Below are 72,089 nucleotides of genomic sequence, written 5' to 3'. Positions count from 1 at the left end.
GAAAGAAAACAAATCCAGCCATTGAGGGATATTTTAGAAAACATGCCAATTACATAACTATCATCAGGCATCTACAGGCATCATGCTAAGATTATACACAAGCAATATTTAGACAATGATTTACATGGTTCAAATAACCCTCCAGGTAGAACTGAGCGTGTGCCGAACAATAAGACTTTGAATCCATGATAATCAGTTCATCCTGAACTGTAATCACTTTTAATTACTTGTTTCTCTGAAAATGATACTTTAAGGCCAAATGGCATTGTGATATTTTATCTCGATTGTGTGTGTGTGTGTGTGTGTGTGTCTGTCTGCAGGGTGTGTCTGTCTGTCTGCAGGGTAAGGGTGGGGTCTACAGATGGATGTCTGAGACTGACTCAGTTCACTTCGACTGTTTTGGGACAACTTGGAGGAGCGTGGCATGAAGAGGGCAGGTGTCTGCAGTCAAATGGAGTATATAAGCACAGTCCCACTCCATAGTACTTTGGCTTCGTAATTAGCGTTTGTTCCATATGAATGTTTTCCGAGCAACATATTATGTTATCGGGTCTTATGGTTCCCCATTACTTCTGGTAACAAACAAACTGAAAACAACTTCCAATCCTACAGAGACCTGCGAATGGCGTTCCAGGGAGGGACTTGAGACACCGTGTGAAACGAACAAGAACAGACACGACACCTGGCATTTCTCAGCCAAAGTGTGCTGTTGCACACTGCTGAGCACACTGCTGAAACAGCCTGCTTAATTGTGCTAGTTGACGAAGACTTGCAGAAATGTCAGTCTAATCTCCCCTTTTGTTTTCCCCAACAACATTTAAGAAACCTGGGGCTTTATTGACGAAACACATCTGAAAACTGCTTTTCTTTTTGTTGCACAATTTCTGATAAAAGTCACTCATAAAAACAGTGATAAAAGCTTTCTAGTTGAAATATGCTAAACTTCATTGTAGCCTGGTGTAATGTGAGTTGCCCATGCATAACGGCTACCCAAAAAACATAGCTTGCGGTTTCCTTGGCATCACTGTTTGTCCACAGTCCTGAAGTTAATGAAAGTGCCCAAAGTCTTTAACAATGAGCGCACTGAAGAAAAAAAACCATGCAAAATGCTTAAAGGGGGGAGGGAGTAAAGCTACTAGATAGATGTTTCTGAAAATATTTGAAATGGGGAAACAAACAAACTCCACATTAGACTCATCAAACTGCAGTATTCTACTGATATGAGCTTTTACACTATATTTTTATCCCTGGTTGATAAACCAGACTTCTTTGTAATATGCACAAGACTTGACGTGAACATAAACCCATCTTTAATTGTGCCCCTTGATTTGAGATGACAGTCACCCAAATATACTGCTCATTCACAAATGTCACGGAACACTGCATGTTCACCACCGGACATTTGCATACTGTATGTGACACAAAATGCTATTGAACAGTAAGATCCCGTTAAATATGGATAATTCCATGAAAATTATATTCGCTGTATATTCATGTTCGAGGTTATGATTGTTTGACAAATGAGGGCCTATGTAACTGTGAATATAATATGGTATTCATGCTTCCCCCATTTTTAAGTGATTCCTCAAAATCCAGCCAAAGACATCAACTCATTGAAAACTTTGTTTAAAGGGGAAGTTCAGTATTTTACAACTGGATGTTAAATGATTCATCACCATGAAAGTAGTCTACTGGCCAGGAGAAACTGTAATCCACAGTTCGGTTCGCTAAATAGCCTCTAGAAACCTCAGCTAACTTTAGCCACCGCTAGCTAACAATCAATGGAAGTGATAGGGGCAACGGAGCAGTGTATTTTTGAATTGGTAAGTAATTAGCCCACAGTTTACAGCTGTACAACCGTCCTTAAAATGGTGTTGTAGATGAAAGAGGTCAAGTCAAAACAAACGTTACCATTGAGGTCAATGAGGGATCCTGGAGGTCACGGTTGTAAGCCCTACTAAGAGCCTCAGATGACACAAACTGAACACAACACTTTGTAAATGTCTTTCTTTTTTTTAACAGCCGGGTTTTAAGCACACAAACATGAAAAATATCAATTTCACATTTGGTTTAGCGCTTTCACACTTTGTGTCACCGACACTGACGTTGGGCTGCGGAAGACAAAACAGCTCCTGGATAAGGATTGCGTTATTGCCTATCAATTAGGATCAAATGGGGATTAACCCACATGGCTGGTGGGGTGAGGTGGGGTGGGGGCAAGCGCACCATCCCTGAATACCAGGGGTCACACCTCTGACTTCATTAGGCCTGACCTTTCCACACCATTGTGTGACAGGAGGAAAGACATGGTGCAGTCTGCATTTCTCCTTTTCTCATTTTTACTTCTGTGGAGACAAACATATGAAACAGGCCGAAGGCATGATAGCTCACACTCAGTGAGATATGAAATGTACCCTAAAGGTCTCCTGACTGACATGGGTTTTTAACAGTTTGCAGTAGGTGAGTATTTACCCTCCAACCCCCCACCCTCCCTGTACAAGAAATTATTTCTTCCACCTTTGAGAGAGGTGAGCTTTACTAATTAGTCATGGTAGCTATGAGGAACCGCGGGGTAGACTGGTTCTAACTCCACTGCCTGGGCATCTTAATTCATGAAAGGTCACAGCGCTGAAGGAGAGAGAGTGCAGGTATTCCAGGTGAACAGAATGAGCCTCTAATCAAGGAAAAATGCGAGCACACCCTCGGGACGAAAACTGCCATGCGCACGAGGAAGCGTGCAGGGAGGAATGGTCGATATCTTAACTATGCAGGTGATACGCTAGGCTATGTATTTCATTTCCTTTAGGGAGATTGTCATGAGCTCTCAATTAACTCAGCTGACTAATGGTCAGTCAAGAAGTACAGGTAGTACAAGAAGTGCTCAACCAAATGTGTACTAAGATAAATGAGAGAAGAGAGACGAGAGAGAGGAAGAGAGGAATAAACAGTCCATTTCATTATTCTGCCAACTGACAACTCCAGATATGAATACACTTCTCTAATGTCCCTCTTTTATTAAACACCTTCCATTTTTCCTCGGAATAAAGCAACAATAACGGGTTAGCATGAAAGCCACCCCTGCCCATCTATACCATTGGTCAATTCATCCCAAGAATACTAGAGAAAATAAGTAACGAGGGCAGCAGCATGGCATGAATGTGTAATACTGTATCTTACGATGAAAGCGATACATAATAGGAAAGGAAAATGTGTTTAACATGAGATGCCATCCCTGGACAAATGTTTCTAGCCACAGTTCAATCTGGACAACCTTATGGAGAAAACACATGATTTCACGTGAAATGTTAACATGTTTTGCAAAAGTAATGATATTTCACGTGATCACAATCTTTCACACGTGAAATCATGTTTTTTTAAACACTTCACGAGACATGCAAACAAGAATGAGTCGTGTAGGATGTCTCTGGAATGTCACGCACTCGCAGTGTTCTCAGCTTACATATTTTACACACATGATTATGTTGTGTACATTGATTATTAATCATTATTATTCAACATGTTCCTCAGCAGGGATTTGATCTCACAACCTCTTGGGTCACGGCATTCTGATCTTCCTGCTACGCCACCATGTCTGTGTCAATAGCGGATTTCACCTGTATTCTTCTGAATTCAAATGAAATCTCAGCATTTTTTTAAAAATACACTCAAGAAAAACTATTATATTTATCATGGTGATTCAGGAGTAACATTAAAACAGAATAATATGTCCCACCAACATTAGACAACTATACAGAAAACCCTGAAATTGCTGAAATAAGTCAATTAAATCAATGATGAGAGAATAGTCAGATTACATGATAACTAAAATAGCAGTGCAGAGAGAACCTACATTTTTATATATATTTTGGGGGTATTTTACCCCATTTTTCTCCCCAATTTCGATCTTGTCTCATCACTGCAACTCCCCAACGGGCTTGAGAAGCGAAGGTCGAGTCAAGCGTCCTCCGAAACATGACCCACCAAACCGCACCTCTTAACACCCATCCGCTTAACCCGGAAGCCAGCCACACCAATGTGTCAGAGGAAACACTGTTCAACTGATGACCGAGGTCAGCCTGCAGGCACCCAACCTGCCACAAGGCTCTGTAGTGACGCCTCTAGCAATGCGATGCAGTGCCTTAGACCACTGTGCCACTCAGGAGGCCCCCAGAGGGAACTCTTTTGCTAAATGCAGAGATTTATTATAGCTAATGACATTGTAGGGGCCTTCTGAAAACATTACATACTCTTTGGCCCACCAGAAAGATCAGGTCACCCCAAATCCAGAGGTTATGATTTCAAATCCCAGGTTGGGTCATATTGAAAAGTCTGCACTAAGTGATCACGTCAAATGGAATCAGATTGATTCAAGATGTTTACAGTATTTTAGCTGAACAGCGTAACACTTTCATTAAAACCACCATAGCATTTAATTTCTTCCCTTACAAAAACAAACACATGAAATATCAAATCAAATTGTATTTGTCACATGCGCCAAATACAACAGGTGTAGTAGACCTTACAGTGAAATGCTTACTTACAAGCCCTTAACCAACAATGCAGTTTTAAGAAAATACCCCCCAAAAAAGATAATAACAAACGATTAAAGAGCAGAATTAAATGATAGTGGGGCTATATACAGGGGGTACCGGTACAGAGTCCATGTGCGGGGGTATTGCACATAGTCTGGGTAGCCATTTGATTAGCTGTTTAGGAGTCTTATGGCTTGGGGGTAGAAGCTATTTAGGAGCCTCTTGGACCTAGACTTGGTGTTCCGGTACCACTTGCCTATGTGGTAGCAGAGAGAAGAGTCTATGACTAGGGTGGCTGGAGTCTATGACAAATTTTAGGGCCTTCCTCTGACACCGCCTGGTCCTGGATGGCCCCGGTGATGTACTGGGCCGTACACACTACCCTCTGTAGTGCCCTGTGGTCGGAGGCCGAGCAGTTGCCATACCAGGCAGTGATGAAACCTGTCAGGATGGTCTCGATGGTGCAGCTGTAGAACCTTTTGAGGATCTGAGGACCCATGCCAAATCTTTTGGCAAAATACGTTTTGTTGTGCCCTCTTCACGACTGTCTTGGTGTGCTTGGACAATTTTAGTTTGTTGGTGATGTGGATGCCAAGGAACTTGAAGCTCTCAACCTGCTCCCCGTCGATGAGAATGGGGGCGTGCACAGTCCTCCTTTTCCTGTAGTCCACAATCATCTCCTTTGTTTTGATCATGTTGAGGGAGAGGTTGTTGTCCTTGCACCACATGGTCAGGTCTCTGACCCCCTCCCTATAGGCTTTCTCATCGTTGTTGGTGATCAGGCCTACCACTGTTGTGTCAAACTTAATGATGGTGTTGGAGTCGTGCCTGGCCATGCAGTCATGAGTGAACAAGGAGTACAGGAGGGGAATGAGCACGCACCCCTGAGGGGCCCCCGTGTTGAGGATCAGCATGGTGGATGTGTTGTTACCTACCCTAACCACCTGGGGGAGGCCCGTCAGGAAGTCCAGGATCCAGTTGCAGAGAGAGGTGTTTAGTCCCAGGGTCCTTAGCTTAATGTTGAGCTTTGAGGGCACTATGGTGTTGAACGCTGAGCTGTAGTCAATGAATAGCATTCTCACATAGGTGTTCCTTTTGTCCAGGTGTGAAAGGGCAGTGTGGAGTGCAATAGAGATTGCATCATCTGTGGATCTGTTGGGGCGGTATGCAAATTGGAGTGGGTCTAGGGTTTCTGGAAAAATGGTGTTGATGTGAGCCATGACCAGCCTTTCAAAGCATTTCATGGCTACAGACGTGAGTGCTACGGGTAGGTAGTCATTTAGGCATGTTACTTTAGTGTTCTTGGGCACAGGGACTATTGTGGTCTGCTTGAAACATGTTGCTATTATAGACTCAGACAGAGAGAGGTTGAAAATGTCAGTGAAGACACTTGCCAGTTGGTCAGCTCATGCTCGGAGTACACGTCCTGGTAATCTGTCTGGCCCTGCGGCCTTGAGAATGTTGACCTGTTTAAAGGTCTTACTCACATCGGCTGCGTAGAGCGTGATCACACAGTCATCTGGAACAGCTGATGCTCTCATGCATGTTTCAGTGTTATTTGCCTCGATGCGAGCATAGAAGTTATTTAGCTCATCTGGTAGGCTTGTGTCACTGGACAGCCCTCGGCTGTGCTTCCCGTTGTAGTCTGTAAAAGTTTGCAGTCCCTGCCACATCAGCTGAGCATCGAACGATTCTGACGCTTTGCTTGTTTGTCTGAGGGCATAGAGGGATTTCTTATAAGCTTCCGGGTTAGAGTCCCGCTCCTTGAAAGCGGCAGCTCTACCCTGCTCATTGCGAATGTTGACTGTAATCCATGGCTTCTGGTTGGGGTATGTATATACGGTCACTGTGGGAATGACGTCCTCAATGCACTTATTGATAAAGCCAGTGACTAATGTGGTGTACTCCTCAATGCCATTGGAAGAAACATATTCCAGTCTGTGCTAGCAAAACAGTTCTGTAGTTTAGCATCTGCTTCACCTGAACACTTTTTTATAGACACTGGTATTTCCTGCTTTAATTTTTGCTTGTAAGCAGGAATCAGGGGGATAGAGTTATGGTCAGATTTTCCAAATGGAGGGCAAGGGAGAGCTTTGTATGCTTCTCTGTGTGTGGAGTAAAAGTGGTCTTGAATTTTTTCCCTCTGGTTGCACATTTAACATGCTGATAGATATTAGGTAAAACTGATTTAAGTTTCCCTGCATTAAAGTCCCCGGCCACTAGGAGCGCCGCCTCAGGATGAACGTTTTCCTGTTTGCTTATGGCGGTATACAGCTCATTGTGTGCGGTTTTGGTGCCAGCATTGGTCTGTGGTGGTATGTAGACAGCTACAAAAAATACTGATGAAAACTCTCTAGGTAGATAGTGTGGTGTACAGCTTATTATGAGATACACTACCTCAGGCGAGCAAAACCTTGAGACTTCCTTAGATATTGTGCACCAACTGTTGTTTACATAAATGCTTAGGCCCCCGCCCCATGTCTTATCAGAGGCTGCTGTTCTGTCCTGCTGATGGAGTGTATAACCCGGTGTATGTTCTTAATGTCGTCATTCAGCCATGACTCAGTTCATCCCATACAAGTCACCCTGATCTCCTTCCGCGAAACCGTTTCCTTCTCCAGCTAATAACGGGGATCCGGGCCTAGTCGAGTGTCTGTATTACATCCCTCCTGTCCGACTCATTGAAGAAGAACTCTTCATCCAGTTTGAGGTGAGCAATCGCATTTCTGATGTCCAGAAGCTCTTTTCAGTCATAAGAGACGGTAGTAGTAACATTATGTACAAAACAAGTTACGAACAACACACACACAAAAACAATAGCATGGTTGGTTAAGAGCCGATAGAGCCCTCCAGTACCCTTCCGGCGCCATGTTGCATTTTCACATGTGAATTAGACATGTGAAAATCGAATCTGCACTTTCACTTAAAAACCATTCAAATGTTATCATGTGTAGTTTCATTGCATCACATCACATTAACTTCTCATAAAATCACGTGATCATTTGAAATGAACGTGTTATTTTCTGTAAGGGCAGTCTTCAAGGCTAGAGGTTGCAGTCAGAAGTCAGACGTTGCTCACCCACCCCTACCGCTTTTTCATAAGTGTTATGGAGAGTTTTATAGATGAGTAAACCCCATGTAAAAGGCAGTGGCTGAAGGATTTGCAGTCAAATGAAAACAGGGGAAATTGCTGGAGCTGTCATTGTTACGCAGCTGGGTGGAAAAGAACATGCTGTGTATGCACATCCTAAAACCAGCAGCTGCATCTAGAACGGTGGAACATGGGAAATCACTTAGCATTCAGACTGAGCGCCGCAGTCAATATCTGAAACAAACCATTCACTTGGTTACCATTCAAAATAAACAGCTCCCAGACAAAAACCAAGTAGTCCACTTGACATGCTCACAGAGCCATTCACCTACTTTATGTTCAAAACTTTACATCTATTAGTACACCCTTTGAAAAAACGGCTTCCAAAATGGTTCTTTGGCTGTTCCCATAGGAGAACCCTTTTTGTTTCCAAGGTAAAAACGTTTTTGGTTCCAGGTAGAACCATTTTGGATTCCCTCTGTGGAAAGGGTCCTACAGTACATGGAACCCAAAATGGTTCTACCTGGAAACAAATGGGTTCTACTCTGGAACCAACAAGGGTTCTTGAAAGGGTTCTCCTATGGGGACACCCGAAGAACCATTTTAGGTCCTAGGTAGCACCTTCTAAGAGTGTAATCTGATGTTTACTCCAGGTTTTCATTGGCACTGATATTTTTTGTCCAGCTAATCTTTCCTGTCTGAAGATATCTTTGTTTGTGAGGAGAAAGCCAATCCTCGTCAAGGTAGGCTTTAAGGCTGAGAAGTTCGCACAGGATCCTGGCACAGACATACCAGACTTGAAAGGATGACTAGCATGAAATGTGTACTGTACTGTGCAAACATGATACAGCATAATTACAATGTCGTCATTACAATGTCCGAAGAAACATTGAGTAACAATGTGTGCTAGATATCAAGACTTTAAAAATGGATTGTTCACTCAAATGGCAAACATACATATCGGTTTCCTTACCATGTGAGCAGTCTATGGACAAGACCACAATCCTTACTTTGTTTTTTTTTACCTGACCAGTGTCTCCAAATGCTTACTTTTTAGCACTCCCCACCAAATAAAGTAATTATCCCTGATATTAGTATTTTTTTGCGTTTCATGTCATCTTAAGGTAACTATTGAGCTACGCAATACATTGTAGACAGGTTGGGATGATTTGGACATGAAACACAAACAAATGCTAATATAAGGTCAGGGGACATGTCTCGTCTTCATACCCATAGCCCTATATGGATAGCCCTTTCGACAACAGTAAAGACAAAGTTACTGTTCTTGTACTTAATGAAAATCACCATGGATTAGAGGATCTGCTAAATAGTAGCTAGATTGTTTTCTTCAACTACAAAACCCATTTTCTTCTATCGAAACAAACACACATTCGACCATCGCAGGTGCCTAGAAGGTAATACTCATGTTTGTTTTTTTATACACAGCCAACCTTGTCATAAATTACTTAGAACCTGGGAGTATTCATAATAATAAGATTATCACAAAATAAAGTATTTAAACAGAATTAACTATGAACTAAGCAGCCTTTATTCTATGTACTATGTGTGTATGGTACAAAAAATATATATTTTCACAAATTTTACTCAAGCTCAGTCATGCAGTGCCTTGTTTAAAACTTTGGGAGATCTTCATGTTTTTGGTTGTTATGTAATACTTCAGCCACAACCATCAATGTGAAATGATCTCTAATGCCTGCTGGGTCATTACCAAATAGAACATGTAGATTAATCTAATCCAATGTGTTCCAAACCCCAATGTACCCCAGAAATCTCACTGCAGAAAACTCAGCTCAACTGTGTTGGGCTTTGCTTTGTCACAGCCTGAAGGTCAAGAAGTTTGAGAGAACAGTGAAACTCCAGGACTATAGTGCAGACAACCTGACAGTAAGCTAAAGCTTGATTCTCCTACTCCACCACCAGCCCTCAAAGCTCCCCCAACACCCCTATCCACACCACAACACAAACCCAAAGTCCTCTTTCTCTCTTTCTACCTTTGTGACGAGGGAGTAGCATGGCAACTCAACACGTCACTGGCAGACATTATTGTGTTATTTGGTATAGAAACACAGTTCGGCCTACACAAAAGGTTGTTTTTAAAAAAACATTTTTTTTTACAGTAGACCAAGACCAGCATTCAGAGTTAAAGTTAGAGGCACCAGTCATCTATGCCCCACAATTCAAAAGATTAAATCACTCGTCATACGTGGAGTTTGTAGCTACAGTTTTTACTATATGGGAACATGTTAAATACTTTCAACCAGACTATACACAGGACAAAGAGAGACATTTTAATGTAAGGACATTTACAGTTTATGAGTATTTTTTTCCTCACTTACAGCGGATACGTTTTTTAAAGACCTGATAATTCATTGATTGTTCAAAAGTATGTTGACAAATAGTATATAAAAAACGTATTACAAGTGAATGTGAATTCAAGCTATTTAAAAATAACGTGGGCAAGTATAAAACATCAAATATTATTCCAAAACCTAATCAACTCGAAGGCCAACGCCATATAGTCTTATCGGTTAAAAGTTTAGTTACAAATGTCCACTTCAGGGGGTGAGTTTTTTTGTTAATTCATTCCTCATGTAACATCCATTCTATTATAGTATAATAATTGATTGAAACGTTAGTTGAAAGTTACCTTTATTGCAAAAGAATATTCATAATATACCCATATATACCGTTTGAGTTTTGCAGTAATGATGGGTGTACAATCGCAATAAATATTTCAATGGGATACACAAAATGAACGCTAAAATATACAATAGTAGACCTCAAACCATGTACAGTACAAAATGGTTTTGCAACCTTTGTTTAAAAAACAGCCAAATAACAACGTGAAATTGCAAAAACAAACAACAACAAAAATACAAGACATTAAATTGTCACGTAACGTCATTCTATCATATTTTACAATAATCAGTCAATATTATACAATGTGGTATGTATCCTTATTTGTGTAAATCTAATTTGATTGCAATTCTTCAAGTTCACAAAAAAGTGAATAATATATTTGTTTGCAAATCTACAATTTTATTTGGTATTTTTTATATGTATTATATAAGCATCATCTAATAATATTTGACACTAAAGATAACACGACTTGGTACGTTTTGAAATTAGGTCATATATAGGCCTACATATTTCCCACTACCTGTATTTATCAAGGTTACGTTTTTATTTTAGGACAAAACAACAGATAACCAGTTCAAATTAACCTGAAAACTGAAAACGATATATATTTTTTTAGATTGTGAAATGTTTTTATTTTACATAAACATTTATTTTATACTTTTAAAAAAAAAGTATCATAGGACATGTTGGATCGCGGTCAAATGTAAAACAATATACAGTCTCTGCTGAGGACAGTCAACTATTTTATTTTATTTGACAAACCAAACGGATATTGTCATATGATTTTTTTTAATGCAGATTGACGGGAAACCGTATTTTAGCACAAATCGCCCTGATTCCTATACGTGCTGCATTTTCATTTAGCCTGTTCCAGTAGCTACACTGGAGCGCAAACTCTTTCCTCTTCGCTAGCATAAAATGGAGGCTGCTGGCCTTGAGATTTCAACAGCTAAGACCAGCAAAGAGTACAGCTGTGCAAAGACTCATGATCTTGTGCAGCCATGGGGGACGAGGAAAGTGGGCCCATATTCTGGCAGACTGCCAGGAGACCCCTTAAAATACAGCAAAGGCCTTGAGCCTTGATTCAAAAATATGCCAGACCAATGTCAAAGGAAACGCCCTGTTTCCAGAGTGCAGCGTCATTACGTGGTCAGATTAGGAAAAACAACTAGCCATTTAGAAAGCAGCATTGGCTGGTGTCGCTGTTGTGTGGTGCACTGCTCAAAGATGAAATGACCGAACTTAACCTAAAGTAATATATTGTATGAGCACAGAGATACCCCAAGACATGTTTAGATAAAATATCAAACGGCTTTACATGAAAGATGAACCACCATTCTCTCTGGGAAGTTCCATGATGCTAGACCATAAATCGTGACTTCGGCCACTAGTGAGGCAAGCAAAAGGGAACCAATAGCAGAGTAGTAAAATTATTCTGAGCGAAATGCCCGTATTTTTTTCCCAGCTAAAAGCCTCCGGTGAAAAGTTATCCGACTTCAGATCCACATTTTTTATTATCTTATGAAGAGATCAAGAATCTGAGTTTATTAGAAAAGATTGCTGAAAATGGACTGCAGTGCTGAGTGTAATGTGCCATTTCTCAGCGTCATATCAGATTTGACGATGCAAGCTACTACTCATTTTCTGTTAATATTAGTCCATGCAGCAAACTCATGTTCCCCCAAGGCAATAACACTTTCTCTCTGTACCCAAAACTTTACAGCATTCCTAGCATTTCTCTTCTCTCCTTGCAACATGCACAAATGTGCTTTAGCGAAAAACAGGTTAACAAGAATCTTACCATCATCCCTGGAAAAGTGTCATCACTACAGACATGGGGGGGGTTATCGACGGGGTTCAAGGTGTCATAAGGGCCCCCTGTAAACAAAGACAACAAACATCTAAATATGCTGCTAACATGAAGAACAAAATAATAATCCACGCTTGATATAGGATTAAGGACAGAGCCTGTTTTAAGTGCCACTGACATGTTCTTAAGCATTATAACTGCATAATGTACCGGTCTGCTTTCAGTAAAGTGCAACCGGAAAAAATGAAAACAATTTGAGAGTCATAATTTAATAAATATGTGTGTGTGTGTGTGTGTGTGTGTGTTTGTTGAAGAGCATGGCAGGGATTTCCCAAAGGAGGCCTATTTTATTGCATTGTCATCGTACACAAATTGTATGGTTTTGAATTTAAACCAGCTCCGCTGGACCGCCATAAAAATGCTTGCAGACTGACTAATAGCACCATGGGCACGGTTTGCTATTTTTTTCCCTCTCTAATTGGAATTGGAATATCGTACATGTCAACCATTACAGGTCAGGTTAGGGACAGACCTGAAAAGATCAAAGGAGCTGGCATGTTTAAGCGTGGCTGCACACTTCCAAAGTTAGGCTACATTGAAAACAATCTAAAACCTTTCAAAAACCATTAAGGAGTATGATGAGGGCTCAGTGAGGACAAGGTCTGACAGCAGATACACAAAGCAAGCTTTAACAGGTGATAATTAAGTGATCTGTCCAGGCCGGTCAGTGATAAGAGTCACAGATAAACATCACAGAGCCACCGAGCGGAAATAACATGTACTGTCAGACTGCACCCAGAGGGCCGTTGAACAGCACCCAAAGTGCTCTTGCATCTATCAGCATCTCTCTGATTAGGCCTGTCTAAAGAAGAGCTCTAGTGGCCCACCACCGCACATCATTAACTAGACATTAGAACTCATTCTGATCATTTGGGGTTTTTGTACAGTTTTTACTGTATTAAATGTAGGCTATGAAATCTTGTGTCCATTAAGCACATTTGGCATGTCAAAGAGTCTGCATCGAAGACTTGTCTATCACTTGCATTAGTTATGTCAAACCATAATGACATGAGTCCTTTTGAGCCATGAGGAAAATTGTGATGGGTGTGCCGGCGAGATCTCAATGTTCCAGGCTGCCCTGCTCATTTTCTGAACTCTTTCACTCCCTTCTACTGTGACGACGAGAGGCGTGAGACTGAATACTATGGATATTTTGGCTGAAACAAAACCAGACACTGAGATAATTCATATCATATGCATATCAAAAACAAGGGTGATGTGGGAAAAATATTGGATAACAATGCCCAGAAAAATTGTTTACTTAACACATAAACAAAAAGCAGTTTTGGTGCAATGAAAGCTCACTTTAGATTTAGCAGTACCAAATAAATGAATTATTTCTCTGATCTAACGCGGATAACCACACTGTGTGTTATTCTAGTCTGTCCAAGATTTGTCTCATCACATTCATCAACTAGCCAAAGAATCAATAGGCGAAGGGACATAACAATGCTTTGAGACTTCTACAGCCGCCATCTTGCCCTGTCAGACCAGACTAGTGCCTTCATACAACTACAAGACAAAGCAAAGGTGTCTATTTCACATGTAAAGATTAATCTCTGACTGAGGCAACAAACAAAAAAAAGGATAGAGAACCTTTGTATCTAAAGACAATTTCTTAGAAGTTAATTGTATGTGTAATGGAAAAATGTACCATGTAAACTTTCAGGATACACAATTTATTTTGTGTCTTATACAACCATTTTGAATGGCTTCTCTTCAACAAAAATGCAAGTAATTCTAGTGTCCTATGCCAAATCCAGTGAATGACCAGTAATCAACCACCTTTGTGAGGTGCAGTAGACTAAAAGACTAATAAACCTACTGCCTGAGACTTATGACGTTTTGGCACATCTTCAGGGCTACATGGCCCTCCCTACCTGAAGTAACAACGTGTTACCTATATACCTCGACTGTGTGAATAAAGAAAAGTCCTAACTGTTACTCATGTTTTGACACAGTTCCAACTTCCAATCCATGACTAAGATCTCTTTGAGCAATAGATATAATTTACTTTTTGGGTTAGGTGCTATCCTGCCTTACCCAAACAGGTAGACGCCATTTTTACCATACCTCTTATTTACTTTTCAACCAGAACCAACCTTTCAAATAATTGTTCCATTGAAATGCCACGTAACGCTTAAACTTCAGCTGATAGGCTTCTTTTCAGAACCGAAGATCATACCTGCGGGGGAAGAACACACTAGAAAACAAATATACCTACGTGTAAACTATTTTTCTACGTGCCAACAACGGCTCTTGTGGTCATATACACACGCTCAGTGAAGCTACACTAAAAGAATTTCAAATTAATTCAAAGTTGTAAATGTTTCGTCATCCAAAAAACAACAAATGTTTAATATGCTAGTTTGCCGTAACATTAGGGTATATCACACCGATAACATTTTCAAAAAAGCTATCATCGTCCTCTGAAGATGCTCAACAGGTACGCGCACCACTCTCGTGAGGTGCTCAAAGGGTTATTTAAGAATAACGGTATTCACGAGAGCAAAGATGCGTTGCCTGCGCACATTCACAAAGCAGGCTACAGGACGAAGAATGAGGGATAGATAGGCTACAAATTTCCAAAAGCAACAATTGCGTATGTCTGTATAGAGCATCATTCACATCACACAACGCACGCAGCGTTATACCAACGAATTAACAGCAATGACGTCAACTTAGTAGCATGTAATGTTGGTTACTTTTATGTTACAATAACGCATTACCAATCTTTATCATAATAACATATACATTTTTTTTCAACAGCAATGAATAACAGCATTTAGTAAGGCTTATATAAAATTATATCGCGATCTACAGACGGTAGTCTTACCTGTGCATAATGAATTGTCTGTCTGGTGATAAACATTGAAAAAACTTTCAAAGCATGAGCCTAAATATTGATTTGCATTGCATCGTAATTCAATCGCTAGCATTGTTGAGTGACTGTAAATTCCCATTTCGAATTCATGAGTTCTTATCAATTTACATAGCTAGAGCCTTAACTCCCTCTCCAATTTTATCAGTTTCAGACAGACTCCAGACAGTCTCAGAGCAGTTTACGTTCCAGTCTGTGTTGCGCGTTCACGACCCGCGCAAACATCAGCAACATTTCAGAATGACAGCCAGAGAGCCAATGGGATTGTGAATCTGAACCTGGCATCCAATGACAAAAGGCCATAGTGAAAATCCTGGTACCCGCGGTGTTGGGGGTGAAAATTAATCAATAGTCTGGGAATTTGAAAATAGCATGAATGTGAAAACTGCCAAAGCACTTAGCCATCTTTTGTTAAATAAAGTGTCTTGTAGATTTGTCAATGTAGTGCACCTATACAGAATGAATCCACAACTGTTAGGTTTATGTAGGCGTAATGCAAATGTTATATGCAATAACATTGCACAGACCAATTTCTCTCAAAACAGTTGTGAATTCTGTAACATACTTTCACACACAGCTTATCATATATTGGCAAACCCAATAGAGTGTGTCGCGGAACATCCTGACCCTGACATATTGATTTGTTTTTGTGTTTGTAGAAGCTGTTTGGCTACTAACAGTTGCCTGATGCTGTGATGGTTTTGTGATATGTGTAGCCCAATGTGTAAGTAATATCTATTCAAAGTCACAGGTTCTAGGCCCATTTATAGGGAAAACAGTCAAACGTAGACATAAAAAACACATTGACAGAAATTACTAATATCCAGTGATTATACATACACTAGATGACTGGCGGCATGGGGGCGCTGTTTTGAAGGGACAGCACCTCCATTTTGGTACTCTCCCACCATTGTTAAAAAAAAGTTTGGAAGCTATAGAAATGCATTTATTAAAGTTGGAATTTGAAACTGCCAAGTCCGTTTGCAATATTACAACAATAACGTCATTACTTGAAACAACGAACACTGTTTTATTCCCTCTGACATCATTGCACGCACGATAGAACAGCAGAGTATGTACTACGACTTTGTTTTATTATGCTGCTGGATAATCAGCTCATCCTTTTCAAAAACAAAACAAAAACTTTAACAAATGCGCCTGGATCGACCATTGGTGCTGTTTCTCATTTCGCATATCCCAGCTTTAATGTCTACATTCGTTTTTGCCAGATATATTCTATTACAGACACCTTAATGAATACATTGAAATTGTATGTGAGCTAAACACACAAATAAAAATTAATTTTTTTTTTTTCCCTTTAAGTAGATATTTTTTATATAGTACTAATCTTACTGTCCCCACTAAAACAACAAAAATACTTAAATACATGTAATTTTGCCCTTGGTTTTAATTTAAAAACTGTAGAATTGCATTAATTCCTATGGAAGACTGCTCCTTCTGAAGATTATCAATATGGCTGACTTGTGTCTTCAAAGCCCCTCATTGGCCAATATATAGCATCAGCAATTCAGGATTTATACACTGAGTGCACAAAATATTAGGAACACCTGCACTTTCCATTACATAGACTGACCAGGTGAATCCAGGTGAAAGCTATGATCCCTTATTCATGTCACTTGTTAAATCCACTTCAATCATTGAAGATGAAGGGGAGGAGACTGGTTAAAGAAGGATATTTAAGATGAGCAATGTCGGAGTGGCATTGACTAGAATACAGTAGAATACAGTATATACAGTGACTTGCAAAAATATTCACCCCCTTGGCATTTTTCCTATTTTGTTGCCTTACAACCTGGAATTAAAATATATTTTGGGGGGGGTTTGTATCATTTGATTTACACAACATGCCTACCACTTTAAAGATACAACATATTTTTATTGTGAAACAAACAAGAAATATGACAAAAAAAAAACAGAAAACTTGAGCGTGCATAACTTCACATGCTTCGCTGTGGGGAAGATGTTCTCAGGGTGATGAAAGCTGTTGGGTTTGCGCCAGACATAGCATTTTCCTTGATGGCCAAAAAGCTACATTTTAGCGTCATCTGATCAGAGTACCTTCTTCCATATGTTTGGGGAATCTCCCACATGACTTTTGGTGAATACCAAACGTGTTTGCTTATTTTTTTCTTTAAGCAATAGCTTTTTCTGGCCACTCTTCCATAAAGTCCTGTGGAGTGAACGGTTTAAAGTGGTCCTATGGACTGATACTCATATCTCCGCTGTGGAGCTTTGCAGCTCCTTCAGGGTTATCTTTGGTCTCTTTGTTGACTCTCTGATTAATGCCCTCCTTGCCTGGTCCGTGAGTTTTGGTGGGCGGCCCTCTCTTGGCAGGTTTGTTGTGGTCCCATATTCTTTCCCTTTTTTAATAATTGATTTAATGGTGCTCTGTGGGATGTTCAAAGTTTCTGATCTTTTTTTATAACCCAACCCTGATCTGTACTTCTCCACAGCTTTGTCCCTGACCTGTTGGAGAACTCCTTGGTCTTCATGGTGCCACTTTCTTGGTGGTGCCCCTTGCTTAGTAGTGTTGCAGACTCTGGGACCTTTCAGAACAGGTGTATATATACTGAGATCATGTGACAGATCACCAGACACATAGATTGCACACAGATGGACTTTATTTAACTAATTGTGTGACTTCTGAAGGTAATTGGTTGCACCAGATCTTATTTAGGGGATTCATAGCAAAGTGGGTGAATACATATGCACATATCACTTTTCCGTTTTTTTATTTTTTAGAATTTTTTGAAACAAGTTTTTTTTTAAATTTCACTTCACCAATTTGGACTATTTTGTGTATGTCCATTACATTAAATCCAAATAAAAATCAATTCAAATTACAGGTTGTAATGCAACAAAACAGGAAAAACACCAAGGGGGATGAGTACTTTTGCAAGGCACTGTACATATGAAATTAGTAAAACAGTATGTAAACATTATTAGAGTGACCAGTGATTCCATGTCTATGCATATAGGGAAGCAGCCTCTAAGGTGGAGAGTTGAGTAACCGGGTGGTAGCCGGCGAGTGACCTGACTAAGTTCAGGGTGAGGTACTAGGTGGAGGCTGGCTAGTAATGGCTATTTAACAGTCTGATGGCCTTGAGATAAAAGCTGTTTTTCAGTCTCTCGGGTCCCAGCTTTGATACACCTGTACTGACATCGCCTTCTGGATGATAGCGGGGTGAACAGACTGTGGCTCAGGTGGTTGATGTCCATGGGGTGCTGTAGGTGTACTGGAGGCCAGGCTGTGTGCCCGTGGTGATGCTTCGGGCAGAACACACCATCCTCTGGAGAGCCCTGCGGTTGCGGGCGGTGCAGTTGCCATACCAGACGGTTATACAGCCAGACAGGATGCTCTCAATAGTGCATCTGTAAACGTTTGTGAGGGTGTTAGGTGCCAAGCTGAATTTCTTCAGCCTCCTGAAGTTGAAGAGGCACTGTTGCCACTTCTTCACCACACTGTCTGTGTGGGTGGACCATTTCAGAGTGTTAGTGATGTGTACACAGAGGAACTTGAATCTTTTCACCTTCTCCACTGCGGTCCCGTCAATGTGGATGGGGGCGTGCTCCCTCTGCTGACTCCTGAAGTCCACGATCGGCTACTTCGTTTTGTTGACGTTGAGGGAGAGGTTCATTCCTGGCACCATTCTGCCAGAGCACTCACCTCCTCCCTGTAGGCTGTCTCGTCATTGTTGGTAATCAGGCCTACTAACGTTGTGTCGTCTGCCAACTTGATGATTGAGTTGGAGGAGTGCATATCCACACGGTCATGGGTGAACAGGGATTACAGGAAGGGGCTGAGCACGCACCCTCGTGGGGCCGCTGTGTTGAGGATCGGCGTTGTGGAGGTGTTGTTTCCTACCTTCACCACTTGGGGGGCGGCTCGTCAGGAAGTCCAGGACCCAGTTGCAAAGGGCGGGGTTCAGACCCAGGGCCCCGAGCTTAATGATGAGCTTGGATGGTACTATGGTGTTGAATGCTGAGCTTTAGTCAATGAACAGCATTCTTACATAGGTATTCTTCTTGTCCAGATGGGATAGGGCTGTGTGCAGTGCAACGGCGATTGCATCGTCTGTGGATCGATTGGGGCGGTATGTAAATTGAAGTGGGTCTAGGGTGCCAGGTAAGGTGGAGGTGATCCTTAACTAGCCTCTCAAAGCACTTCATGATGACATTAGTGAGTGCTACGGGGCAATAGTCCTTTGCTTTCTTGGTTACAGGAACAATGGTGGTCATTTTGAAGCAACTGGGGACAAGATTTTGAAGTGCCTTTGAACTGAGTATGGTAGTAGGTGCAAGGCACACTGGATTCAGTGTGTCAAGAACTGCAACGCTGCTGGGTATTTCACACTCAACAGTTTCCTGTGTGTCAGGAATGTTCCACCACCCAAAGGACATACAGCCAGCTTGACACAACTGTGGGAAGCATTGGAGTAAACATGGGCCAGCATCCGTGTGGAAATATTTTTACACCTTGTAGAGTCCATGCCTCGACTAATTGATGCGGTATTTGAGGGCAAAGGCGGGTGCAACTCAATATTAAGAAGGTGTTCCTAATGTTTTGTACACTCAATGTATACATCAAAATTTGCTTGGATCTGTTACGTTCACTGGAAGTCTCTCACTTCCTACAGTACTAGGCTGCAGTGCTTTCAGACCTCAGTAATTGCTGACCAAAGATCACGATTTACCAAAAATGCACATAAGGAATGTCAGATTCACTGTGCTTGGACCCCCATCTGACACTCGAAACTCATGAAACCAAATGAAAACAAAATACATTATTGCAGTGCCATAACTTCACACAATCACTTGAATACTTTAAACAAACAAGCACTGATACAAATAAATAAACATGGTTTCTTTTCAGAACAGCCCCCCCCCCCTCCCCCCTGGGTCCCCTGGGAAACAAGGACCAAAATGAAGGACCTTTGATTGTATTTTTCAGGGGATCAGAGTAGACGGTGTGTAGAACACAGAGCTATAATGAGATTAAATGAAAATGGTATAGATATGTCCTACTGTATGCTTTTTATTTTAAAGGGCTTATGTGTGTGTGTTATCTCACACAACGCAATAGAGAAAAGTTCTGTTACAATGAATCGTTTCATTTCCATGTCTCTTTGCAATGCTATTGGGCTTTCTCAGGATGGTTTATATTATTTTGACAATGATTAGTTCTTTGTAGATACAAATGGCTTACATACAAAAACAAAGAAGATGAGGCTGTGGCTTTGTCAAGTGGGTCTACACAAGGCATATGGGCAGGTTTGTTGTGGGAAGAACTTTTGTCCGTTATTAACTGAAGAGGATAAATTCTTGTCGCCTCAGGCTTTCCACCCTTTAAATTGCATTGTTATGGAAAACCGCTGGATTGGGAAAAGAGCACAGAATCATTCAGGGCACCGTAATAGAATGTGACAGCTATCCTCAGAACTTGTTATTGGAAATAACCCCCAAATTCTTGGGGAAAAAAAGAATCAGGATCGAGAGATAATGATATACAACCTCTCAGCATCTTAAAAGCAGCTGTTCAGTTGTTAATATTTCATAAGATGGTATCCCAATTATGAATATCAATATGCATAGCAATAATGTTGATCATCATAAGAAAAACATGGTAAAACATGTAATGATTGGAGCATGATGAAAGTACTTATTAGTTAAATAATTGTATTATTAACTGAAATGTGTAAATATGGGCTATCTATCATCTTTTCAAGTCATGTTTTTACAGCAGGATCTTTACCATATTTGGTCAATGTTACTACTGACGGCTAATGTTGTTCTGTGTTCATTGGACACCCTGAAAGTTATTTTCTTATTTACTGTATAACAACCTTATCCTTGATAACAACCATCAAGAGTTCAATTGTTCACTGCTTAAGGATTTCCTTTTGTACTTGCATGCATAAAGACTTTATTTACAGATATGTTTCCAAAAATGTGTGTCAGAAGGTAGGTCTACCTTCCAAACATCAAAATAAATGGCATGCAATGCTAAGGGAAATGACATAGTAATTGAAAAATAGGGAAAATATTGTATATTTGATCAATACACAACTCCATAAGAAACCAGGAAAATATTCACCAGCTCAACATCTTATCCTCCCAATCCTCACAGGAAAGTCCCTTTGCACCTTCTGAAATTAAAAATCTCATGGCTGATCCCCTCCATCGCTCTGGCTTTCAGATATTGACCTTGTGGTGCTACAAAATGGCTTCTTCCTCACTGCAGGATCCCATAATGAGCCAATACAATGAGGCTTCACTTCACTGCTCACCTCTCTTTGGTGTCTCTAGGGGTCTTTGTTGACGTTTGTCAGCCAAAGAAGAATTTGGGGGTTAGACTTTACCAGTAACTCCAAAGTCTGGCTGTAGAGTCTGAGAGACAACTGCTTGGATTCCTACTTCAGAGCTTAATGGACTCCAGACTTTAGAATGGACACCAGAAAAAAAATGCTATGCCAAAACCTTTGTTACGTTAACTGGAAAGGCTTTGGTCCCCCCCAAAAAAAAAAAAAAAAATCAAAGGAGGGACTTGAATAACTTTAATAAGATTAACTCCAGTTCTGGAATTGCATAATGACTAGATCTAAATGTAAATATGCATTTGTTGATCTTAAAACATCAAATAGAATACAAAAGATTTACATCGGTCATGTTTACACCAGTCAGTTTTACATCGGTCATGTTTACACCAGTCAGTTTCTGGCCTAAAGAATAGATCTGAGAGTGATTGATAACCTCAAGTTATTCCCAAGGGACTGAGTCCTTTGTTAAGGATAGTTCACTTTTTATTCACAATCCACTGTGACATCATTGTGACACGCCCATTATCCACAAATGATTTTTGTGACATTTCCCCTCTGTTAATTCCTATAGTTGCCAGTGAGACTGATAAGCATCGTCCGTTTCCTATCCAAGTTAAAATCCCAGAGGATGGTCTCTAAGAACGGGATAAATTGGCCCAGTATGTGTGACAAATGACTGACATTGTATATTTCATGTTATCACCTACTCTTATTGAGAAAATATATACTTTCATAGTTTTATGCAGTGGTTGAAAAAGTACACAATTCGCACTACTTGAGCAAAAGTAAAGATACCAAGAAAATGACTCAAGTAAAGGTCACCCAGTAGAATACTACTTGTAAAAGTCTATAATCTGGTTTTAAATATACTTAAGTATCAAAAGTAAAAGAAAATGCTATAAATCATTTCTAATTCCTTATATTAAGCAAACCAGAAAGAAAGCACAATGTTTATTTATTTATTTATGTATTTAAGGATAGCCATAGGCACACTCCAACACTCAGACATAATTTACAAACAAAGCATGTGTTTAGTGAGTCCATCAAATCAGAGGCAGTATGCATGACCAGTTGTTCTCTTGATAACTGAAGTAAAAGTGGAGTAAAAGTAGAAGTTGTCAAAAATATAAATAGTAAAGTAAAGTACAGATACCCCCCAAAAATTACTTAAGGAGTACTCCAAACAATTTTTACTCCGTTTCTTTACTCCACTGGTTCCATGCAATATGTAAAAACATAATTAGATATCATGCATACATACTTGTTGTTGGGTCTCATGAACTGCAGAGAGAAGTTAATCAAAAGAGCAGATTTAGGATCAGCTTATTATCAAATATCCTACATTGGTTTGATAAATTTTAGGTAATATAATCTGACTTCGGATCAGGTTTTAGGGAAACATGTATGCTTTCCCAGAATGCATCAGCGCTCATTCCCTCCGCCATGTTTATGTTCTGATTCTCTGCCGATGGTGGTAAACAACGTTAGCTGTAGCATTAGCTTTATTTAAATACAAAAGTGTAAACATTTCAATGTATTCTGCAATTATATAGAATTGCACTTACACGGGGAACATTATTGCGTCATGGCGGCCAGCCCCCGAGGTATGTTAACTATCATTATTTCGGTAGACTTTGGGCTTGCAAGAGATAGGCCGCATCATTGGCCTAACGCACAATCATTCACAGAAACATATCTATAGGTAACTGTATATCACGATACAAGTTCATGCTGTGTAGTGAGTGTGTTGGTCAAAAGTGCATGTGGATATTTGAAGCCATTATAACCAAGTGTAAAGCCCACAGTAAGCTAGTCAGCTAACGTCAAAACATGCCTAGATAGCGAATTTGCTAGAAAGCTAGTTCGCTGCGCCATGTCACATTTTAATGGTCACATATTTAGCAGATGTTATTATGGGAGTAGCGAAATGCATGTGTTTTGTGGTTGTTTTGATAACGTAATTGCAAGTTAACTTGCTACTGTGTCTGCATGTGATAACTAGATGCTTAACTGGGGAAGTTAAAAATAGCTATGTTCTGTTCCTGATTCAAATAAATGCTAACGGTAGTTAGCTAACTGTATGACGCAGGCTCCGCTGCCTGGCTGGTTAGCTAGCAGGCATGGCAACTATGTGTCGCGCTAAAATGGTGTCTTACAGTAACTTACTTTGAACTATTAAAACAAACCATTGTTGGTTAGTAAAATGTTGTAGCTTGCTAACCACACAAAGTTATTAATTCATTGGGCGCGTTCCTCTGCCGGATCTTACACCAGGATAGGTATTTTACTGCCGCGTTCAAAACAACTGGGAACTCGAAAAATACGAGTTCTCGAGTTGGATGACCGTTCAAATCGATTTTTTCCCAGTAGGAGCACGTTTTTTTTATTGTTGTTTTGTTTCCAGTTGGTTTGAATACACGGAAGGCAGAGATTTCAGAGTTCCGAGCTCCCAGTTGTTTTGATCGCGGCATATGTATCAGCTAACCACATATGTTATAGAAATCTGTCTGTCGGTGAGTGTGACGTGGTACTCAACCATTGGTTGATGCATGCAGGGGATGTGAGCCATGTTTTTTTTGTGTGTTTTTTTTCCTCACCTTTATTTAACCAGTTAGGCAAGTTGAGAACAAGTTCTCTTTGACAATTGCGACCTGGCCAAGATAAAGCAAAGCAGTTCGACACATACAACGACACAGAGTTTCACATGGAGTAAAACAAACATACAGTCAATAATACAGTATAAACAAGTCTATATACGATGTGAGCAAATGAGGTGACATAAGGGAGGTAAAGGCAAAAAAAGGCCATGGTGGCAAAGTAAATACAAAAAAACAAGTAAAACACTGGAATGGTAGATTTGTAGTGGAAGAATGTGCAAAGTAGAAATAAAAATAATGGGGTGCAAAGGAGCAAAATAAATAAATAAAATAAATATAGTAGGGAAAGAGGTACAGTGCCTTGCGAAAGTATTCGGCCCCCTTGAACTTTGCGACCGTTTGCCACATTTCAGGCTTCAAACATAAAGATATAAAACTGTATTTTTTTGTGAAGAATCAACAACAAGTGGGACACAATCATGAAGTGGAACGACATTTATTGGATATTTCAAACTTTTTTAACAAATCAAAAACTGAAAAATTGGGCGTGCAAAATTATTCAGCCCCTTTACTTTCAGTGCAGCAAACCCTCTCCAGAAGTTCAGTGAGGATCTCTGAATGATCCAATGTTGACCTAAATGACTAATGATGATAAATACAATCCACCTGTGTGTAATCAAGTCTCCGTATAAATGCACCTGCACTGTGATAGTCTCAGAGGTCCGTTAAAAGCGCAGAGAGCATCATGAAGAACAAGGAACACACCAGGCAGGTCCGAGATACTGTTGTGAAGAAGTTTAAAGCCGGATTTGGATACAAAAAGATTTCCCAAGCTTTAAACATCTTAAAGAGCACTGTGCAAGCGATAATATTGAAATGGAAGGAGTATCAGACCACTGCAAATCTACCAAGACCTGGCCGTCCCTCTAAACTTTCAGCTCATACAAGGAGAAGACTGATCAGAGATGCAGCCAAGAGGCCCATGATCACTCTGGATGAACTGCAGAGATCTACAGCTGAGGTGGGAGACTCTGTCCATAGGACAACAATCAGTCGTATATTGCACAAATCTGGCCTTTATGGAAGAGTGGCAAGAAGAAAGCCATTTCTTAAAGATATCCATAAAAAGTGTTGTTTAAAGTTTGCCACAAGCCACCTGGGAGACACACCAAACATGTGGAAGAAGGTGCTCTGGTCAGATGAAACCAAAATGGAACTTTTTGGCAACAATGCAAAACGTTATGTTTGGCGTAAAAGCAACACAGCTCATCACCCTGAACACATCATCCCCACTGTCAAACATGGTGGTGGCAGCATCATGGTTTGGGCCTGCTTTTCTTCAGCAGGGACAGGGAAGATGGTTAAAATTGATGGGAAGATGGATGGAGCCAAATACAGGACCATTCTGGAAGAAAACCTGATGGAGTCTGCAAAAGACCTGAGACTGGGACGGAGATTTGTCTTCCAACAAGACAATGATCCAAAACATAAAGCAAAATCTACAATGGAATGGTTCAAAAATAAACATATCCAGGTGTTAGAATGGTCAAGTCAAAGTCCAGACCTGAATCCAATCGAGAATCTGTGGAAAGAACTGAAAACTGCTGTTCACAAATGCTCTCCATCCAACCTCACTGAGCTCGAGCTGTTTTGCAAGGAGGAATGGGAATAAATTTCAGTCTCTCGATGTGCAAATCTGATAGAGACATACCCCAAGCGACTTACAGCTGTAATCGCAGCAAAAGGTGGCGCTACAAAGTATTAACTTAAGGGGGCTGAATAATTTTGGTTTTGGGGGTGACCAGAGAGATATACCTGCTGGAGCGCGTGCTATAGGTGGGTGATGCTATGGTGACCAGCGAGCTGAGATAAGGAGGGACTTTACCTAGCAGGGTCTTGTAGATGACATGGAGCCAGTGGGTTTGGCGACGAGTATGAAGCGAGGGCCAGCCAACGAGAGCGTACAGGTCGCAATGGTGGGTAGTATATGGGGCTTTGGTGACAAAACGGATTGCACTGTGATAGACTGCATCCAATTTGTTGAGTAGGGTATTGGAGCCTATTTTGTAAATAACATCGCCAAAGTCGAGGATAGTTAGGATGATCAGTTTTACAAGGGTATTATTGGCAGCATGAGTGAAGGATGCTTTGTTCCGAAATAGGAAGCCAATTCTAGATTTAACTTTTTGGAGATGTTTGATGTGGGTCTGGAAGGAGAGTTTACAGTCTAACCAGACACCTAGGTATTTGTAGTTGTCCACGTATTCTAAGTCAGAGCCGTCCAGAGTAGTGATGTTGGACAGGCGGGCAGGTGCAGGCAGCGATCGGTTGAAGAGCATGCATTTAGTTTTTACTTGTATTTAAGAGCAATTGGAGGCCACGGAAGGAGAGTTGTATGGCATTGAAGCTTGCCTGGAGGGTTGTTAACACAGTGTCCAAAGAAGGGCCGAAGTATACAGAATGGTGTCGCCTGCATAGAGGTGGATCAGAGACTCACCAGCAGTAAGAGCGACATCATTGATGTATACAGAGAAGAGAGTCGGTCCAAGAATTGAACCCTGTGGCACCCCCATAGAGACTGCCAGAGGTCCGGACAGCAGACCCTCCGATTTGACACACTGAACTCTTATCAGAGAAGTAGTAGTTGGTGAACCAGGCGAGGCAATCATTTGAGAAACCAAGGCTGTCGAGTCTGCCGATGAGGATGTGGTGATTGACAGAGTCGAAAGCCTTGGCCAGTAATGTTTCTTATCGATGGCAGTTAAGATATCGTTTAGGACCTTGAGCGTGGCTGAGGTGCACCCATGACCAGCTCTGAAACCAGATTGCATAGCAGAGAAGGTATGGTGAGTTTCGAAATGGTCGGTAATCTGTTTGTTGACTTGGCTTTCGAAGAACTTAGAAAGGCAGGGTAGGATAGATATAGGTCTGTAGCAGTTTGTGTCAAGAGTGTACCCCCCTTTGAAGAGGAGGATGACCGTAGCTGCTTTCCAATCTTTGGGAATCTCAGACGACATGAAAGAGAGGTTGAACAGGCTAGTAATAGGGGTGGCAACAATTTCGACAGATAATTTTAGAAAGAAAGGGTCCAGATTTTGCAGCTCTTTCAGAACATCAGCTGACTGGATTTGGGAGAAGGAGAAATGGGGAAGGCTTGGGCGAGTTGCTATGGGGGGTGCAGTGCTGTTGACCGGGGTAGGAGTAGCCAGGTGGAAAGCATGGCCAGCTGTAGAAAAATGCTTATTGAAATTCTCAATTATAGTGGATTTATCAGTGTTGACAGTGTTTCCTATCTTCAGTGCAGTGGGCAGCTGGGAGGAGGTGTTCTTATTCTCCATGGACTTTACAGTGTCCCAGAACTTTTTTGAGTTCGTGTTGCAGGAAGCAAATATCTGCTTGAAAAAGCTAGCCTTGGCTTTTCTAACTGCCTGTGTATAATGGTTTCTAGCTTCCCTGAACAGCTGCATATCACGGGGGCTTTTTGATGCTAATGCAGAACGCCATAGGATGTTTTTGTGTTGGTTAAGGGCAGTCAGGTCTGGAAAGAACCAAGGGCTATAATCTGTTCCTGGTTCTAAATTTCTTGAATGGGGCAAGCTTATTTAAGATGGTTAGGAAGGCATTTAAAAAAAATAACCAGGCATCCTCTACTGACGGGATGAGATCAATATCCTTCCAGGATACCCCGGCCAGGTCGATTAGAAAGGCCTGCTCGCTGAAGTGTTTCAGGGAGCGTTTGACAGTGACGAGTGGAGGTCGTTTGACCGCTGACCCATTACGGATGCAGGCAATGAGGCAGTGATCGCTGAGATCTTGGTTGAAGACAGCAGAGGTGTATTTAGAGGGCAAGTTGGTTAGGATGATATCTATGAGGGTGACCGTGTTTAAGGCTTTGGGGAGGTACCTGGTAGGTTCATTGATAATTTGTGTGAGATTGAGGGCATCAAGCTTAGATTGTAGGATGGCTGGGGTGTTAAGCATGTTCCAGTTTAGGTCGTCTAGCAGCACGAGCTCTGAAGATAGATGGGGGGCAATCAGTTCACATATTGTGTCCAGGGCACAGCTGGGGGCAGAGGGTGGTCTATAGCAGGCGGCAACAGTGAGAGACTTGTTTTTAGAGAGGTGGATTTTTAAAAGTAGAAGTACAAATTGTTTGGGTACAGACCTGGAAGTAGGACAGAACTCTGCAGGCTATCTTTGCAGTAGATTGCAACACATGTTATAGGCTATGTATGCAGTGTTCAAAAACACAGGGATCCAGACATCTCTGACTGACTCCAGTGCGTTTAAGACAACTGGGAACTATTTTGAACGGTCACCCAACTCGGAAACTCGGCATCTTTCTAGATCTCCAACTTTCCGACCTGAAGATCACTGATGTCGACTATTTTTTTTTTTTTTGGGGGGTGTCTTCGGGTGTGTTCCAGACAATTGGGAAGTCAGAAAAATACAAGGTCAAATCATGACTTCAGTGAACTTCTGGTCGCAAAGTTGAAGCTCTAGAAAGAGGCCAAAGTTCCCAAATTGAATGACATTTCAAAACGTTGTTTTCCCAGTCGGAGCTCGTTCCCAGTTGTCTTGAACGCACTGATGTCGGATCACTGATGTCTGAGATTTCTGAGTTCCCAGTTGTTTTGAACACGGCATTAAAGGACCAATAGCAATCTGGTGCCCGACTTCATAGTCAATAACATGGCACGTAACCATGGGATGATGCATGCAACTTCTGAGCAGAGGAATGCACTGACCAATGAAACAACTAGGGTTATCAATGGGCGGATTAGATTATGCTGAGCCGCAGGGCGACGGTCTATGTCCCGTGATGTGAACGGGCAAAGCGGTGAGGAAGGAGTGCCCTTCTCAAATCGAACAGTATTCTGCACTGCTCGGTCATGTTGTCAACAAGGCAGCATGGTGCATCGTCCAGAAACATGTCTCTTTTCCAGAAAAAATATGTTTACATTTTAAAACTAGTTTTCATTGGGAAGGCAGATAAAGCGTTTTCATCAAAAACAATCACTTTCGCATGTGAACACAGAATCCTACTCATTACTCCATGTGCTTAATTACGTTTTCTTTTTAAATGCCGACATGGGCTTTGAACGGGGCACCTGGCCCTCGCCCGGGACTTTGCCCGGTTTCTAAAACAAAAGCATCCAACTTTCACCGGGTGCCCTGCCCGGCCAGGTTAATCAAATCCCCTCAATTGTTGGACCGAATTGATCAATTCATGTTATTGATTGACCAGAGAGTCTTCACACCTGGTTTCCCATGTTTTAATTTGCCAAATAGAAAGCAACAATGTGCTAACTTTGTTGCCCTCAAGGACTGGTGTTGAAGACCCTGACAGCAAACAGACTTAACAACCCTGTTTCTTTGTTTTCAGATGATGACTTTGAAGATTATGATAAACCAGGTGCCGAGAGATCACGCAGGAGGAGAGGCGAAGATGATGATTTAGACAGGTATATCTGCTGATTGGTGTAACATGACTGTCATAAAGATTCAAGCATTCCCCATGTTTTGCATGCCGCTTTTTCCATTTTACTGCCGGCAGTTTTAGGATTGGCCTCTAACATTAGGCTATTTTAGTTAGGCTTGGGCGGTATCCAGATTGTCATACTTTAATACCAACCTTTATGCCATTCCGGGATATTCGATAATACCGGCACTGAACAAAGGGGGCGCTATTGTAATTTGAAGGTTAGTAATGCTAACAAGTACATGTGCAATCCCATAGAGAATGCTAACGAGTGCATTGCATTTCTGACCTAAAGTATTTGCATGACAGACATCCCAGCTAAAAGTTATACAAGTAACAAAAAAATGCTACTCAGTTTGCTGCACACACAAAACATTTTTTATACAGAAAGACTCTTGATCCAAACGAAACAAGATTTTTTGAAAGATATCTATGTATTTATTTTGGGCTGGAGTTAACCACTTAGTTAACTAGCTACTAAATTAGCAAACCAAATGCACAACTGCAAAGCATTTAGCACATTTTAGACAGTTAACTTAATAGTTATAATGTATCTAGCTGGCAAACATTTACAGTTGAAGTCGGAATTTTACATACACCTTAGCCAAATACATTTAAACTCAGTTTTTCACAATCCCTGACATTTAATCCTAGTAAAAATTCCCTGTCTTAGGTCAGTTAGGATCACCACTTTCTTTTAAGAATGTGAAATGTCAGAATAATAGTAGAGAGTGATTTATTTAAGCTTTTATTTCTTTCATCACGTTCCCAGTGGGTCAGACGTGTTTGGTAGCGTTGCCTTTTAAATTGCTTAACTTGGGTCAAACTTGGCTTAACTTGGGTCAAACATTTTGGGAGCCTTCCACAAGCTTCCCACAATAAATTTGGTGAATTTTGGCCCATTCCTCCTGACAGAGATGGTGTAACTGAGTCAGGTTTGTTGGCCTGCTTGCTTGCACATGCATTTTCAGTATTGCCCACACATTTTCTATAGGATTGAGGTCAGGGCTTTGTGATGGCCACTTCAATACCTTGACTTTGTTGTCCTGAAGCCATTTTGCCACAACTTTGGGAGGATGCTTGGGGTCATTGACCATTTGGAATACTCATTTGCGACCAAGCTTTAACTTCCTGACTGATGTCTTGGGATGTTGCTTCAATATATCCACATAATTCATACCTCATGATGCCATCTATTTTGTGCACCAGTCCCTCCCGCAGCAAAGCACCCCCACAACATGCCACCCCCGTACTTGACGGTTGGGATGGTGTTCTTCCCCCTTTTTCCTCCAAACATAACAATGGTCATTATGGCCAAACAGTTCTATTTTTGTTTCATCAGACCAGAGGACATTTCTCCAAAAAGTATGATCATTGTCCCCATGTGCAGTTGCAAACCGTAGTCTGGCTTTTTATGGCGGTTTTGGAGCAGTGGTTTCTTCCTTGCCTTTCAGGTTATGTTGATATAGGACTCGTTTTACGGTGGATAGAGATACTCTTGTACCTGTTTCCTCCAGCATCTTCAAGGTCCTTTGATGATGTTCTGAGATTGATTTGCACACTTCGCACCAAAGTACGTTCATCTTTAGGAGACAGAACCTCGTCTTCTTCCTGAGCAGTATGACTGCTGCGTGGTCCCATGCTGTTTATACTTGCGTACTATTGTTTGTACAGATGAACGTGGTACCTTCAGGCGTTTGGAAATTGCTCCCAAGGATGAACCAGACTCGTGGAGGTCTACACATTTTTTTCCTGAGGTCTTGACTGATTTGTTTTGATTTTCCTATGATGTCAAGCAAAGAGGCACTGGGTTTGAAGGTAGGCCTTGAAATACATCCACAGGTACACCTCCAATTGATTCAAATGATGTCAATTAGCCTAACAGAAGCTTCTAAAGCCATGACATCATTTTCTGTAATTTTCCAAGCTTTTTAAAGGCACAGTCAACTTAGTGTACATAAACTTCTGACCCACTGGAATTGTGATACAGTGAATTATAAGTGAAATAATCTGTCTGTAAACAATTGTTGGAAAAATTACTTGTCATGCACAAAGTAGATGTCCTAACCAACTTGCCAAAACCGTAGTTTGTTTACAAGAAATTTGTGGAGTGGTTGAAAAACTAGTTTTAATGACTCCAACCTAAGTGTTTGTAAACTTCTGACTTCAACTGTAGTTGTGAATTCCATACTGCAACTAGATTACCTGGCTGCACAACAGTGAGTGACTCACAAGTCTCTGGTCTCTCATCGTTCCGTGCTTGTAAACAAACATCACAAACATCACTTGACTTGGGACTACCAGTAAGTTTCATAATAAAAAATGTGACAGGTGAAATGAGGAGTGAGATCTTTAATTCTCCTAACATATTGCACAAGTTGACTGCAGGTATTTACTTAAAAAGTAGTTATAAATATTCACATTGATACCATTTTTTGTTTCTCCAAATAAATAGTTTCAATGGTATTGACTCTTGAAAAACCATCCTGTGGCTATTTCCAAATACTCCAGTATACGGTATATACAGTGTACCGCCCAAGCCTAATATTAGTACAGTAGTTCCTTACTCTTAACTATGAAGCACATAACTCATGCAGACAATATAGGCCAAGAGACTTTAGTCAGAGACTATCTTTTGCAGAGGCTTTGCCACCATGTCACCACATACATATTTTTCCCAGTTTACCAAGTGTGTTCATGAATGGAGCTGGGTGATACTGTATATACAAAAGTATACTATTGTAATTTGTAAAACAATTTTCCCGACAACAATATGACAAACAGTATGACAACATAATGAGTTTATGATCTGAATGTGATGTAGATTTATGAGCATACCTGGTAGGAGAGAAATTGAGGTGGTACAGCTTCCATTTAAAGTACTTGCTCCTGTTTGGGGCCAACTGAACATGACCCAGGAACAATATAGGGACTGCAGCCTATGAGAACAACATTTGTGTCACTAGAATCTGGCCTTGCAGAGACGGGTCTAGTGTAAATATTGTGGAACATTGGCATCTGCTTATCGTAAAGATGTTGTGTTATTGGCGCACACTTTAGCCTATTAGCTGGCCTTGCTCATGAGAATTTAGGCTCCAATGAAGAATCATGTCTAGACTAGCTGCATAGAGACTAGACCAATACATAGCATTGTAAAATTAGATACATTGCCTTGCTTTACGTCATGGTTTATCTCTTCTCTTACAGTGAATTTGATGGTGATTTGCTCGATGAGGATTGGCTGACAGCCAAAAAGGTAAGACAAAGGACTCCCCATCTCCTGTGTTTGATTACTTTCATAGCATCCATAGGTGCCTCTGCTAGGACACATTTTAAGAATGCAGCCTGCCAGCTGTAGGGAAGGTGAATTAGCCATGTTAGACCTCACAGGTATGTACATTTTGCAGTAGGCTTGTGCCAGGTGGCTCCACCACAAGGGCATTTATTGACGTGAGCCAGGAGGAAGTACAGTGGGCAACAAAAAGGATCTTAGGTTTTTTGTTGTTGTTGTACATATAGTCCTTTTTGGAGAGAAAAGGGCTGTCCTCTAAAGTGGAAAAAAATGCATAAAAGAACTCAGTTCTCTTTGTATTCACATTGCCTTTGAATGAGGACCCAATTCTTATATCTTATATCTACCTCACTAACTTTAAGCATCAGCTGTTAGAGCAGCTTACCGATCATTGCACCTGTACACAGCCCAACTGTAAATAGCCTACCCAACTACCTCATCCCCATATTGTTTTTTTTTTTTTTTTTTGCTCATTTGCACCCCAGCATCTCTACTTGCACATTCATATTCTGCACATCTATCACTCCAGTGTTAATGCTAAGTTGTAATTATTTCGCCACTATGGCCTATTTATTGCCTTACCTCCCTAATCTTACTACATTTGCACACACTGTATATAGATTTTTCTATTGTGTTATTGACTGTATGTTTTGTGTATCCCATGTGTAACTCTGTGTTGTTTGTGTCGCACTGCTTTGCTTTATCTTGGTCAGGTCGCAGTTGTTAATGAGAACTTGTTCTCAACTGGCCTACCTGGTTAAATAAAGGTGAAATTTGAAGAAGAAAATAAATAATCTCTTTTGCCATTTTACTTCACCCATTTTGTGGTCCGAGTCCTCTTTGCATTAACATTGCAATGTTTAGAAAGAAACAAATATATTTTCCTAACATTCACTCAATGCACCCTGGGACAAACCATTTCATCATAATGTGTTATTGGACAGATAGATAAAGCTACTTAAATTTTGGAAGCTAATAGATTGCATTTGTTAAAAGATGAGACATAATAATTGTAATCAGAAGATACTATTAACAGATATTATTGGTAACAGAATAAATAGCAGAAGAATAACTGCAGATTAAATTATGCTGTAATTGAAAATTGTACACCCAGTGTAGGCAACTGCTCTTCTAAGAGCTATAATTTATTTTGTACCCTATGTTGTGATTCTCACCAAATACACTACATGACCAAAAGTATGTGGACACCTGCTCGCCAAACATGTCATTCCAAAATAATTGGCATTAAAATGGGCTTGGACCCCCTTTGCTGCTATAACAGGCTCCACTCTTCTGGGAAGGTTTTCCACTAGATGTTGGAACATTTCTGCGGGGACTTGCTTCCAATCAGCCACAAGCATTAGTGAGGTCGGGACTGATGTGAAGTGATTAGGCCTGGCTTGCAGTCTGCATTCCAATTAATCCCAAAGGTGTTCCCTAGGGTTGAGGTCAGGGCTCTGTGCAGGCCAGTCAAATTCTTCCTCACCGATCTCAACAAACAATTTCTGAATGCTCCTTGCTTTGTGCATGAGGGCATTGTCATGCTGAAACAGGAAAGGCACTTCCCCAAACTGCTGCCACAAAGTTGGAAGCACAGAATCGTCAATAATGTCATTGTATGCTGTGTCGTTATTTCCCTTCACTGGAACTAAGGGGCCTAGCCCGAACCATGAAAAACAGCCCCAGACCATTATTCCTCGTCCACCAAACTTTACAGTTGGCACTATGTATTGGGGCAGGTGGCATTTTTCTGGCATCTGCCAACCCGTCAGACTGCCAGATTTGTCCGTCAGACTGCCAGATGGTGAAGCGTGATTCAATACTCTGAGAACGCGTTTCCACTGCTCCAGAGTCCAATGGCAGTGAGCTTTACACCACTTCATCCAATCCTTGGCATTGCGCATAGTAATCTGAGGCTTGTGTGTGGCTGCTCGGCTATGGTAATCCATTTCATGAAGATCCTGATGTTGCTTCCAGGGGCAGTTTGGAAATCGGTAGTGAGTGTTGCAAACGAGGACAGACCATTTTTACGCGCTTCAGCACTCAGCAGTTCCGTTCTGTGCGCTTGTGTGGCCTACCACTTCGAGGCTGAGCCATTGTTGGTCCTAGATGTTTCCACTTCAAAATAACAGCACTTTCATTTGACTGGGGCAGCTCTAGCAGGGCAGAAATGTGAAGATCTAACTTGTTGGAAAGGTGGCATCCTAGGACGGTGCCGCGTTGAAAGTCAATGAGCTCTTCAGTAAGGCCATTCTACTGCCAATGTTTGTCTATGGAGATTAAATGGCAGTGTGCTCTATTTTATCCCCCTGTCAGCAACGGGTGTGGCTGAAATAGCTGAATCCACTCATTTGAAGGGGTGTCCACATACTTTTGTGTGTGTGTGTGTGTGTGTATTTATAGTGTATTTCCAAAATAACCTATGTGTGGAGGATTTACTTCAGATTATTTGTTAGCGATATGTGATCTTTAGCTTCATAAACTGTTTATTCGGTTGTTGGGTTTGAATAGTGTGAGAAGACAACATATTTGGTGAGATTCACAACAGGGTACAAAGTCGTTTCTAGCTCTTTAAAGGTCAGTAGCCTACATTGGGTTTTATTCTATTTATTCTGTTACCCATAGTATCTTCTGATTAAAATTGTTGTCACATCTTTTAACTAAATTCAATCTATTATCTTCCCAATTGTAAGTAGGTATATCTAGCTGTCCAATAACATATTCTTATGAAATGGCTTGTCCCAGAGTGCTCTGAGTGAATGTTGGACAAATATCTTGGTTCCTTTCTAAACATAGCAACTCGGACCACAAAATTGGTGAAGTGAACTGGCCTCATTCAAAGGCAAGGGCAGTGTGAATACAAAGAGAACTGAGTTTTTAATTTTTATTTTATTTAAAGAGGACTTTATGTGAGAACACACTTAACCTGCCCAGATTGCCTTCACCACATGAGAATAAAGCATCCTTTTGGACTGAAAGAGATCCCTATGTTTATTTGAACTATTTTATTCATTCTCAAGTATTTACCTAAATAAAATATGTGAGATTAGCAATCTGATTCGATCATACATAGGCCTACACTTTCAATCTGATGTGGTTTGTAGAAATGAAAGAACACTTCACTTTTGGTTGATATTCAGTAGTTGTACTATAGTCGACCTTGCCATCCAAAGCCTTGGCTTGCAAGGAATGAATAACATGAGCTAGAACATACTGATCTGTTCTGGGTTGTTTTTCTTGATTTTAGAATCCCTCAGAAGTGTCAGATGAGGAATTGAACGACGACCTTCTGCAAAGCGATGACGAAGATCAAAACATGTAAGTTAATTTGTATCTACGTGGTCTGATTGTGCTGATTTGCATTTCCAAACTTAATCTGTAGACACTTTACGTTACAATTTCTGAGCTGCAGTCTCCTTAGTTTATAATTTATGGTGTTCCCCCATAAAAGGATTAATGCATTCAAGGTTTATACAAATATGTCCACACAATTTGAAAATTCTGTTAGAAAAACAATGGTCCAAACCCCATGTCTCTACCATATATGGTTACACACAATTTACTCTGAGAATGTAGCATGTTTAGAGTGAGTGGAATGTTATCACAGGCATGATCAAAAAGTGGTAACTACTCTATAGAAGTCTGTGTCACTGCTCCGCGGACTAAATATGTATTTCTTTACAAAACAGGCTGAATTTCATTATCCACCCTCCGCGAAGACAATCTGTTCCTGTTTTCATTGTGTATTTCTGAGTCTTTCCCTTTAAAACGCCATAGAAATGGCCCCTCTCAGCGTAGATTGATCGCCAATATAGGCAATGAAAGCCAAGAATCTGGAGGTGAAAATAACAAAGGTATCAAGTTGATTTTTTTATTGGTCCAAGCAGTGGAAACACCTCCAAATAAAACCACCTCACAACACCAAATATGGAAGAGATGCAACCAAGAGGGGCGCATTCTAAACTAGCAACGTTCACCGCAAATGAACCTTTATCAACACTGTAGAGAACAATCAATCTAATGAGTCATTCTATGTCATTTATAAAGAAAACTACATTTTCACATTAATTTCGTAGCACTTTCTTGAATTGCCCCGTTTTTCTCTACATTGTACAGCATTGAGTGAACACCCTATATAATTGTGTGTTTTTGCCTTTCAGCGGCCAGGGCGTTAGCCTCAATGCTACTCTAGGCGAATTTGACCAGCAGGTGAACCCCGTAGACTACACAGACGACCTAGGAGATGTAGAGAGGGGCTACCAGCAGGAGGGGGGAGAGTACGTGGATGAGTACAGCCAGCCCAATGACATGGAGATGCCAGACGGCCAAATGGAATACTCAGGAGAACAGGCCGAAGGCGACGGGATTTACCAGGACGAAGTGTTAGACATTCAAATCAATGAGCCTCTAGACGATGAATTTCAAGTGAGTCACCCCCCCATCTCCCCTCCTTCTGTCTTACTCCATTGTATCTTGAAAAGATAACGTTGATTTCCCCGTCTTGGGTTTCAGGGGGCACATATCAAATCTATTCAGGGGGCGCTAAAGGGGATGCATGTTGGGTAGGGGTGTGGGGGGATTAGATTCATTATCACTCTCCGCCAGTTGATTTCTCCTTTCGCTGACAAAGTTGGTGTTGACAGCTTGTTTGGCGGTAGGTAGGTAATGCTCTGGTGTCTGTCGGCTGTGACGCCCGGTGCCATTGTGACCTTGGGCCCTGTATCTTTGTCCGGCTAAAGAGCCGCTTTGTGCGAGGAAGACGCGCTGCCAATCGGTGGAGGTTTACGCGAGGGGCTTTTATCTCGGGCTCTCGACTCCATCTGATAAACTCTCACATAGGTGAAAAGATTATTGACCTTCCTAGGGACAACCCGACACCCCATACAGTCCTGAAATGATTGATGCGATTTTCCCCGTTTATTTATTTCCCAAACCTCGAAGTGAAGAGGGGATGAAGATAAGACTAGATTAATGTGTGATGTCTGTAATGGCCCGATTTACCAAGGTGTGACGACGCTTGACACCTGTCTGACAAAGACGTATTACTTTCTCCACACTGAAAATTAAGCCTTTGACCTTAGTAGGGTTGCACGGTTTTACTTCATACTTACTTTGAAAAACCCCAATGAGTGCGTATTGCACATTTGTGTTTTTGTGTGTAATAACTATGTTTACAAGGTGACTTGACTGCCTGGGCTTAAACACTTCTGTTTGCAGTGCTATTCAGAGGTAATATGTGGAACAGTTTAAAGGATTAAGCCCTTTCTGTCCCTTCGGGGCAGTCAGTATGTCTATCCTTCTGCTGCCAAGGGTATTTGTCTGCAATATTATGTGTTGGGTTGGCAGGTTAATGGTGCAGAACACCAAACACTGGCCTGCGACCTACACACTGACCTCATTTGACGGTTATGAAGCACCTAGTGGCTTCTCAATGGAAATATGCTTTGAAAATAGTGTAACTACGCGAATTGCGACCACGTGGTATATCAAAGATGAGTTGGAAGGCCTTTAGTGTTTACATTTTTTTTTTTTACCGCAATCACCGGTTTTGGAACCATAAAACTGTTGTATCATGTGTGTGATGTTCTTGCATGGCATTGAGTCATGATCTTCTAAAGTGAGCCAATAAAGCAGCGATTTGTGCAGTAGTCAGTAGCTAACTCAATGATATTTTCACCATCACTGATTTGGAGAGTGTGTCCCCCCCCCTGCATTTCTGTATAACATGTCAAACATTTACATCTCATTGAATTTCAAATGCCGTCAGGAATAGTAATGAAGCCTGCTCCCACTGTTATGGTAATTCAAAAGAGGCTCCCCCTTTCTAAACCCCCCTGCTAACCCCCTCATAACATTTCAATGTTTTCCCCTTTATACTCGCGGTTAATATTTTCATTGAAGGGAAACACTGCAGTATTTTTGGCTCTACCGTTATTCCTTTAGACATCAGTTCCATGGGGATATAGTTAGCCTAAACCCACAAAGGCTGTAATCTGAGGCCAGTGTAATACTATCCTCCTAATATTAATAGTAATAGTAAACATGAGCCAATACAAGGGTGGGAGAAAGAAGGAATATACTTAATCTACAGTGCCTTCAGAAAATATTCATACCCCTTAACTTATTCCACATTTTGTTGTGTTTCAACCTGAATTCAAAATGGATGAAATATACTTGTTGTTCACCCATCTACACACAATACCCCATAATGACGAAGTGAAAACATGTTTTTAGAAATGTTGGCAAATTTTTGGAAATTATATATAGAAATATCTGATTACGATACTCCAAATTGAGCTCAAGTGCATCCAATTTCCTTTGATCATACTGAAAATGTCAATACAACTTGATTGGAGTCCATGCATTGTCAATACCATTGTTTGGACATGATTTAGAAATGAACACACGTGTCTATATAAGATCCCACAGTTGACAGCGAAGTCCAAGGAACTGTCCGTAGATCTCTTGTGATGAGGCATATCAACTCAGAAAAAACCCATCCCTTTTTTAGGACCCTGTCTTTCAAAGATAATTCATAAAAATCCAAATAACTTCACAGATCTTCATTGTAAAGGGTTTAAACACCGTTTCCCATGCTTGTTCAATGAACCATAAACAATTAATGAACATGCACCTGTGGAAAGGTCGTTAAGACACTAATAGCTTACAGACGGTAGGCAATTAAGGTCACAGTTATGAAAACTTAGGACACTAAAGAGGACGTTTTACTGACTCTGAAAAACACCAAAAGAAAGATTCCCAGGGTCCCTGCTCATCTGCGTGAACGTGCCTTAGCCATGCTGCAAGGAGGCATGAGGACTGCAGATGTGGCCAGGGTAATAAATTGCAATGTCCGTGCTGTGAGACGCACGCCTAAGACAGCGCTACAGGGAGACGGGACTGACAGCTTATCGTCCTCGCAGTGGCAGACCCAAGCACACAGCCAAAGCAACGCTGGAATGGCTTCAGAACAACAATGTGAAAGTCCTTGAGTGGCCCAGCCAAAGGCCAGGCTTGAATCCCATTGAAGAACTGTGGAAAGACTTGAAGATTGCTGTTCACCACCACTCCCCATTTAACTTAAGAGAGAATATCTGCAAGGACGGATGGGGAAAAATCCCCAAATCCAGATGTGCAAAGCCTTATCCAGACATACCCAAGATGGCTGACCCAAAGCTGTAATCAGCGCCAAAGGTGCTTCTGCAAAGTATTGACTCGGGTGGGAATACTTATGTGAATGAGATATTTCTGTATAAAATGTTTTATGAGCTAAAATGTAAAAAAACAACAACATGTTTGCGGTATTGAGCTAAAATGTTTAAAAAAACATGTTTGAGGTATTGTGTGTAGATGGGTAAGAAAAAAAAATACATTTGATCCATTTTGATATTCAGGCTGTTGAGTAAGTCAAGGGTTACGAATACTTTCTGAAGGCACTGTGTTGATGACTGATTAGTATTTAGAAATTGATTCTGAATCTCCATGTTGTTGTAGGTGGATGATTACTCGGTAAGCTACAGAGATGGAGAACAACCGGAGCATCTAGGGGAGCAGGCAGAGCAACAGGAAGCACCGGAGGGGGAAGAAGGGGAAGACTCTCAGCTCGCAGAGGAGGTGTGAACAGAATGGGTCTCCCTCATTCACTGGCTATGTCCCAAGCGGCACCCTATTCCCTATATATTCCTATATAAGGAACTACTTAGAGTTTCAGGTCAAAAGTAATGCACTATATAGGAAATAAGGTACATTTGGGACGCAGACATTAATATTCAGAGACCCTTTTTGTCTGATGTGTTGCATTGAGTCAATGGCTGTTGTGCTGACTGACGCTAGCTGTGTGGCGATTTTGGAGTTGCCTAGGTAAAAAATGTGCAAATGATCAATAATGTGTGCGTAGCTAATTCTAATGGTTTAAACCATGCTGAAGGCCTGCATCTTTTGTGAAGTGTTGTGAAATCAACATCTCGTATGTTCATGGTTGCAGTTTATAGGCCTACAAGATGAACACTATCCATATATCTGATGGGTTGTTCATAATTTATGACGAAGATGGTCCCTATATTTCCAAAGGCTGAAAATGAACCAGAGCCAGAGGAAGAAGTGAAGGAGGAGGAAGACGAGGATGAGGAGGAAGACGACGATGGACAGTCCGGTCGGTTGCGTTTCAAAACAGAGCGCAAAGACGTCACGTCTGGCATTGTGCGGCTGGCAGATGCAGCAAACAAAAGAAGAAACATTCCTGAAACATTAGGTACATTTAATTAAAACCTTGCACTCAGGAAACTCTTGATTCAAATGTCAATTTTTTTTGCTTCGTATTTGTTAACTCTAATAAGTAAGAGGTTTGGGCTTTGTTTGGTTGACTTGGTTAAGGTTGAAGAGCATTTCAAGCTTAACTCTAAAATGTATTTACACAACATGGATCAAAAGAAAATGCTCAACAAATCCATCTTGAGCATGTATTTTGAGCATGTATGGGCTGTATTTGAGGGCTGGTTTCACAGACATAGCTTTTAGCCTAGTCCTAGAATAATAAGCATGCTCAATGGAGATTCTTCATAAGAAATGCTTTTTAGTCTAGGACAAGGCTTAAATCTGTGTCTGGGAAATTACCCCTGAATGTTGTAATGCTCACTTCCTGATGTGTTTTGCCCACCAGAGCTCTCTGAAGAGGCCAAAGCAGACCTGATGGAGTTTGAGGAGAAGGAGCGCCAGAGGAAGCAGGGCCGCTTTGGGGGCCGAGGAGGAAGAGGAGGAGAGAGAGGAGGATTCAGAGGACGAGGGGGACGGGGGGGGTTCCCCGGATTCGGGATGGGAGACTTTGGTGGAGGAAGAGGACGAATGAATGACCAGCGGCTCCCAATGATGCCACTGCATATGGGCATGCAGGTAAATCTTAACAAAATGAACCGTCACAATGCAAAAGGTTTGCTTCATGTTTTCATTTTTGCCAAGGAAAAAATATTGTGGTACTGGTATCGTCCCGGCCCTAATGTTTACCTGCAAAACTAATAAGGCACAGCCATGAAGGCTTCTTGTGATTGTTCGCAAATATGCCGTTCTCTCCATGGCCTATTGAAACCGTGATCACTTGTGCGTGAACAAAGTCAACTATTCCGCTTCTCTGCTCCCCTTATCAATGTTGATATATGGATTATACCAAAAACGTTGGCGGTAATCCATTTAGACAGAATTATATTAAATTAATTTATTCTTTGCGTAGGATTTAGTTTCTCGTGGCCTTTTATTAGATATATTTTGAAGCATATAATCCATTAATCTAAGTTGTTCATCCATTGGAAGTCATTTCTGCATAGGCCATGTCTGCAGATAAGACTTTTTCCCAGACATTTTTTTCTTCTTCCCGGAATTATTTAAAAAAAAAACTTTACACACACATTTTGTGGCCTCCTTCCCTTCACATTTCTCACTGTCAATCGTGAATGATAATTCTTTACCAGTGAAACGCCCATGCAGCATCTGCATACAAACCATTTGATCTCAATCAGTTTCATGAGGATAGGCATTTAGATTTTCTTGAGTTTATACAGTGTTTTGAAGTTGCCCACTGTGTTGTTTTTGAATTATGTATAGCGAGCGAATATTAGAACAGACGGTGTTAACAAATTGCAGCATAGACTACTTGTGTATTTTGTCTAGTGGCGTGCGCTGTTGAGTTTTGGTCACATGAGTGAAAAAAATGTGGTGGTGTTTTTGTCTTAAGCCTGTCGCATGCTTCCCAGTTGAAACAGTTAGCACATATTTTGTCAGGTTTTTGTTCGTTTTGGTGTTCGGCAGTGTTTTAGGGAGCTGTTAAAACTTTTTTTCTTGAGGCAAGTCTGTAAGTCGGTAGACGAAGTCTTCGCCCATTCGTCGGTGATTGGTCAAAAGTTGGGGTGGGAACTATGGACGGGAGTTTTCAATTAAGTGTTTGCTGTCTTTCAACGAGAGAGCACAGCAGCAGTTAGGCCCTACTGTCTGCAGTGCACTACTAGTTTTCATGCGACTTGTTTCACTTGAGAAGAACTGCACCAAACAGCTTAGCTAGATGAAAAATTGCTCGACTAAGACCTCCTCAGCGAAAAATGTCAAAATTAATGACAGATTTCTTGATTTATCTTACTATGCTATTGCATTTGTTATGCAGAATACCATCAATATGTGATCTTGCAGACATTGATTCAGCTTTGATCCGACTTTATTAAACGAGCACCATTCGCCAGAGTAGCCTGTTCTCTACAAGTGAAGTAGAGCATAAGCACGTGCGGAGAAGGTGATCGGCATCTTTAGTCCGGACAAAAGAAGCGATCAGACAAAACTCATGTCCGCAGCCACTCCGTTCTCTATATGAAAAATGAAAATCCTTTTAAACATGCTTCTTGAAGAGGTATGGGAATGCTCAACTGACATTCATGCATTCGTGTTAGTGGCGATGTACTGTGTGGGGAATGACTGGAGGGGTGAAAATATCTTAACTTGGTTTAGAATTGATATATGGCTGGCCAACAGGTAATTGAATAGGAGCTAAAGTTAACATATAGGTCTAGGTGAAGGATTAATGGTGTCTTTATTTAACTAATTTACTGAGCAATACACCCCCCTCCCTCCCCCCACCCCTCAAAACCGCCTCAAAGCATTCGGGCATGGACTCTACAAGGTGTGGAAAGCGTTCCACAGGGATACTGGCCCATGTAGACTCCAATGCTTCCCACAGTTGTGTCAAGTTGGCAGGATATCCTTTGGGTGGTGGACTATTCTTGATACACACGGGAAACTGTTGAGTGGGAAAAGCCCACCAGTTTGCTACCATACCCTGTTCAAAGGCACTTAAAATATTTTGTCTTGCCCATTCACCCTCTGAATGGCACACATATACAATCCATGTCTCAATTGTCTCAAGGCTTAAAAATCCTTATTTAAGCTGTCTCCTCCCCTTCATCTACGTTGATTGAGGTGGATTTAACAAGGGACACTAATAAGGGATCAAAGCTTTCAACTGGTCAGTCTGTCATGGAAAGAGCAGGTGTTCGTAATGTTTTGTATACTCAACACATCTGACTTGTTGTATTGGTCTTCCCTCTTTCTCCCCCACTCTATCTCCCCCACTCTCCATTACTCTCTCTCTCTCTCTCTCTCTCTCTCTCCAATTAGCAGTCTTCTGCCAGAATGCCTCCCCCTCACCACCAAACTCATCATCAGCAGCACCATCGCCAGGGCGGCCCCGGTGGCCCCCGAGGGCCTCTTTTCCAGGAGCACAGTGGGGGCTCGCTGGCCCAGCAGCCCCTGCAACCCCTCATCCCCCAGCACATGGCCCACCGTAGCTCTCCCTCCTCACACGGGGCACCAGTCAGGCCCCAGATGGACCCGCCTCCCCGCATGATGAGTCCCCCTCCTTCACACAACCACCCCCACCAGCAACAGCAGCAGCAGCAGCAGCCCAAGAACATCCACATCAATCCCCATTTCAGGGGCCCAGCGTCCTCCCCTGCACAAGGTAGGTCTGCACTTGCGTTCCAAGTAGCACCCTATTCCCTATATAGTGCATGACTTTTGACGTTGTCATAAATGGCACCTTATATTCCCTTTGGGCCCAGGTCAAAAGTAGTTCTTTATTTAGGGAATAGTGTGTCATTTGAGTGGCCCACTGGGTCCTTTTTCCTTAAGTTTTGGACTTATTGTAAGGATAGCACCTCCATTGAATGTTTTGAATATTTACCTCTAAGCAAAGGCGTACGTTGCCGTATGGTTGGCAGTTATCCGTGCACTGCTTTAAAAAGTGTCTGGATTAGAATGTCATGTTGTTGTTTGGGTTGAATGACAAGTGAATAGGGCTTTCAGCCAGTAATAGGTTTATTTACTTGTCGTTTTTTGGCGGTATCTCCATTCCATTCCTTGAGATTGGTTTATCTTCCCTGTCTGTCCAGACTGAAATGTGTTGGTGAGGTGTTTGTGTGTGTGTGGGTCTCTGTGTGTGAAAAGATCAGGGATTGCCTTCAGTCATGACTAGGGGTGTGTGTAACAGAGATAGACAGTCGGTGTGTGTTTTGAGGGGAGGGGGGGTGGACAGGATAACGGGAGTGTTTACCAGAGGTTGGCATATGTCCCTTAACCCATATTTGCAACGAATTGTCCTTTTCAATTCCTGTGGAAAATGAATTGCCATTACCAGTTGCAACTCAAACTGATTTATGAATTGAAGATGCATGGAGTATTTACTGAAGTCAAAAAGCCTCATACTGTGTGATGAAATGGCCTCTTTCAGAGCCAAAAGTACCCATCCTCCTTGTCCATTAGACAACTTCAACCGCAATGCTTCACTATGTTCATTCATTCCTTTTTGCCTCTGTCCAGCTGTGTATAAATGTGAGCCCATCTCGGAGGTGAAATGTAAGATGCGTGCCTGTGAATCAGCCTTTAGTACACACAGAGGTGCCTAATGGACTAACCTTCCTTCTCCCCACCCCTGCGTTCTCTCTTCCTCTTCTCATTTCTCTCTTGACCCCTCCTCCTTTGGTCTCTCTGCCCCATCTACATCAACCCCCCCCACCACCACTCCTTCTCTCTCTCTCATTGCAGTGCCCTTGATGCCTCCTGCCCAGAGCCAGCCCAGACCTGCTGCGAGTCCTCAGAGGTTCCCTGTGAGTAGCAGCTGCTCCTACACACACTCCCCCATCACACGGTTAGCGCTGGGCCTCTTTGTGAGGGAAATATCATTATCGCAATTAGATACCCGCTCTGGTCCAAATACTGTTGGAGCAAATCTGTAAACACTCATACCGAGTCTGTCTGCACAACTGGAAATGGTTGATAGGGGCTTTTGGCCGTGGCTGGCCTTCTTGGAGGGCTGTGGTGGCTGAGGCTTAAATTAGTTAGCACTCTTTATGGATGTGCTAGGGCTCAAACCATGTGGTTGGCTTCACAATGGAATCCTGAAATCAGGGGCATGTCCCAAATGGCACCCTTTTCCCTACATAGTGCACTAATTTTGACCAGAGTCCTATTGGAATAGGGTATCATTAGGGACACAGTCCAGGATACAGCCCACTACCACCAGTGAAAATACTACTTTTTAGGGAAATTTTGTGGCACAAAGTAGAACAGACCTTTAGAAGGCTGTTTTGAATTAGAAAAACAACCCAATAGCATAATTTTGGTTTAATACTAAGGGATAAATAGGTATTCAGTTAGTTAAGGAAACTGGAGTCAGTGAAGAACCTCTGAGGCTACGTTTAGACAGGCACCCGAAATCTGATCTTTTAATCAATCAGATCTGAAAAAGATCTGATGTGATCGGTCAAAAGACCAATTCATGAAGAAAAATATCAGAATTGGGCTGCCTGTCTAAACGCAGCCAGAGTAACATAGAACTCATTACAGAGATGACAGGAAAGGAATGCCTTTAAAGTGATTACAGGACTGGCGGGGAAGTGAATTGGCCAGGCAGCCAACTGTGCCTCAAGTTACTCAGGTTGCATTAGTGCTGGGCGATTATATCAGATTAATTCGAATGTATGTTTTTTGCGCGATATTCCAAATGCCTCTATTGCAAGAAGGTTTTGAGGTTTTGTTATTTTTCATTTTTATGAGTGTTTGTCAGCTTGTTCTCATGTTGTATTTTTGGTCTCCTCTCCTTCGTGCCTCTGTGCTGTGTATACCTTCCCAATGTACACCATAGATCTGTATATAATTAAGAAATGTAAGTCTCCAACCTAACAATGGGAGTCGTTGTCTCAAAGGCTGGAAGGCAGGCGACAAGCTTTGGTCCAAAATAATCCCATAGAAATGCATTGGTCTTATTTTGGACAGATTTTTTGTGAGACTGCAACCTCTCCCTTAGCCTCTTCCTCTGGTTTACACACGCACCAAGCCCCTCCCTCTGCCTCTCATGCCAGCAAAGTTGAGATCACATCTTCCACTCTGGCAAGCGGTTTCAACTCGCTATTTGCATTTGAGGTTTGGTCCAAAATAATCGGTAATATAGACACTATAACACATTCAGACAATAAGTTAACTTTTCACCCTTTTCATGTCTCATCTACTCAAATTGTGCGCATAGCAGGCACTACTAAAACGAGAGTTTTAGAACATCGATTCTGGAAAATAAATGCTCAGTTTGTCACATGTGGAATTGGTACGTTAGCAGCATTTTAGACATAGACTCTTATACTAGCTGTCTAGTCTGTGTTTTGTAAATGTGCAATTAGCATCAACACAATCATATAAGGAATTGGCAACTCTTCGTCATTCTGAGAAATAAGTTAGGCCACTTGATTTCAGCATCTGAACAAAGTGCACAGGCTAACAGGCTTTTAAAACAGTTGGAGATGGACAGAAGTGTGTGTTCATAACATTCAACTGTTCAACCTTGTTAGCAAGCAAATAGATCCAAGTTGGCTAAACTTGAAATATAAAGATTAGCTGGCTAATCACTAGCACGTGGGCTTGAGAGGTTGTTGATGAGACCTGTGTTCATTTTCTATAGCCTAATACCTGCTACAAGAAGTCATTATTGGCAAATGTGCATTATGCATGGTTATATTTGGAACAAAAAAGGTCCTTTTCATAGATGGACTTGAAAGCAAGATCCAGTATTATTGCAACAAAAAAAAGCAAGTAACTATTTTCATGAAATATTGTAATTATTTATTAGTGGGTCTTATGGTTGTGGAATATGTATATTTAGCCTAGGTATAACTTCACAAGTCCTGAATTCATTAGATTATTGCTGACTGTTTGAAATGCAGTGTATTTGACCTTTCATTGTATATAACGCATATTTAGAGAACATTTTTTTAAAATGAAATACAGTACCAGTCAAAAGTTTGGACACACATACTCATTCAAGGGTTTTTCTTTATTTTTTACTATTTTCTACATTGTAGAATAATAGTGAAGAGATCAAAACTATGAAATAACACATATGGAATCAGGTAGTAACCCAAAAAGTGTTAAACAAATCAAAATATATTTTAGATTCTTCAAAGTAGCCACCCTTTGTCTTGATGACAGCTTTGCACACTCTTGGCATTCTCTCAACCAGCTTCATGAGGTAGTCACCTGGAAGGCATTTCAATGAACAGGTGTGCCTTGTTAAAAGTTCATTTGTGGAATTTCTTTCCTTCTTAATGTGTTTGAGCCAAACAGTTGTGTTGTGACAAGGTAGGGGTGGTAAGGACTGGGGGTCTCTGAGGAGAGGTTTGAGAACCACTGATGTAGAGAACAGGGTGTCAAGCTAATTGATGCCCAGGCATCAGGTGGCACTGGTGCTGACTGACACCTTCTCGGGAAGAGCGTTTTATATGGATTAATGCAAATCAGACATTGACAAATGGCTGCATCCAATTGCATTTGGCGAAAGGTGTACTTATAAACCTTGTTAACAAATGAGCCAGGATCTCGCGTTTAGAGTCTGAGTACAATTTTGGCGTTTTTCAAACAACAATCGTCCTCGTCTCCTTTCCTGTCTGTGATTGTGGTGTACGTTGATAGCAGAGAGGCTCCAGTGTGTAGCAGAGCTGTTTTTCACAATTATCAGAGTTGGAGGTAGAGGCTGGGCTGATGCCTAGCATAGTGTTGGATTCCCCAGCTGTCATTCACATTTAAGCTGCTGTTGCCAGGGACTCGATTTGAAATGCAGGTGACAAAACACCCAGCAACATCCATTTACCACTGGGCAGCAGATTATGGATGATTATCATACATTACCCCCCCCAATATGTAATATCATTCTATAAAACATTTGGAAAATGTATTATGAAATATTAATCTGAGGTTCCAATTAAGAGCTAATTAGGGGCTATGGCGATAGAAACTGCTAGTCAAGAATACATTTTTAGGTTTGTAATTTGGCCCAAATGTACATTTCTTGAGTCTAGCATAAAATATTATCCAGCATATCAAGGGACTGGTGGTTAAAATATAATATATTTTGCCATTTGTTCCAAATGTGAATATGTTGTAATATCATCAGGTTAGTTATTGAAAAGATAAAAGTAGCCTAGGTTCCACATTGTCCAAGCTACAAAGATGACATTAAAAGGTGACATTGAAGTCACATCAGGGCAAATTTCTTTCTGATGGTGGAGGCACTTGTCTAACATATCTTTTAGTCTCGTTGGTCAACAGTACCATTGTCCTTTACATATGAAATTCCTCCATAAACAGTGGCAACAATGTGAAATTTGTACAAGACAATATGTCCAAAGAGGGACCGACCAAAACAAATGCCACTTCTAATCCTCTTCATTTCCATTTCTCAGTGAATGGTTTGACATATGACCCGGTCCATTGTATGACGTTTGTTTTAGCTAGCCCTCCTCTTTCCGAGAGGGATATCTGCAGCATCAGTTACACATTGAGCACCTCTCAGCCTGTTTATCAAGGATTAGCACTCAGTGCGGATGAGCCGCGTTATCAAATTCATACAAATTTCCAGAGGTATTATGTAGGCAACCGAGTCTCCATTGTGTAAACCGGACTGACCTTTGGAACAGAGCGATAATGTCCAAACTAACAATATGATCCGCTCCCTCTCGTCCTCTGCTTCGTTAAGCCCCGTTGATTAACTTTCTGTTAAGCAACTTTGGCGACTCTCTCTCCCTTCCAGCACTCAAAACGCGCCTCTATCCATTTCTAAATGCCGGCAGTCTACCGGCGAATCAAGGTGGATTAAGCCTAGATAGCATTTTAAGTAATTTACAAAGGGGCGAGGAGGATGGAGGCCTAAGCAACCCAGTTGTGGAATTGCCACGTTTTGAGTTGAAGGTTAATTTTTCAACAGAGACGGATGTTTAAGCGAATAAAGGAGAGACCGGCTATGGGAGGGGGAGGGGGGGATCTTATTCCGAGGAGGGATTATGGGATCGTTATCTGCTGCTTTTCCTTGAAGGTAGACTAGACGGAGCACTATGGGGGGATTTTGTGCTGTGTGGAAAGCTGTTGTACATACACAATGGGTAGATGAAACAAAGAAATTAGCACTGATCTAACACAAGCCCAATATGCTTTGCCGTCCATGTTCCCGAAACGCGAGCAGGTCCCGTCAACAAACTTCTATGTAGGCTTTAGTGCAGGTTTACCATAGAGATCCATTGTGTTATACGATTGTTTACGATTTTTTTTAGCCGTTTCTCAAATTAATGTTTTCCTGGCCAAGATGGTAGATTTTTAGGATGCCAAATGAACACTAGTGAATTTAGAGGTTTACTCTCACTTATTCTCAATGGTATTTCTCACAAAATGGTGTAAACATTGATACATTTTACCCAAGTCAACATCATGCCTAATGAGAATCAATTCCGAGCACTCGCTCCCTTTGTAGTATAATATTGTTACCCGAAATGCACCCTTTTCATTAGTTTTAATTAGTTTGTGATTACTGTGGTTTCCAATGTGGAATTCAATGTATGAGTGTGTGTGCACCTCTCCCCCCTCACAGGGATCAGGGGACTTCCAGCAGCAGCACATGCCTGGTAATTTTGGCCAGAGGCCCCCGCATCACATGGAGCCCTGGAGGAACCAGCCCCCCCCCGCCCCCCAGGACAGAGAGCCCTTCTTTATCGGGGGTGAGACCACAGCCTGCATCTCAAATGGCACCCTTTTTTCCTATTTAGAGCACTACTTTTGTCCCAAATGTCACCCTATTCCCTATATAGTGAATTACTTTTGACCAGGGCCCGCTCGTCATAAGTAGTGCGCTATATAGGTAACAGGGTGCCATTTGGGATGCAAACCTCCTCACCTAGACACACACACCTAGCTTGCCCACCCACGTGTCCTTCCCTGCCTTTAAGGGGTTAAATAGTCTATCTTAGCATATCTAAGCCTTCTGGGCATTAACCCCTAGCAGTATACCTTCAGGGTACGCTGCGAGCGTAATTGCAGAGTTCCATTAACTAAATTAATGTTATACAGTGCCTTCAGAATGTATTCACATCCTTTGACTCTTTCCACATTTTGTTGTGTTACAAAGTGGGATTAAAATGAATTTAATTAGATTTTTTTTTGTCAATGACCTACACAAAATACTCTAATGTAAAAGTGGAAGAAAAATGGGTACTTTTCTAAAAAGTACTAATACTGTATATCTTGATTAGATGAATAAGCATTCAACCCCCTGAGTCAATACATGTTATAATCAACTTTGGCAGCGATTACAGATGTGAGTAATTTTTTTAATTTGTTCTTCAAGCTCTGTCAAATTGGTTGTTGATCATTGCTAGACAACCATTTTCAGGTATTGCCATAGATTTTCAACCAGATTTAAGTCAGGAACAATCACTGTGATCTTGGTAAGCAACTCCAGTATAGATGTGGCCTTCTGTTTTAGGTTGTTGTCCTGCTGAAAGGTAAATTCGTCTCCCAGTGTCTGGTGGAAAGCAGACTGAACCAGGTTTTCCTCTGGGATTTTGCCTATGCTTAGCTCCATTCCGTTTCTTCTTTATCCTGAAAAACTACCCAGTCCTTAACGATTACAAGCATACCCATAACATGATGCAGCCATCACTATGCTTGAAAATATGGAGTGTGGTAGTCAGTATTGTGTTGTATTTGATTTGCCCCAAACATAACACTTTGTATTCAGGACAAAAAGTGAATTACTTTGCCACATTTTTTGCAGTATTACTTTAGTGCCTTGTTGCAAACAGGGTGCATGTTTTGGACTATTTCTATTCTGTACAGGCTTCCTTCTTTTCACTGTCACTTAGGTTAATATTGTGGAGTAACTACAATGTTGTTGATCCATCCTAAGTGTTCTCCTATCACAGCCATTATACTCTCTAACTGTTGTATAGTCACCATTGGCCCATTGGTGAATTCCCTGAGCAGTTTCCTTACTCTCCAGCAACTGAGTTAGGAAGGACACCTGTATCTCACCATGCTCAAAGGGATATTCAATGTCAGATTTTGATCCCCATCTACCAATAGGTGCCCTTCTTTGTGAGGCATTGGAAAACCTCTCTGGTCTTTGTGGTTGAATCTATGTTTGAAATTCACTGCTTGACTGAGGGACCTAATTGTATGTGTGGGGTACAGATATGAGGTAGTCATTCAAAAAACATGTTAAACACCATTATTGCACACAGTCAGTCTTTGCAACTTTTTGTGTGCAATCTTACTTAGGCTTGCCATAACAAAGGCGTTGAATACATATTGACTCAAGACACTTCAGCTTTTAATTTTTAATTCATTTGTAGAAATCCCGAAAATCATAATTCCACTTTGACATTATGGGGTATTCTGTGTAGGCCAGGTTCTCAATTTAATACATGTTCTATTCATGCTATAACACAACAACATGTGGAAAAAGTCAAGGGGTGTGAATACTTTCTGAACGCAACTGTATGTATGTGCACCGACATGCTTTCGAATGAGTCGGGGCTCCTAATATACAAGCGTATCACACATTTTCTAAATCACTGCTTATGTGGAATGAAATATTGGTGTTGTGTTATTTTCTGTTGATAGAGATGTAGGCCTATGTGTGCTGCTTCCCTCAGCCTTAGTCCATGCAGCCAAGACTCGAGGCAGTCGCTGTCTGATGTATTAAAAGTGAGTGGGAAATGTGGCGACTCAGCAAACAACTTGACGTCTCTGTTGTGGATTTTTCCTCCCTCCTACTTCCCCTCCTGTTCTATAGACCCAGGGCGGTTCCCTGGGCAACAGCAGCACATGTTCGAGCACCAGAACCCTGGCTTACTCATAAACAGTAACAACCATCAGATCCCCAGCCAGGGCCACATGGCCTTCAACCAGCCAGGCCTAGGAGGGTTCAACCAGCCAGGCCAGGGTCCAGGGGGCCAGCTAGGGCTGTTCCAGAGAGAGCCCCCCAGACCCAACCTGCCTCCCCAGGGCCACCAGGGCATGGCCAGCCTGACGGGGCTCGGTGGACCCCCCAACACCAGGCCTTTCATGGGCCACATTCAGCCTGGGTTTCAGCAGCAGCAGGTGCCCCCCGGGCCCTTCCCCCTGCAGCAGCTCCAGTTTGGGATGCAGGTACGGATGAGAGTAAGTGAATCATCTAACAATGAACGTGTGTGGCGGTGGCCTGCGCTTTGCCTGTGCAAGGTGGAGTGGAATGATTCAGGGGTTGGTCCACAACTGGGTATGTGTTGTCTATTGCTGAAGTATTTACTGGGCATAGATGGAAATCACTTCAGTTTATATTGTATACTATTGGTTTTTACAAGCTTCTTCACAATTAGTGATTATGGGGTTGCAGGTGGTTAGAGCGTTGGGCCAGTAACCGAAAGGTTGCTAGATCGAATCCCCGAGCTAACAAGGTAAAAATCTGTCGTTCTGCCCCTGATCAAGGCAGTTAACCCACTGTTCCTAGGCCGTCATTGTAAATAAGAATTTGTTCTTAACTGACTAGCCTAGTTAAATAAAGGTTCAATAAAGAAATAAAACAATTATACAATACCTGTTGGGATACATATCAAATGTGAAATATGGTCCTTATTCTAAGTTCATTAATTTTGTACCGTTCTTACTCGGTTATAAAAATATTGGAACCGCTTGTTGAATATCCCCTGTTTAGTGAAAAAGTCATTAAAACAGCTAAAATTTCTCAGAGAGACCTTCCCATGCGGTATGAATGGTGATGCGCAGACAAGAGTGCCCTCTAGTGTACGGCTCATTGTTCTACCTCTGTTGCCGCGGCTATATGAGGACACCGATTGGAGGTTAATCATATGCATGTAACCATTTCTCCTTACAGAAGCTCCAATCGCCTGCATATGAGAACTTTAGAAGTGTGGCTGATTTATTTTTATTGTTTCAAGTTGTAAGTCAAAACAGTCCATCTTTTACCCTGTCTGTCAGAATCATTCATTCTGCCCGCTTTGTCTTTTTGCGTTGAAATTAAAACTAGGGCTTGATGCAGCACGGCCCTCCCCACTCGCACCTCCAGCATCACGACTTGCCTCTCTCCCATCAACAACAACAACAACAGCAGCAGCACCACAGACAGGACCTGTCTCAGCCGCCCCCCCACCACCACCCACAGCACCAGCTCCACCCCAACGAGCAGCGGCAAGGCCCCATGATGCACCACGGCGGTGGGCAGGGCCAGCCCCTCTTTCACCAGATGCAGCAGCACGGCAGCCCCAGACAGACGCACCCTGGCGGACCCCACCCACAGCAACGGAACGCCCCCATCAGGCCCCGTATGGTGAGCAGCTACTATCGGTCGTAGGACTATTTGGATTCATGACACGTTCCAACTGATTTCGAAGGAATCAATGTGCTTTGCTTTCAATAAAAAAAACAATGTGCACAGAAGAAAAAAAATCACATTAGCTTGATATATCTATATAACCAATGTCAGTTCGGAAGTGGCTAGTGATTTTAGAATATGATTGTGATCAAAACACTAACAAAATATAAATCCCCCCCCCCTTGCACAGAACCCTCCTGCACTGAAAGTCCTTCCCCAGCGCAACAGCAACCTCCGCGAGCTCCCCGTGGCACCTGGCAACCAAAACATGAACAATGTCCGCCCCGCCTCGGCGCCCAACGTCAGGCCCGTTGCCAGGGCAATGCAGGCGGGGGTGCGACCGAGCCTGAACGCTTGGCCGGTCCCCGGCGGTGGCAGAGGGAGAGCCCAGCCTACTGCTGCCAACAAGGCTGCAGCACAGCTACCTGGACCACCTGAAAGAACGGTGGTTCGCAGGGATTCCACAGGCACTCAGCCAAACATAGCAGTACAGGTCAGTCCTGCACCACGTTTGTTTCCCCGTTTTGGCCATGACCTCAACACCGTTTTGTTTAGACACTACTTTTGAGTGCACCCCAAACGGCGCCCTATTCCCTACATAGTGTAAATAGGGCTCTGGTCAAAAGTGGTGCACTATGTAGGGAATTAGGGTGCCATTTGGGACGCACCCAAAGGTAGTGTCTAAATAAAACGGCGTTGAGGTCATTGCCAAAACAGGGAAACAAAGGCAAACGGCTTGGATTCTCATGTGTGACTCAGTATAGTTGAGAAAGTGGCTTCTTCAGTTTCACCAATCATTTTGTATTTTTTTACCATCACATTTAAGGCGTGGCGATAATTTGAGAATTTTGACAGACATTGTGCCTGTAAAATTCAGTAACCTGACATATTAAGCCGTGCTAAGCCCGCCGTGTTCAGTTAGATGGGGCAGTGAATGCTATTCTGTTTATTAATGGCCGATCATAAGGTTATAAATTAGTTGAGACTCGTTCACCGGGGAGTCCATTGGAAACGGGATCAATATCATAGTATATTTCTCTGGGGTATCGCTTCTCATTACTGCTGTGAATGTCACACCAATTTAGACGGTTCCAGTGGTAGTCACTGCAGCTCTGTGACTGCACCCTATTCCCTATAGTGCACCCGCGCTAGTTGAAAATAGTGCACTATAAAGGGAATAGGTTGAGGGGCACTGTGTGCCCATAGGACTTTGGTCAAATGTAGTGCACTATATAGGGAATAGGGTGCCAGTGGGGATGCTACCCATGTTACTAGCTCATGGAGAGTGTGTGTGTGATGTTTCTCATACTGTTTGGTTGGTTGCAGGATCCTGATGAGGACGAAGAGACGCGCCAGTACCGTCTGAAGATCGAGGAGCAGAAGCGACTCCGGGAGGAGATCCTGAAGAGGAAGGAGATGAGGAGGCAGATGCAAGCCGGCGTTCGCAAGAAGGAGCTTCTGGAACGCATCAACGGCCAGGGCGACCCACCACAACAACAGCAGCAGAGGCAGTTTCCACCTAAACCCCAACAGCCCCAGCAAGGTTCTATTGCCTTCCCTCCTAACTGCACTCCACCGACGCCCCCCGCGCTCCGCCAGAACGTGAAGACCCGCCTGCAGATGACCAAGGGCCCGGGTCAGCAAGCCCCAGCGCCAGGCTGGCAGGGGGGCCAACAGGGGCAGAACACGGGCCCCGGTTCCAACCCTACCCAGCAGGCCCAGCAACAACATCAGCAGCAGAGGAGGAATGTTACCCAGCTGAACCCTATCAGACCAGGGGGACCCACTGCCCTGGGGAACATGCCCATGCAGGGAGCCCTGATGGCAGGTCTGAGTCCAGGCCAGGCCCAGGCTCTGGGGCCTAAGTCAGGGGTGAAGAGAACTGTGATGCAGCGAGCCAATAGTGGAGACAGAGCGGGGCCACACATCCCACAGAAAGTTAGAGTTGTCAAGCTTCTAGGAGGGGTGAGTGTCTGGTTTGGTCATTTGTTTTTAGACTTGACAAATATAGGATTGCAAAATTCTCCTGGAATCAGGAGGGAAATCTGAAATCCTTTAACAAGGATATTTGGAAAACATGGACATTTGGGAAAATGTACTGGAATTTTACAACCTTAGACAAACGGTATCTTTATTGTTTGGTTAGTGCCTTTGTCCCTCCACCCTCCATCATTGTTCCCATTGAATTCAACTCAAGAATTTCCAGATACTTTTAAATGTCACTCACTCCCTAGGAGGAACTCATTTTTTGTAACCTATTCGGAATGACATATCTCTGTCGGTTTCATTTTGGCAAAATGGATCCAAAGTGTCTGATTCCCTTTGTTTGAGTGGTGGTATTGAGGATTAGGTGCTTCCACACCAATCTTACCTTTTAAACAAGGAAAGGCGCCAGTCAATAAACTGTCTGGCATTCATCTGACATTTATCGCATTTATTTGGTAGCGACACCAGTCCACTGCCCTCAAAGGTTGGTGTCTGTCCTTTTAAAGGCAAAAAGATAAAGACAAGGGAACTTGGAAGTGTAAAACAGAAAAGAGCGTTATAAGCCAACTGTGTCCCCGATTCAATCCCTCCTTTGTCAGCGTCGATCATTTTATTCTCATTTGATCAAGTCACTGCCGCCGCCTTAATTATGAATTCATCTCGTTTGTAAACTGGAAATGGCTTTGTGTTCAAACATTCATATTTGTTGTTGAGGCCTTTGTGAGATGTGATGGTATTTTGGAGTAAGCTGCGTTGTCGCCATCCCAGAGGATAAGGCTGTAAAGGCTGAATCGCAGGCTCTCTCTCTCTCTCTCTCTCTCTCTCTCTCTGCTGCCTTAGATTAAGATAACTGGGTGTCAGCCGCGTTAATAGAAACCTGTGCCGAGCTATCTGAAGTGCCGCATCTCAGAGGGAGAACGAGAGAGAGGGAGGGAGCCCATAGCTGTGCTGAAAAGCAGATTCTCCTGATGCTCTCTCTTCCACATTGTTCCGCTGTCATCGACGGCAGCCTGACGATGTTCTTTCCCTCGCTCTCTCCTTCTCTCTCCCTCCCTCTCGCGCTCTCCATCAGCCGTCTCTCAGGTGTGTGAGCTATAGAAACGTCAACCGTCAACCCCCGACACGTGGCAATTAATCTTCCTTTAACAGGGCGGCTCTGCGCCATAATACCTGTGTGTAAAAAAGAGTCACCACTTTTGAGGGATTTGGATTTGTATAGCTTAGGCAGCGCAGATAAGGAGGAAATTAAATTTTCATCAGACAGAACAGGGCCCTACAATGCAACACGCGGCACAAAAGCAAGTGGGGTGGGGAGTAGAGGGGGTGGGGTAAAGGGACAGGGAACATGTCACTCGGTTGTAATGCAGCTTAGCATCTGATGGGTGCAATCAGCAGCTGAAGATTTCTATAGGAGGATTAATCCATTTGCTGGGGGGCAAGAGACGGGTCAGTCATATATATCACTGCTGTCTTTCTCTCCACCGTTCTCTCCCTCCCCGGTATTGATCTGTCACATTTAGAATAAGAGAGGAGACGATTTAGAATAAGAGAGGAGACGAGAGACGACCTTTCAGCTGTGTCAGCCTGTGCGTGTTTGTGTGTCGTGTGTGTATAAGCATGGTAATCGTAGGCTGCACAGCCCTAGCTATCTGTAACTCTATTTAATAACGAGTGTGTCCATCCACCATTCCGTGTTGTATCCATTCACAGCATGAGGCCCACACTGCTCCACCTCAAAGCTAATGTCTTCATGGGTATTGTGAGGTGTGAACGGGGAAGCCAGACTCGCTTCAGACATTGCTTTGGCGGTCCATTTTGGCAGGATCTTTTTCAACCATTCTGGAATCCGTGATCGGTCTGTGTTCTCTGCATCGCCGGGCACTTGTGTTGATTTCAAGGACTTAGGACTCCAGTCGGACAATACACTGTATAACTGTGTGTTAAAACCAAGAAATGTGTGGAAAGGCAATCGATCAGAGGGTATATGTCCGAAATGGCAACCTATTCCCTACAAAGTGTACAACTTCTGACCAGAGCCCCTATGGGTAGTGCACTACAGTCAAAAGGAGTGCAGTGCCTTCACAAAGTATTCATACCACTTGACTTATTCCACATTTTGTTGTGTTTCAGCCTGAATTCAAAATGGATGATATATAATTGTTGTTCACCCATCTACACACAATACCCCATAATGACAAAGTAAAAACATTACATTTTAGAAAATGTATTGAAATTGAAATACAGATTTATATAATTTACTGAAGTATTCACACCCCCAAGTCAATGCTTTATAGAAGCACCTTTGGCAGCGATAACAGCTGTGAGTCTCTATAGGTAAGTCTCTAAGAGCTTTCCACACTTGGATTGTGCAACATTTGCCCATTATTCTTTTCAAAATTCTTCAAGCTCTGTCATTCGTTGTTGATCATTGCTAGACAGCCATTTTCAGGTCTTGCCATAGATTTTCAAGTAGATTTAAGTCAAAGCCACTCAGTGAAAGTTCCTATCTTCTTGGTATGCAACTCCAGTGTAAGTGTGTGGCCTTGTGTTTTAGGTTATTGTCCTGCTGAAAGGTAAATTCGTCTCCCAGTGTCTGGTGGAAAGCAGACTGAACCAGGTTTTCCTCTAGGATTTTGCCTATGCTTAACTCCATTCTGTGTCTTTTTTTTATCCTGAAAAACTCTCCAGTCCTTAAAGATTACAAGCATAACCATAACATGATGCAGCCACCCATATGCTTGAAAATATGGAGAGTGATACTCAGTACTTTTATTGGATTTGTCCCAAACATAACACTTTGTTTTCAGGACAAAGCTTTACCACATTTATTGCAGTATTACTTTTGTTGCGAACAGGATGCATGTTTTGGAACATGTTTTTATTCTGTACAGGCTTCTTTCTTTTCACACTGTTAATTAGGTCAGTATTATGGAGTAACTACAATGTTGTTGATCCATCCTCGGTTTCCTTCTATCACAGCCATTAAACTCTGTAACTGTTTTAAAGTCACCATTGGCCTCATGGTGAAAACCCTGAGTGGTTTCCTTCCTCTCCGGCAACTCTGTTAGGAAGGACGCCCGTATCTTTGTAGTGACATGGTGTATTGATACACTATCCAAAGTGTAATAAATAACTTCATCATGCTCAAAGAGATATTCAATGTCTGCTTTTTATTTTTCCCATCTACCAATAGGTGCCGCCCTTAGCCAACCATAGCAAAACCTCCCTGGTCTACAGAGATGAGGTAGTCACAAAAAAATCATGTTGACCCTTGGCCTACAATTTCCGCGCCCCTACAGAAATCTAACATGATAACAAAACATTATTATCAAAATCCGTCTGTTTAAGCTAAAGATATCTGTTTTTTTTTTGTTGCCTGGGCTGTGTCTCAATCCACCGCACCCGCCGATATTACATTTCCACATCTGCGGTGAAAGGTGGCAGAGCTAGAGCGGTGTTTGTCAGACCATGAGACATCCCGAAAATCGTTCTTACAAAAACATCTGTAACGGTTTGGCCTGCAAACTATTATGACCACTACTAAGACTTATCATAAGGTCCCTGGTACTCATTTTTAAAAATGAATGGAAGTATATATGGAGTTTAGTGCCTAAAATAAGGGGATAAATAAATAATTTCTTTGATCTCTCAGATATACAGTTGAAGTCGGAAGTTTTGTTTTAGGTCAGTTAGGATCACCACTTTATTTTAAGAATGTGAAATGTCAGAATAATACTAGAGAGAATAATTTATTTCAGCTTTTATTTCTTTCATCACATTCCCAGTGGGTCAGAAGTTTACATACACTAAATTAGTATTTGATAGCATTGCCTTTTAAATTGTTTAACTTGGGTCAAATGTTTCAGGTAGCCTTCCACAAGCTTCCCACAATAAATTGGGTGAATTTTGGCCCCTTCCTCCTGACAGAGCTGGTGTATATGAGTCATGTTTGTAGGCCTCCCTGCTCGCACACGCTTTTTCAATTCTACCCACATATTTTCTATAGGATGAGGTAAGGGCTTTGATGTCCACTCCAATACCTCGACTTTGTTGTCCTGAAGCCATTTTGTCACATTTTGTCTTTGGAAGTATGCTTGGGGTCATTGTCCATTTGGAAGACCCATTTGCAACCAAGCTTTGATGTCTTGAGATGTTGCTTCAATACATCCACATCATTTTCTACCTCATGATGCCATCTATTTTGTGAAGTGCACCAGTCCATCCTGCAGCAAAGCACCTCCACATCATGATGCTGCTACCAATGTGCTTGACGGTTGGGATGGTGTTCTTCGGCTTGCAAGCCTCTCCCTTTTTCCTCCAAACATAACGATGATCATTATGGCCAAACAGTTGTATTTTTGTTTCATCAGACCAGAGTACATTTTTCCAAAAAGTACGATCTTTGTCCCCATGTGCAGTTGCAAACCGTAGTTTGGCTTTTTTATGTCGGTTTTGGAGCAGTGGCTTCTTCCTTGCTGACCTGCCTTTCAGGTTATGTTGATATAGGACTCGTTTTACGGTGGATATGGATACTTTTGTACCTGTTTCCTCCAGCATCTTCACAGGGTCCTTTGCTGTTGTTCTGTGATTTGATTCGCACCAAAGTACGTTTATCTTTAGGAGACGGAACGCGTCTCCTTCCTGAGCAGTATGACGGCTGAGTGGTCCCATGGTGTTTATACTTGCGTACTATTGTTTGTACAGATGAACGTGGTACCCTCAGGCGTTTGGAAATTGCTCCCAAGGATGAACCAGACTTGCGGAGGTCTCCAATTTATTTTCTGAGGTCTTGGCTGATTTCTTTTGATTTTCTCATGATATCAAGTAAAGAGAGGCACTGAGTTTGAAGGAAGTTTGAAGGAAGGCCTTGAAATATATCAACAGGTACACCCCAATTGACTCAAATGATGTCAATTAGCCTATCAGAAGCTTCTAAGGCCATGACATTATTTTCTGGATTTTTCCAAGCTGTTTCAAGGCACAGTCAATTTAGTGTATGTAAACTTCTGACCCACTGGAATTGTGATGCAGTGAATTATGAGTGAAATAATCTGTCTGTAAACAATTGTTGGAAAAATGACTTGTGTTGTATACAGTCTTGGCCAAAAGTTTTGAGAATGACACAAATATTAATTTTCACAACGGTTGCTGCTTCAGTGTCTTTATATATTTTTGTCAGATGTTACTATGGAATACTGAAGTATAATTACAAGCATTTCATAAGTGTCAAATGCTGTTATTGACAATTGCATTAAGTTGGTGCAAAGAGTCAATATTTGCAGTGTTGACCCTTCTTTTTCAAGACCTCTGCAATCCGCCCTGGCGGATGGCAGGCCATTCTTGCATAATCAATGCTTGGAGTTTGTCAGAATATGTAGGGTTTTGTTTGTCCACCCGCCTCTTGAGGATTGACCACAAGTTCTCAATGGGATTAAGGTCTGGGGAGTTTCCTGGCCATGGACCCAAAATATCAATGTTTTGTTCCCCGAGCCACTTAGTTATCACTTTTGCCTTAATGGCAAGGTGCTCCATCATGCTGGAAAAGGCATTGTTCGTCACCAAACTGTTCCTGGGTGGTTGGGAGAAGTTGCTCTCGGAGGATGTGTTGGTACCGTTCTTTATTCATGGCTGTGTTCTTAGGCAAAATGGTGAGTGAGCCCACTCCCTTGGCTGAGAAGTAACCCCACACATGAATGGTCTCAGGATGCTTTACTGTTGGCATGACACAGGACTGATGGTAGCGCTCACCTTGTCTTCTCCGGACAAGCTTTTTTCTGGATGCCCCAAACAATCAGAAAGGGGATTCATCAGAGAAAATGACTTTACCCCAGTCCTCCGCAGTCCAATCCCTGTACCTTTTGCAGAATATCAGTCTGTCCCTGATGTTTTTCCTGGAGAGAAGTGGCTTCTTTGCTGCCCTTCTTGACACCAGGCCATCCTCCAAAAGTCTTTGCCTCACTGTGCGTGCAGATGCACTCACACCTGCCTGCTGCCATTCCTGAGCAAGCTCTGTATTGGTGGTGCCCCGATCCCGCAGCTGAATCAACTTTAGGAGACGGTCCTGGCACTTGCTGGACTTTCTTGGGCACCCTGAAGCCTTCTTCACAACAATTGAACCACTCTCCTTGAAGTTCTTGATGATCCGGTAAATGGTTGATTTAGGTACAATCTTACTGGCAGCAATATCCTTGCCTGTGAAGCCCTTTTTGTGCAAAGCAATGATGACGGCACATGTTTCCTTGCAGGTAACCATGGTTGACAGAGGAAGAACAATGATTCCAATTACCACCCTCCTTTTGAAGCTTCCAGTCTGTTATTCGAACTCAATTAGCATGACAGAGTGATCTCCAGCCTTGTCCTCGTCAACACTCACACCTGTGTTAACGAGAGAATCACTGGTCCTTTTGTGGCAGGGCTGAAATGCAGTGGAAATGTTTTTGGGGGATTCAGTTCCTTTGCATGGCAAAGAGGGACTTTGCAATTAATTGTAATTCATCTGATCACTCTTCATAACATTCTGGAGTATATGCAAATTGACATCATACAAACTGAGGCAGCAGACTTTGTGAAAATGTATATTTGTGTCATTCTCAAAAATTTGGGCCACAACTGTACAAAGTAGATGTCCTAGGATACTGACAGACACTTCAGAACAAACTTATTTTTTATATTTTTTGGGACCAAATGTTACTCCATGTATTGAATCTGTTATTCAATGCGTTTCTGTTGGCTAATAGTAGTAGTGCCAAATTCAATGTTTCATCCAATAATTTTTTTAATATATTTTTTGTTGATACACTATTATTGCACACCGAGTGTGTCCATGCAACTTATGTGACTTGTTAAGCACCTTTTTACACCTGAACTTATTTAGGCTTGCCATAACAAAGTCGTTGAATACTTACTAACTAAAGACATTTTGGCTTTTAATTCTTTATTAATTTGTTAAAATGTCAAAAACTTAGTTCCACTTTGACATTATGAGGTATTGGATGTAGGCCAGTGACAAATGTCAATTTAATCCATTCTAAATTCAGGCTGTAACAACAAAATGCGGAAAAAGGCAAGGGGTATGAATACTTTCTGAACGCACTGTATATAGGGAATAGGGTGCAATTTGGGACACTGCCCTGCAATCTATTTATTTTTCCCTGTGCTGTGTGATCTCCAGGGAGTAGATGTGAGTGGTATCAGCGCCCCCATCCAGCAGCAGGCCACCAGGCCAGCCCCCCATCTCCGCCAGGGCCCAGTGAGGAAGATAACCTTGGCCAACCCCCCCGGAGGACAGCCCATACAGGGCCTGGTCACACAGGGGGACAGAGGGGGCCTGGGCAACAGGGTAGGTTGTTCTCCCTCCTCACACTTAGCCCCATTTCCACCACTACACAAAATACATTAAAAATGTAACATTTCCCAAATGGCACCCTATTCCCTACATAGTGCATTACTTTTGACCAGAGCCATATGGGGTGCCATTTTGGACAGAACATGCATTTCCTCTGATGAAATTATACAAAATTGTCTAATACTGTCATATTTGTTAAGGACGGGTGTTGTGTTTTGGATAGGAGCGGTACCTAGGTCTTTCATCTTAAATATAAATGTAAGAAATCCTCTGAGCACATGGCTATTCTAGCTATGTTTTTTATACCTCTGGCATTCCCCTGCCATTTAGTAGGTTTACCATTTTGGAGTAGCTCTAGTAATATGCCAGGCTAGTATGCCAGGTATTGTAATGTTGACAAGCTGAGAGTCGGCGTGACACAGATGCTACACAGCGTCTCCTGGCATCTCTGCACGCCTGTCAGCAGCCCGCCGTCTCGGCAGACACCCTCAGCTCGGCGACGCTGACCGGGGGAAGTCAGCCACCATGATGCCTGGCTGGTTCTCTTCTCTGTACTCTGGGGTCTCGCCCTCGATGCAGCAGATGCGCGCAGGCAGCAGTATGCGCGCAGGCAGCAGTCATCATGACTTGACGTTGACGCCGTATGTAGAAATATGATGAGTCAATCGAGAAAAAGCAGCTCGGCAGCCTGGAGGTGTTTGGGTAAATAGGAGGGTGGAAAACCATCCAGTTGTTGAATTTTCACTCATGCTGAAGAACAGTAGAGCCTGGTAGATGTGTCACACATCTCGTCTCCACTCGGCTGGATACGGAATTAAAACACCAACATGCTTGCATAAGAGGTTCAAGCGGTTTTCTCCCTGCCTGGTACAGGTGGTTGTCCCTGGGCGTGGCAGAGCCAGAGGAGCAGCGGGGGCCGGAGGAGCGGGTCAGCTGGGGTGTGGGCGTGGCAGAGCCAGAGGGGCAGCGGTGGCAGGAGGAGCGGGTCAGCTGGGGTGTGGCCGCCTGATGCCCACCAGACAGAATCAGCGAGGGGCGGGGACGGGGGACAGCCAGGCCTGCACTGTGTCCATAGACGGCCTGTCTACATCCACCACGGACACGCAGCTCCAAAACCTGCTCAACTCCATCGGCCCCATCCAGGTATGCCTCCCTCCCCCCCATGTCTGTGTCCCAAACGACACCCTTTTCTCCACATATAGTGTGCTACTTTCAACCAGGGCCCAATATGGATGAGAGAAGCTTGAGATGAGAGTAGCAGCAGCTGCCCTGTTCTAAACGCATGCTCTTCCCTTCTTCTGCTTATTTGGCTGCAGATGTTCAAAATGCTGCCCCATCAGAGGAAAGCTATTGCCAAATTTCACAATCCCCAGCATGCCCTGAGTTTCCAAGTCAGCTTCAACAGGTAAATAAACCACTTTGTTTCACTCTCCCTTTTTTAAAACCCACAAATCCTAATGAGGTCATCTCTCTAAAAATTGGGCCTACACCTAACGCCAAATTAGAAAGCTTACTCAACGAGACATCCTCCTTTTGTAACCATACAGGCATATGATAGATTTGTCGCACATTGACGTGTCACTGATTGACGGCTGAAGCGAGCGGTAGAGGGAGGCGGCGAGCGCCCGGTGCGGGGACGTCGAGTCAGATGCTTATTCAACCATGAGGCCCCCGTGTACAGCTCCTTCAGCTCGATGTAACCACGTCCCTATGGAACACTAACCTACACCGTACCCTGATCCTCCTCACAACAAGCACCCCCAACCGCCTCGCCTGCAGACTGTCTACTGTGGAAATCCTCAGCACAAAGCAGCATGTTTTTTTTTCTCATAGTTGAATTGCTGTCAAGGGGGGGAGGTTCAATGCCAGTTTCATGTGACAATATGTTCATGGTCGCCGAGCTGGTGACGTTCAAACTGTGACAGAAGAAATGTGAGATATGAGAAAAGGTTTGAGTAAAAGGTTTGTGCATCGGGCACTAACAACAACAAGAGGTAGTGGTTGACACTGAATAATGGTTGCTCCCATCCTCGGCTCAGTTGTGAACACCATCGATATCAACAGTTTGAGAGAAGAGTTTTGGAGATCTGCCTGTGTATAGGCTATTGTTTTACACTGTACCTCAAGATTTTGCTCATTTTCTGAACAGGTGTTTTGGATTCGAGGAAAGCTACTTGAATAAAGCAGGTGTAGAAGAGGAGTGAGGCTTGCCACTACATCATTTTCCTTCTGGCAGTGCCATTTTCCTCCTATAGATGGCAGCATTTGATAATGATTGTGTACACTATGGGGTGGCTTTTTGGGTAGGCCCCTTCCTCAAGCGGCATTTAGTTTCTGGGTAAATGGCACTGCCTAGTGGAGAACATGTAGGAACGTGTTAAAGCCATTAACAGAAATTCTGGTCAAATGCAGTTTGAGGGGATGATTCAAACGTACACATGCACCAGGTAATGGTTCCAAGGTTGTTCGAATAGAATCTAGATTGACTGGCCGTACAAAATATAGTAAGATCTTGTTCCTAACATTAAGACTGGATAACGTGGATAATAGTGTCTATACGTTAGGTTTTCTTCTGCACTTTAAAGTTAAATGACGTTCACTGGTAAAGACTGGTTTCATTTTCCTTCTCACTCTGAAGAGTCCATTTTGGCCGGTAACCTTACTTGATCATTGAGATTTTTATTTAGTCTTTTAATTGGTTAAACACGAATAGGCCCGCCTACATTGGTGTGATCTCGAAATGGGTTTTAGACATTATTTTACTTTTCTGATGCACTCAACTTTAGTTTTGTATATATATTTTTTTTAGCGTATTCTGATTTCATTGGTACATGTCAGGTTTAGTGGGTGTGCTCCAGAATAAATTATCGTTACAAGTTCTGTTTTAAAGATTTTTGATTGGGATAATGGTCCTTTGGGATAATGATTGAAATGCTGAGTATGGCCAGTAGGCTATAAAACTATGTCAACAATATCTTTCACAGATTGATTGGAAAAATAAAGACCTTATGAAGCTTCCCGATTTTTGCAGGGTACATTTTGACATTGTAGCAGATTTGTTTGAGTTGCTATAAATTCATATTTATCTGTGTTGGATCACTGATACAATGAATGTTGTTGGCCGATTTATATTCTGAAAACTATTGATTTGGCTCATTTAGGAACAGTTGGAAGCCTGGTTTGGTCTGGTTTGGCATGACTTTCTGACTAGCTGATATTCATATAGAGCTTTAATTTAATAGTAAACTTAACTTTTGATTTAATGGTAAAACAAGGATACTGGTTTGTTGTTTTTGTGTTTGGCCAGAATTAAAAATGTCGTAGCAGTCTTGACCTTCTCATTGTAGTTTAGCATTCTGATAAGAACACCAAGCCGCAAAAGGAAAGAGGACGTTTGAGGTTTTTTTTTTTTTTTTTAACTTTCCAGAACAAAATTGATTTACAAACTCTTTCTATGCTGAGTGATTATCTAGATTAATGAACACATACATGCATGCATACATAACGCACACACAAACACACACACACAGGTCTTTTGATGTCATGAGGATATTCCCTTCCTTCAGTAGTTAATTTGATTTGGTATTGATCCATTTCAGGTTTACGAAAACCTGGTATCTGGTGCAACAAAGTCCAATTTACTTCTGAAGACAACGTATACATACTCCAGTGTTGCTGGAGGTGTAGTGAAGTTTTTATTTAGAAAATATTGTTGACATTTCCTTGCTTCCGAAAGTGGCAAACCTCGAGTAATAAGAAATGAGAATAGAACAGTCGCAGTGTAATTGCGTTATTTTGTATGTTTTTGTTCAAGTCGTTCAGAGCAATACATTTTCTGCTTCGGAAAGGTGTGGGGGCAACCATTATCAGTGTATTAGTAATGTACATAACACCAAACAAGTAGAACTTTCACCGAATGTTTATCGCTGTTTTGAGTTCTCGTTATGTGCTTTGTTGTATCAAGTTCACTTTTTATATATATATATCTATATAAAAAAAAACCTGATGTGTCCAGACTTGAATTATTCTACTAGTGTTTCGTTTGTGTGTTGAACCAAAACTGAAGAGACCCTGGACCCCGTTTCTGTTCGTAGATATTTGAAGACTTTTTTTTAAGGGGAAATAAATAAAATATGGCCTATATATATACCATGAAGATATGGGTATGTGAAGCCGATTTAACTTCTCCAGCCCACAACTTTGTCTGTGTGTCTAATGTCTATGTGTCTTGTGCTTTACGATTGAAGCTCAGTTCTGATGCAAGCTGTCATTCATTTTGATCTAATATTTTTTCTCAAGGTATTGTTTAGTTTTTATCCCCCTGGTATTGTTTCATGCGTTGACTCCCCTCCCTGTGCTGTGTTTTACCAAATCCTTTAACAATTGCCCGTTGCGCAATGAACCTTGGGATCTAGGTGTATCAGTAAGATGAGGTACTTTTTAACGTAGGCTACATATTTCCATTACATACCAATTTGGTACAAAAATATGCCATTATTTGTGGCAAGGAATCTATTGTAGTCAATTATTTGAGTATACTTATTCATAGTATATATTGAATTACCCTCATCCCTCCAACACTCAGCACTGATAATTTACAACGTATTTTAAATGCCGATAGTATTAACTGTAAGTCCAAATCTTGTGGTTTTCTGCAAGACGTAGAAGGGTACACGATGCTGAGTACAATTTTTAAGTGGTTTTGTTTTGTCGCTGTTCCCCTTTCGTGGTTTCACGTTGACTCAACTGACCTAGTTTTGTTTTGTTCCTTTTGTTTGCTTTTTCTAACTGTATTGAATTTTTAATTCTGAATCCTATGGATTTTTTAAAAAAATTAAAAGTATCGGCTATGCCATTTAAGTCACATTAGTATACGACATAAGTTATGTCTGGTAACGGAGAACAGGTTCATATTGGACCTATTTGTACCTTCTTTCTAAGGTTTTTATTGCCAATGTACTTGCATGAACTTCATGGTGAACGTAATGATTTTTATGTCATCAGGTTTGGAGCACTCCTCTAACGGTTTTAATGTTGATGATTTTTTTATTTTTAAAACTGCACTAATTTAGATTTTAAACGAGATGTTACATAGTGTCTTAGTGATTGACTGATCTGCTCATATTGTCTTGTTGTTTTTGCTATTGGTTATTTTTAATTTTTTAAATGTCGATGGTTTTCGCCCTGGAACATCCAGTGAACTGCTATGCTGCTTTACAATGTTACCACGGCCAAAACAAGACAGTTGGGGACGAAGTTAAATCTGGAGTTTAAAAGATCTCGGAACGACTAACATTTTGTTATTCTTCTCAGGTGTTTTGGATGGGATCCAGAAAGCGCTTTGTGTTTTGCAGAACCACGGCTGAGTAACCACTCCTTCTCTCCGTTATAGGTTGGATCCCGCCCACTGACACCTTGCGTCAATGCTAACACTATTTGTTTGATTTGCAGGTCCTGTGAGAACACAATTGACACATTTTTCCTCATCTTGATAATTCTGTCAATTTTGCAGCATGGTTTTGGACCTCAAACACCCGTGGCCAGACTTCTCCTTATTCCAACCTTTTTTCCTGTAACCCCCCACCTCCAAGGTTGGCGCTGACTCAGTTGAGGTGTGTTGTTATTGTGGTGGTTGTTGCTGCTCTTAACCCTCTGTATCAAGCAGGGGCCTTGCCTGGATTACCTTTGTTTGTTAGCCCAATGGATGGAGGTTAACATCTCTGTGACGACACCCGGGGGTCACAGATCAGACACACTTAAAGCCACTCGCTTCCACTCCACCCAACTCATGCCAGCTATGCTTGGCATTCAAATGTTTGGTTGGATCGTGGAAAAGGTACTACACTGATTTTCTTGTGCGGTGTGCTATTGTCAAGCACTGAAAAAAACGGACTTGAATCGTTGAAAAAAATACCAAAATGTATGTTTCACATTTGTGTTGGAAGACATGTTAATCCGTCAAGATTGTACAACCCCAAAGTTTGTGATGCAATGTTGTTGTTTAAGAACTTCAGTGTTTGTCCGTGAAATGTTTGCCTGTGATGCGTTTGGACACTGAACATTGACGCAACACGTTGAACAGTTAAATGATTTTTACAAAATATACAAGCTACAATGTACTTGGTTGAATAGTTAAGTGGTTCTTACCTAAATAAACACTTAAATGTATTTTGTCTTTTGTTTTTCTTGAAATAACTTTCAGATTGAAGACTGGGGTGTCTAGAGTTTATGAAGATAATCATAATAGTAGTAGTATAAAGAGCTTACTAGAAGCAGATAAGAAATATGCTAAAGTTATGCTTATAAACATATTTCTATGTTATTACCACTTCCTTTGAAGATTGTGGTCATGTGCTCTTTTGGGGCTCTGTAGCTTTTTCCAAGTTACTACCAAGCATCTACAGTGTTGCAGAGACACCTAGTGGTTGGTGGAAACATTAGATGCAACCCATCAAAACTTTTTCCACTAACACCTTTAATGGAAACATTCATTTTCAAGCAGCCATAATTCAATCTGCCATTGCGGCAACATAACCCCTATGAAACCAAGTTGTGTTTTCAGAAATGCCGGACGATTGCTCATGTTTGCAAATGTCACCAATTGTTCAAACTGTTGTTCAAACTGCAGCAGGCAGGCAGCAGTCAGACATGAGGCCCACGCAGGGATTAGCATGCTTTATTTACCTGCTCTGTGGAATGCTTTCACTCGGCAACTTTTGTATCTGCCAGAGACCCAAGGTCAACGCTCTGGAGGAGACGTGCCACTTTGTCCCTCCCAAGTTTCCACCTCACAATATCAACAACAACACATAATGTAGGTGACTCGAGAGAAGGAAGTGAAATTCCTAGTCATGTTGCAACAGTGTTCAGACTTCAGAAACCTTGCAGTGGCCCTACCTCTTTTTGGAGACTTAAGGAGCATTTACTCTTTACCCCCCCCCATCCCCCATTTTTCTTTTAGTCTTCGTTTGCTCTTACTTTCTGCTCAGTATAAGATGTACAGCATTACACATCAAATCAAATTTGATCGGTCACATATATATACACATTTAGCAGATGTTATTCCGGGTGTAGCAAAGTGTTTGTGTTCCTAGCTCCAACAGTGCAGTAATATCAAACAATGCACACATCTAAAAGTAAAATTATGGAATTAAGAATATATACTATCTGGAGAAGCAATGTCGGCGTGTCATTGACCATAATACAGTGTGTTTGGAGATTATTCAGGCCCCTCGACTTTTTCCACATTTTGTTACGTTACAGCCTTAATGTAAAATACATTTCATTGTTTTTTTCCCCCCACAACAATCTACACACAATACCCAAGAATGACAAATCAAAAACATGTTTTTAGAAGTGTTTGCAAATGTATCACAAATTGAAAGCTGATATCACATTTACAGAAGTATTCAGACCCTTTACTCAGTACTTTGTTGCCTTGGGTATTACGCTACAAGCTTGGCACCCCTGTATTTGGGGAGTTTATCTTTTTTTTCTGCAGATCCTCTCAAGCTCTGTTGGGGAGCGTCGCTGCACAGCTATTTTCAGGTCTCTCCAGAGATGTTTGATCAGGTTGAAGTCCGGGCTCTGGCTGGGCCACTCAAGGACATTCAGAAACTTGTCCTGAAGCCACTCCTGCATTGTCTTGGCTGTGTGCTTAGGGTCTTGGTCCTGTTGGAAGGTGAACCTTCACCCCAGTCTGAGGTCCTGAGCTCTCTGGAGCAGGTTTTCATCAAGGATCTCTCTGTATGTTGCGCTGTTCATCTTTCCCTCGATCCTGACTAGTCTCCCAGTCCCTGCCACTGAAAAACATCCCCACAGCATGATGCTACCACCACCATGCTTCACCATAAGGATGGTGCCAGGTTTCCTCCAGACATGATGCTTGGCACTCAGGCCAAAGAGTTCAATCTTGTTTTCATCAGACAAGAGAATCTGGTTTCTCATGGTCTGAGAGTCCTTTAGGTGACTTTTGGCAAACTCCCAAGTGGGCTGTCATGTGTCTTTTGCTGAGTAGTGCCTTCTTTCTGGCCACTCTTAACATAAAGGCCTGATTGGTGGAGTGCTGCAGAGATGGTTGTCCTTCTGGAAGGTTCTCCCATCTCCACAGAGGTTTCTTGGTCACCTGCCTGACCAAGGCCCTTCTCCCCCGATTGCTCAGTTTGGCCAGGTAGCAAGTTCTAGGAAGAGTCTAGGTGGTTCTAAACTTCTTCCATTTAAGAATGATGGAGGTCACTGTGTTCTTGGATTCTTCAATTGTTTCTTCAATGCTGCAGAAATGTTTTGGTACCTTTCACCAGATCTGTTCCTCGACACAACCCTGTCTCTGAGCTTTACAGACAATTTCTTCAACCTCATGGCTTGGTTTTTGCTCTGACATGCACTGTAAACTGTGGGACCTGATATAGACAGGTGTGTGCCTTTCCAAATCATGTCCAATCAATTGAATTTACCACGGGTGGACTCCAATCAAGTTGTAAAACATCTCAAGGAGGATCAATGGAAACAGGATGCACCTGAGCTCAATTTCGAGTCTCATAGCAAAGGGTCTGAATACTTAATGTAAAAAGGTATTTGTTTTTTATGTTTTATAAATTTGCAAAAATGTATAACCTGTTTTCACTTTGTCATCATGGGGTATTGTGTGTGTATTGAAGAGGAAAACATTTAATTGAATCCATTTTAGAATAAAGCTGTAACGTTAACGTTAAACATTAAATAACGTTAAAAACAAATGTGGAAAAGGGGAATCATGTGGCTATATACAGTGGAGCAAAAAAGTATTTAGTCAGCCACC

General features: G+C 42.0%; 1 protein-coding gene across 3 annotated transcripts; it reads left to right on the top strand.

Moving 5' to 3' along the window:
- The first annotated feature begins 22,811 nt into the window (after positions 1-22,811).
- On the top strand, positions 22,812-69,460 carry LOC112215634 (RNA-binding protein 33). Of its 3 annotated transcripts, none has more exons than XM_024374823.2 (19): positions 22,812-22,977; positions 29,357-29,435; positions 32,660-32,708; positions 35,992-36,062; positions 36,905-37,169; positions 40,239-40,358; positions 40,815-40,995; positions 41,404-41,633; positions 43,899-44,238; positions 45,321-45,382; positions 50,182-50,308; positions 52,384-52,751; positions 53,617-53,916; positions 54,152-54,454; positions 55,288-55,926; positions 63,119-63,286; positions 64,166-64,435; positions 64,609-64,697; positions 64,840-69,460. In XM_024374823.2, the coding sequence occupies exons 1-19, from the start codon at positions 22,959-22,961 to the stop codon at positions 64,886-64,888; spliced, it is 3,729 nt and encodes a 1,242-aa protein (XP_024230591.1). In that variant the 5' UTR covers positions 22,812-22,958; the 3' UTR covers positions 64,889-69,460. The 3 variants fall into 3 exon arrangements, with proteins under 3 accessions (XP_024230591.1, XP_024230590.1, XP_024230592.1); XM_024374822.2 differs by having other exon boundaries at positions 43,896-44,238; XM_024374824.2 differs by having other exon boundaries at positions 22,813-22,977; positions 43,896-44,238; positions 52,384-52,739.
- The last annotated feature ends 2,629 nt before the right edge of the window (positions 69,461-72,089 follow it).

This window comes from Oncorhynchus tshawytscha, linkage group LG16 (assembly GCF_018296145.1).
Source record: "Oncorhynchus tshawytscha isolate Ot180627B linkage group LG16, Otsh_v2.0, whole genome shotgun sequence".
Lineage (NCBI taxonomy): Eukaryota > Metazoa > Chordata > Actinopteri > Salmoniformes > Salmonidae > Oncorhynchus > Oncorhynchus tshawytscha.
This window is presented reverse-complemented; position numbering and strand designations above follow the sequence as displayed.

What these genes read in the sequence shown, in the direction of transcription:
- LOC112215634 (XM_024374822.2), top strand. An exon ending in GATGACGAAGATCAAAACAT is followed by an intron (nt 36,063 to 36,904) that starts GTAAGTTAATTT and finishes TTTGCCTTTCAG; the next exon opens with CGGCCAGGGCGTTAGCCTCA. An exon ending in TTCCAAGTCAGCTTCAACAG is followed by an intron (nt 64,698 to 64,839) that starts GTAAATAAACCA and finishes GTAACCATACAG; the next exon opens with GCATATGATAGATTTGTCGC.